The sequence below is a fragment of the Ceratotherium simum genome, chromosome X, assembly GCF_057802395.1.
Source record: "Ceratotherium simum simum isolate JZ-2026a chromosome X, ASM5780239v1, whole genome shotgun sequence".
NCBI lineage: Eukaryota > Metazoa > Chordata > Mammalia > Perissodactyla > Rhinocerotidae > Ceratotherium > Ceratotherium simum.
Window position 1 is genome coordinate 112,695,795 of NC_141940.1, and position 72,089 is coordinate 112,767,883.

The 72,089-nt window shown below is 39.4% G+C and overlaps 2 long non-coding RNA genes across 2 annotated transcripts; one reads left to right on the forward strand and one right to left on the reverse strand.

The window, feature by feature from the left end:
• Nucleotides 1-9,335: 9,335 nt before the first annotated feature.
• Nucleotides 9,336-32,202, reverse strand: LOC147911996 (uncharacterized). The gene is made up of 3 exons (XR_015550493.1): nucleotides 31,721-32,202; nucleotides 11,968-12,102; nucleotides 9,336-9,388 (listed from the first exon to the last, which is right to left on the reverse strand). It is a non-coding gene; the product is annotated as an uncharacterized LOC147911996 (long non-coding RNA).
• Nucleotides 32,203-46,045: 13,843 nt separating this feature from the next.
• On the forward strand, nucleotides 46,046-52,749 carry LOC147911997 (uncharacterized). The gene is made up of 3 exons (XR_015550746.1): nucleotides 46,046-46,202; nucleotides 48,839-48,999; nucleotides 52,700-52,749. It is a non-coding gene; the product is annotated as an uncharacterized LOC147911997 (long non-coding RNA).
• The last annotated feature ends 19,340 nt before the right edge of the window (nucleotides 52,750-72,089 follow it).

Sequence of the window (72,089 nt, forward strand, 5' to 3'; positions counted from 1 at the left end):
AGTACAATGGTCAAAATCTGTCCAGTGTGTTTCAGGAACACAGAAAAGTGGTTACCTCTCTGAGGGCGTCAGAGAGAGGTAGTAGTGCCTGGATGAATCTGAAAAAGTAGGAGTTTGCCCGGCAAAGGTACTTGCAGAGGAAAAGGACAGAGGAAAGGCCAAGTGAGTTAAACTGCCCTGAGATCCAAGCATTAAGTGCAAGGTAAGGAGTGGGAAGAAATGAGAGTAGAGATGTAGACAAAGGGAGGTAACACGGGGCCTTGAATACTGTGTGAAAATATTTGGACATCATCAGCGGTGATCTGTTAAAGGGTTAATTTTAAGCACAGAGTGGAAGAACAATAGAGACATTTTCATTTGAGCCCAACCGCCCTGCCAACAGCATAGGTAAGTGGATTTAAGAAAGACCAGTCAGGAGACTGGTAATAATCTAGATTTGAGATCATGAGGAGGAAGGGATGGATTCAAAATTGCTAAGAAATTTCAATGTTCTCACCACAAAAAAGAAATCGTAATTATGTGATGTGATGAATGTGTTAGCTAAAGCTCTGGTGATAATTATATTGCAATACATAAATGTATCAAATCAATACACTGTACACTTTAAACTTTCACAGTGTTATATGTCAATTATATCTTAATTAAAAAAGAAATATTCAGAAAGAAAATCATTACATCTGAAAAGTAGTACGGTTTACCTCAAAACATGCGATATACAGAAAGCATTAGCTTTCACAGTGGACCACAAACATTGGCCCTCGTACCTGAGCTCTATCCTGAATGATACAAGGCCCACATGGAATTTTCTCAAGACTTCGGAGATCCGCAAGACTTGTGTTAGCAGATGAACCTAGAAGCACAGAACTTAGAAGGCAGCTCTTAGAGAATAAGAGACATTTGGGGCAGGATTTGTGAGCAGTCTCCCACTCCCCTGATGAAAGAAAAGAAGCCTGGAGTAAGCCACACCAAACAAGAAGTGAGGCCAAGTCAGCTGAAATAATATGGAGTGAACAAGTATCGAGAAGATTGGAAAATGACATGTTGAAATAAAAGATGATTTCCCCCCAAATTACTGCTAATTCATTTGCACTGTGAATGACCTTATTTAAAATGAAGATTTTTAAAGCTGCCAGATTGCCCTCCAACTAGAAGGCATCATGAAGAGACATCATTACCTAGCCCTCTGTCCTTAGCAGGTGGGTACCTAGCAATAAATATGCAGGGGATTTGCAAATTGATTTTTCCCCACCTATTAGTCATCAGTGCTAATACTTTCCCGTAGCATCTTAGTGTCAAACTAAATTTGATAGGACCAAAGGAGTTAGAGCAGTGATTCTGAACCTTCACTGCATAGCAGAATAACCTGAGCTACAAAAAAAAAATACTGATGCCTGTATCCCAAACCCAGAGATCCAGATTCAATTGATCTGGGGCTTTGGACATCAGAATTTTTTGAAACTTCTGGGTGATTCTGATGTGCAGGTAGAGTTGAGAATCACTGCATGGGACAATGGCAAAAGTCCCTTTTTTCCATTCCCCAGGAGTCCTATAAAGTCTGAGTGGAGGGTAGCGCCCACCTTTTTTCATAAGCAAGCAGCAAGACTGGGAATGTTACTTCAGTTTAGCCAAATGACCTCCTGCCAAGCTCCTTGGGTGCCCTAGGTGTAAATTAAAGAGACAGACACATAGAATGTGCAATTTTCTCCAACAAGGAAGGTGTCTGTCAGTGAAATGGACTCTTCCAAACACCAGAAGGGATCTCAGTGCTTTTCTCACTGCACATTAAAAATCTAACAGAGTAAGCTGCTTTATCTTGAAGAAATTACCTCATTGACTTTGGGAAGCAAAAAAAAACATCACTGGAGATAACAAGTAATAATAACACACAAAAATGTAAAATACCAAATTTAAACAAAGAAATATATAAACACCTTCTGTCAGAGTGAGAAAGTTGGAGCTAAATATAGCCTTAATATAAGTGAGGGTGGCAAAATTGAGGGAGGATGCTTGTGATCGCATGATATTAATGAAAATGCTCTTCAAATGATTGAATGCTCAGGTTTCAATGAGAGGAGCCTACCATGGGGGATAAAAGAGCCTAGAAATTCTAAGTCTCGAGTGGCTGCAACCCAAAGCCAAATCGTAAAGTATAAGTGCTAAATTTTATGGAATGCTCCGTGTGAAAATGCTGTGTGAAACAGTTTATTCCCGCAATGGAACTAAGAGGGAGATATTACTAATTCCATTCTGAAGATAAGGAAACTGAGATCCAGTGAGTTTAAGCAAAGGGATCAAAACTTGTAGCTTTTTGATAGTAATAGTACAGCATAGTGGTTACAAGCAGGGACTTGGGAGCTCAAATGCCCAAGTTCATAGTGCATTTTCCTGGTTATGTGCTTACTCTTTCCCTACCTCAGTTTACTCATCTAGAAAATAGGAATAATGATAGTTTATCCCTCACAGAGTTTTGTGAGGACTAAATTAGTTAATGTGAAAAGCACTTAGAAAGCTAAGAGTGCTAAGGCTTAGAAGGGTGAGCAGCATATTATGTGTTAGCTATAATTATTATGGCCTGTTATCCTGAAATAATAGGAAAAGGAATGTTTTTCAAGGAGGGAGGCATAGCTATGATATAAACAAGAAAAGAAACCAAGAGTGAACCAGAAACTTTGAGGAAATGTTAGAAAATTGAAATGAGCTAGAACCAGAGCAATGGAGAAAACTGAGCAGGGAGAGCCATAGCCCAAAACCCCAGCGATAGGAGCAGCTCTTTTCAAAGGACATCCAGAGGAACTCAAACCCAGAGGAGGCACCCACAAAAACCAGGCTGGGAGGATGAACATAGCTGGTCAGTGACAATAACACAAGGAAGAGACATCAGAGACTTCTGGTGCTCAGCCAACACTGAGAACTGAACTCTGAAGAAAGGAATCCCCCTGTCTGTCCTGGGCCCTGGTTTAGGTACTGGGGCCTAAAAGGAAAGCAAAATAGAGTGTGAGGAAAATCCAGATTTCCCAAAACAGACGTGGAGACAATAAAGCCAACCAAGGCATTGGTTCCCAGAAGGAAAGCAACTACATCCCTCCACTGCCCAAGTAAATCCTACCTCATTTGGCAAGTGGAAGGATCTGCTACAGGCCACGCGACCTGACCAATGCCCACAAGTACAGGTGAAAACTGGATGTAAGGAATGGTTTTCTAAGGTAATATAATTTACCCCAGAAGTTATAGAAAAATCTAAGCAGAAAAAATTTAAAAATTTGTCAACTAAGCATTAGGCTTAGTTGATTTTACAGAGGAACAAAGATCTAAAGAACAGATCATTCAAGTGCTATTTAAACATCCCACTGCATAGAAAAACAAGGAAATTTCCCATATTCTTTTTATAAACTAAGCCAAACATTGATATCAAAACCCGACAAAGATTACACAAAAAAGAAAACTAAAGACCTATCTCACATATGATTTAGTAATGAAAAGTCCTGAATGAAATATTAGTATATGGAATCCAGTAGGGAAATTCTTTATTACTAATTGTGGTTTTATACCTGGGGTATGGAAAATCTATTAAAATAATCCACTATGTTAACTCATGTAATACTTCCTATGTGCTAGGTATTGTTCTAAGTGCTCTCTATATATCAATTTATTTCATCCTCAATGAAACCCTAGGAGGTAGCCACTATTATTATCATGATATAGAGAGAAGAAAACAGAGACACACAGAGCTGAAGTGATTTCCCCAGGGTAACGCAGCTAGAGAGCAGTAGAGCTGGGATTTGAGCATAGGCAAGGTGGCCCAGAGCCTGTGCACTTCTCTGCAATGCTATATTGCCTCTTGTTAAAGGAATGAGGAAAAATATAATTTTATCATCTGCATAGATGCTGAAAAGACATTTGGTGAAATTCAACCTCCACGAAAAATTATTTTTTCTTGGCTAATTTTTTTTATTTTGGTAAAATATACATAATATAAAATATATCATTTTACCCATTTTTAAGTGTACAAGTCAATGGCTGAAGTACATTCATATTGTTACGCAGCCATCACTACCATCCATCTCCAGAAATTTCATCAAGAATTTTTAAAAGACTCAATAATAGGAATAAATGGGAAATTTCTTAACATGATAAACATATGTATCTTATACATGGAAAACACTAGAAGGATTGACATTAAAGTCAGGACCAAAGCAAGGGTGTCCACTACTGCCACAAATGTTTATCACTGCTCTGGAGGACCGGCAACACAAAAACAGACAAGAGAGTTAAAGGTATAAAAATTGCATGAGAGTTAATATTATCATTATTTACAGATGGTTTCAGAACATATTTGTGAAATATAAGAGAATCAACTGAAAATCATTTATAAATAATAATAGAATGCAATAATGTGGCTGGGTATAAAAATATTCATCACATTTACACACCATAAGCAATTAGAAAAAACAGAGGAATATACCTCAATTTACAGTAGTCATGTACACATGCAAAATACCTAGGAATAAACATAACAGAAGATGTAATTGAAAACTTTCAAATGGCTGTGGAAAATGCCAAAGAAAGTGTGAAAAATGGAAAGACAAACCATGTTCTGTGATTAGCAGGTTTGTTGTAATAAAAACGTCAATTCTCTCTAAGTAATGGGATCTCATTAAGAGTAATAACAGAAATTTCATTTGCAACACATAAACAGATTCTAAATTTCATTGGGAAAAAAGAAAGTAAGATTATATATAAAAACTCAGAAAATAGACACAAATAAGTAGGAGTTGGCACTACCAGACATTAAAATACATCATAAAGATAAAACAACTTAAAAGATCAGTGGAGCACAATAGAAGTAGACCAACCAACATATGGAAGTTTCTTTTTGAAAAAAGTGATAGTTTAAATCCATGGGGAAGAGAGGGATTATTCTGAATTTTAATTAGACAATTGGGTAGCCATCTAAAAACTAAAATAAAATTTGATCCATACTTAACATCTTACACCACAGTAATTTCCAACTTGAAAAGATATTTTTATTTTAAAATTAAATAAAATTTAAAATAGATGGGAGAATACTTCCATAATCTTAGAGGAAGGTGGCCTTTCTAAAGATTAAAAATCCTGAAGCCATAAAAGGAAATACTGAGAAACACCTGTAGCCTAAATTTTTGCTTAAAAAAATCTGCTTAGCAAAAAGCACCAAAAGCAAAGCCAAAAGACAAATAGCAACTTAGAAAAATATTTGCAATTTATACCATAAAGTGTTACTTTCCCTAATATGTAAAAAGTTCCTGCAAATAAAAAAGAAAAGATCAACAACTCAATAGAAAAGTAGGAAAGACTATAAACATACAGTTCACTGAAAAGGAAATAAAAATCATTCTTAAACATATTTTAAAGGCTCAATCTCACTCACAATAAAAGAAAAGTGAAACAAAATTATGCTGATATACAATAGGTTTCGTATCACATTGGTGATATTGAAAAGTTTGATAACGCTCTGTTGGATTGATGGGAGAAAAGAAGTTCTCTCATATGTTGCTGCTGAGAGTATAAGTATAAATTGGTAAACCTTCATGGAGGTAACCTGGCAATATTTATCAAAATTACAAATTTACATATCTGCTGAACCAACAGCATGACTTTTGGGAATTTATCCTACAGATATTTGTACATGCTTATTCATTGTGGCATTGTTTGTGATTACAAAAGATTGGAAACACTTAAAATGTTCAGAGGCACTGGTTAAATAAGGCACACCCCTACAAAAAAAATATTATACAGTTGTCAAAAAAATGTGGAGGTCTTTCGGGTAATGATCTGGAAAGATTGTCAAGATACAATGTTAAATTAAAAAAAAGTACACAGCCATTTGTAAAAAAATAAAAAAGAAGAGGGAAAAAATGAAAAAGGTATTATTTACTAGTACATGTATATTTAGTAGCATGTTCATAAAATAACTCTGGAAGGATACGTATGAGAGAAGTAACAGTTAGCCATGTGAGAGAAATTGGGTGGCAGAAACCATGGTGAGAGAGGTGAATTATCATGATTTCAGAACTCCAAGAATAAAAAAGAAATTAAAGTAACTTTGAGAAACAGTGGAACGATGCTTTTGAAACTCTGAGGGGAAATTATCAGGCACCTATAATTTATGCTTAGCCATACTACAAGTGTAAGCATAAAACACATTTTCAGACATGCAAAAATGTAGATAATTTGCCACCTCTGCATCTGTATGAAAAATCCCCTACGAAAGTTATTCCAGCAAAATAAAAAGGAATCTTATATGTGAAAACTTGAGAAAGGAGAAACAATGGCAGTTGACTATGATCTGAAAGTAGCCCTGGAATTTGATGCTTTTAAAACCCTCTCCCAAGTTTGGTGACATGGATTTTTCTATTAGGAGGAATCCCCTGCAGTGAATAATATTTACATAAATCTAATGCTGCAAGTGCTGTTTTATTTGCTTTAATATTTGAGAATTACTCTAAAGGCAAAGTCAAAGACATTTATAGTTGCAGAATGAAATTGTATAAACCTAGATTATGTGAAAACGATAATACAACAAATCAAGTGATATCAGGTGGTATAACTGAGCCAAATTCTTCATTTCTCAGAGTGGGATATTAACAGATTATACATAAGGCTAATAAACCAAGGAATATATTTACATGCTTATTGTCTAAAACAATACTGTTAAACACCAGAAAAACATGTTAAAAAAGGAATTGGTTCAAAGTGTTTACCTCTGGGGAGAGGCACCAGGGGAAGAGAAACTTTTATTTTTCATTTTAAGACCTTTTATGTGGTTTAAATTTTTATCATGCACAGTTACTTTTTAAAATAATGTACAAAAGACAAAAAGGGAGTGGGGAGAGGGAGTAACTTCCTCAAGATTGTACATATATTAAATGATAGAGCTGCATTCTAACCTAGCTTCATCTAAGGGGAAAGTCTGGTTCTGAAACCTAAGCACAAATCAGAATTCCCTGTAGTGTTGGTTAAAACACAGCCTGCTGGGCCCCTTCCCAGAGTTTCTGATGTAGATCCAGGGTGGGGCCTGAGAACTTGCATTTCTAATCAGTTCCCAGGTAATGATGATGCTACTGGCCCAGGAATTATAATGAGAGAACCACGCACTACACCGTAACCCCCATATTTGATGTCAACAATTTGGAAAAAGAATTATTTTTAATGTATCCTGAGTTTTGACAACAGTGCTTTGGCTATTGTCTTTTTTTGGCTAGACGAGGAATGTGGATTTGGTTTTTCCGCTTGTGCCTCCACAGACACCAGAGAGTAGAAGGTCCTTTGAATCAACCTATTATCAAAGTGATTTCCCCATCAGGAAAGTGGGCTCTATCTCCAATTGTCTTCAGTTTCTGCATTGCCATTTATGAGGCCTGTGTAAAAGCTAGGCTCAGGAATGAGACCTGACCCAACAGAGTGAGAGAAATAAAAGAAAGGAATTATTTCAGGATTAACATGTGTTCACACAAATTCAGTGGCTGGCAAGTAGTGGTTACCATGTCACTATGGAAATCTCTAGGCAATCTTAACAACACACCGAATGGTTCAGAGAAAGCCTCTGTCTAAGGAGTTGAGTTGACAACTTAATTTAAATGATGTAAAACCTCAGTGTTATCATCTCAGCCTTGCACAAAGCAGGTGATAGAAAACAGCATGATCTTACAAATATGGTATCCGTCTTAGCCCTTATCCTTCCTGTTATGTCCCCTTGTTTCTCTTTGAATAATGAACCATTTGGTCACTGACTTTTTGTTGTATATCTCGTCACCTTCCTGTGGAAAATACTACCCTTCACAGCAGCTCACATCAGAAAAGTAAATGTTTTCATCCGCTGTAAAACATGCTGTAAATTACTGAATTTAGAGGCCTTCCACCTAAAAGGGGGGCACGTAAAATGTCATTGGGAGTTTAGTCAAGATTAGTTCAGCACGTTTATTCTGATTAGCACCAAGGGCTTCACAAATGTTCAGACATGGAATGCCAATAAATCAATTACTCTACGGGAGCCAATCACTTTAGAAAGTGCATGAACTTCCTTGAACCACTAGGCTACCAATTAGTAATGGATTGCCTCTTTGTGCTTACTGGTGATCCACTGCAGATAATGCCACCCTGAGGTGTTTAATACATTCCCAGGGCAGGATCCAATAAATCATCATCATTGTTATTTATTAGATTTATAAAATTGCCCCCTTCCTAGCCCTCCACATCAGGAAGTCAGTACAAATCTGAAAGCGTTTGCAAATAAATAAAATGGAATAGCAAAAGGTAATTGGTGGATTTTTTTAAAGTCTATTTATTAAGGTAATGCTAGCTGCTGGTAACAAGAATAAATATAATGGCTCAAATGCAATAGAAGTTATTTCTCAAAAACCTATGTTTTAAAAGAGCTATCCCTAATAAAAAGATGGTTGCCCTCTGTGAAGGTTAATTTTATATCAACTTGGCTGGGCCATAATACCCAGATATTTGGTCAAACACTAGTCTGGATGTTGCTGTGGAAGTATTTCTTAGATGAGATTAACATTTAAATCAGTAGACTTTGAGTAAAGCCGATTACCCTCCATAATGTGGGTAGGCCTCATCCAATCAGTTGAAGGTCTTACGAGAAAAAGACTGATGTCCCCGAGGAAGAGAGAATTCTGCCAGCAGACTGTCTTTGGATTTGAGCTGCAGCATCAATTCATGGGTCTCCAGCCTACCTGCCTAGGCCGCAGATTTTGGACTTGCCAGTCCCCACAATTGCATGTGCCAATTCCTTAAAATCTACCCTTCTTTCTGTCTCTCCGTCTCTCTGTCTCTCTCTCTCCCTTTGAGTAATACATTCTCCAAGGCATGATTCAGGCACCAAGGCCCCTTCTATCCTGTGGCTCTGCTATCTTTAGTATGTAGCTCTCGAAGTTTCTGTGGTTGTCTCTACCATGCCTCAAGAAGGAGAAAGATCATGGAGGAGTGTGAATTGTTCATAGGCCATTCTACTCACATTCCATTGACTAGAAGTTAGTCACATGACTGCTTCTACCTGCAAAGGAGGCTGGAAAATATAGTCTATGTGTGTGCCTAGGAAGAAAAAGTGAAGATGGATTTTGGAAAGCAGCTAACACTGCCTTACTTGCTACCATCTTTCAAATGAATTTTATCATCCCAACGCTCTGAATCTCATTACCAAATCAATGTTATCTAAAGACATGCAGGTCTAATGAGTTCCCAAAATCACTGCTTTAGACAACAAGTCTTCACTCTCAGAAGGAGACCAGGGTCATCACCCAGAAGGGTTCTGAGTGTCATTCACCACCTTGTGAGATGTTACTGACATTTCTCATCCTTCGGGCCTAATCTCTTCTCCAAAGACCAAGATAGCACCCTGGAAGAAAAAGATAAGAATGTCCTCACCCTAGTCTCCTCCAAGGTAAGGACCTCTCTTTTTCCTCAATATTATAGTCACGTTTACATCCCTGAAATCAACCACAATCTGAACACATAGGAATAATTCCACCAGTATTTTTGAATAAATGAATGATTGACAAGATTTCTTAAATTAAAGAATCTTATTTAGGATCCAGTAAAAATTCTAGAAATTGTCTACCCATTAAACTGTGTTCTTATAATGTAAGTATTTTATTTAAGGTCACATAACTAGCTATCAATAGAGTTCAGATAAAAACTAAAGTCTCACCAATTCTCAGCCCAATGGGTAGAACACAGTAGTTCTAAGCAGAAAGTTATACATAAGTAGATTAATTTATATCCTCATATAAATAATTATGATAGAATTATATGTTATTATATAACCATTTAATTATTAGATAATAATAATTATTATATCTTCATATATATATAAATAGTTATATATGAAGATATATAAAAACATCCTCATTTATTTCTCTCTACTCCCAAAAATCTTTATACCCAAAGCCCTCTATGTCTTGGCTTTACAGCTTCATCTGTGTTCTGTTTGATATTTTCTCTTTTTTTGCCACTGATTTCCTGTCCCCACCCCACCCTGATGCCCACCTTCTCTGCCTCCTGCCATTCTTCTCTATAGGTCTGCACATGACCCTGTCTGTGTAACTGCCCCTGGCAGAGCTAGGAAGTCAGGAGAGAAGGATGGTGATGCCCGCTCACATGTGCATCACCAAGTGGAGGTGAACCTGGCCATCTTTTCACCTTCAGACAATCCCTCTCAATCATATTCTCTCCATTCCCCAATTCCCGGTGAACCATTTTTCCTAACCACCAGGGAAGAAACAAACAAGCAAAAAGAGTCTCTGTACATGATAAGGGAAAATACAATCAAGGCATTAGGAGTTTGTGTGCTTCTGTGCTTGTATCATCATAGAGTGGTGATGATAATGAAAGCTACCATCTTTTGAGAGCTTACCATCAGGCAGGCATTGGTGAATTGCACGAACACACCACACGCTCTCTTGGAATCACCCAACAGTATGTATTTGCTGATTGGGGATAAAGGGACAGTCTTTAAGGCAGAGGACAGATCTAGACCACATCAGGACTGAAATCAGGACCTTGGTCCAATTAAGGTCATAAGTATTTCCTAGTGTACATCCCAGGGGTTCTCAACTGTGTGCCATGGTGCTCTAGAGTGCCACAGCAAATTTACACCAGTGCCATGGGATGTTTTAAATTTTCAAGGGAATCTCTGTGACGTCTGTTGGACACCCGGTGAACTACTAGCTTGAGATAGTTCAGTTTCATCATTAGATCACTACATTCCTGTTAATGACATCGTGTTTTGCTAAGCTGGGTTTTCAGCAGTTGCTATGAAAAAAAGCAAGTACTGCATGAAGATCAATGTGAAATAAAAAATGAGGGTTGCAGTGTCCAATGTGACTCCAAAGGTTGAAAAGCTATTCAGTGCCCAACAGGCGCGAAGTTGTTAGAATATAAATACTTATTAACTTACTTGGACCTGACAACTTAATAAATAGAACTGCTAGGTATTTGTTTTGGCCTATGTGCTTTGTGAAAAAATTACTGAGATTCTAATGGTGGTGTGAACTGAGAAAGTTAGAGGACATCTGTGAACATCATTATTTCTGAAGAGAGGCCATGAAGTGTGGGTATCGGGGCATGAGCTTCCTCCCACTGCTCCCTCTGATAATTGCTTTAGCCCAGAAGCAGCAGCCCTGTGGACCCAACCTATGCATGCTCAGATATTAAAGCAGTGGCCTGTTTTATGCCCACTATTCTTTCCTAACATCCACTTATATCGGAAGGATTTATGAAGACTATATGAGCTGATGTTTGCTTGTTACAAATAAATGCAAATAATGAACCTCCCAGAAGTCTCAAGGGTCATATTTCTGATCAAAACTGCCTCAATACCTTCCTATCACCTTTCCAACAGCATTCAAGCAGTGGTCTGCTCAGTGACTTTGTTAACTGGCCTTCATTCCCTTTCTGTAGAGTGTTTTTCTCCCAGGAGTTGTACTCAGTGCCTAAGACCACTGGGGCTCACACTTTCAAATTCTTCCAGCTTCCATCATTGCAATATATTGGACTGAATGGCTAAGTATATAAACCAATATTTGGGCAAAACTTAAAATCAGTCAACACAGAAAGAAATTCTGGAACATAAGAATTAAATCTTAAATGTTTCAAATAAAATATAATTAGTATTCCACTTTAATCATAAAAAGTCATAGTCTAACATTAAATGTCTGAAATTTGGGGTCGGAAATAATAATTTCTTAACCTTGTCAGTTACTAGATTGCTCCTTCAGTCGCTACTCTGCACATCTGTGAGATGAAATAGATTGCTGTACTAGTTTCCTAGGAGTGCTATAAAAAAGTTTCTCAAACTGGGTGGCTTAAAACAACAGAAATTTGTTCTCTTACAGTTCTGGAAGCTAGAAGTCTGAAACCAAGGTGTCAGCAAGGCTATGCTGTCTCTGAAGGCTCTAGGGCAGAACCCTTCCTTACCTCTCTCCTAGCTTCTGGCAGTTGCCAGCAATCCTTGGCGTTCCTTGGCTGGTAGCTGCATCACTCCAATCTTCGCCTCTGTCTTCACATGCCGTCTTCCCTCTGTGGGTGTCTGTATTTCTTCACATGGCCTTCCTATAAGGATACCAGTCGTTGGATTTAGGGGCCACTCTAATCCAGTATGACCTCATTTTAACTTATTACATCCGCAAAGATCCGATTTCCAAATAAAGTCACATTCTGAGGGTCTGGGTGGACATGAATTTTTGGGGGAATGCTATTCAACCCAGTACACTTAGTTATGATCAATTTTTGTGAGGAAGCAGGATGATTTTTGACTGGCTCATCCTGTACAGTTGGCAAAGTCACCCCCCAGGTCTTAAGCTTTCCTTTCTCTCTAACAGCAGCTGAATGAGACAAAGAATTATCTTATTTTCAACTCCATTATTCTGCCTTGTATTTTTATTTAATTTTTTGTAAACAGTTTAACTCAAAAAGAATAAAATGGTCATCTTACAGTTATCTTGCTAATGGACTTATATAATATTTGTATTAATTGTCAATCTATTTCCCTATTTATTCAACTATTTGAAAAGTCTTAATAATTGTTTTCTGTGCATAAAATGAACAGCTTTCACAATCATCAATTATTATCACAGCATTATTTGCAATAATAAATATACAATTATATCCCAAACAACTGTTAGAATTTCAATATGTAAAGCACATAAGGAGATTTTTTTTCTCCAAGTTCACACCAGTATCTGACCTGTATTTTAAAGGGAATAAATTAAAAATAAGTCCAAATGATGTGCCAAATTTATATTACAGATGTTGTTGTGCTGATGAGCTGTGATGGCAGTCCGTGTGATCAGGGATCATTTATCTCAAAATTCAAGGTTTATAGAAATCATGTTTAAACTGGCATTCTAGTTTGGGATTTCCAAAGGCTGAGGCTAAACCTGAAACTGAATGGCAGATTACGGCAGAAGCTGAACTTTGGTGCCCGTACAGTACATATTTAACTTTACATGAAGTAAGCAGAAAATGCACATTCTTTTTGATCACACATGGAACAAAAGTTGACCATGTTCTAGGCCAAAGGGAAGTCGTAATAAGTTCCAAAGAATCAGCATCTTACAGTCTGCTTTCTCTAATCCTAACACTAGAAAATTAGTCATCAATAACAAAAAGATAGTTTAACAGATACTGTATGTCTAAAACTTAAAAAGAATATTATTAAGTAGCATCCGAGTTAAGAAATCGTAGGGAAATCAGGAAATACTAAGATCTGACAGTATTAAAATCACTGTAGACCAAAATATGTGGTATACAGTTAAAGTGAACTATAGCTGTAGTTTATAGTTATAGTATATATACAAACAAGGAAAATTAGAAACAAATGAAATAAGAATTCAATTAAAAGAATTAGAAAATGCATTATAAAGATAAGCTGAAAAATCAACGAAAAACAGGAAAGAGAGAAATTGATAAACACAATAAAAGGCCAATCCTTTAAGAAGATTAGTAAGATAAACCTATGCCAAGATTTATGAGAGAGACTGAAAAAAAATGAAATACAAAACGGAAAGGGGAAGTTAACTATAAAGGCCCTTGCCATTTGGGTTCTGCTTAGATTCTGCCAAAAGGAGACACTTGTACCAGATTAGAAAGTGGGAAGAAGGTAGAAACCATTCTGCTGCTAGTGGAGCTTCCAGCAGCAGAAGCCAACTACGGGCTCCAGCAATAGCATATTTGGTTCCCAGAATGGCAGTGAGAGCAGCACATGACTGCATGTGACTTTGGATAATTGAAGCCTTCTCAAGTAGTTCTGGGTCTTCTAGCAGTGATAGTGGCAGCAGCAGGAGCATGGAGGATCATAGAGAGGTGGCAGCCAGTAGATGACAAGGGTTTCCTGAGGTGGCTACATGGCAGTGCTGGGACATAGGAGAGTAGGTGCAGAAGATCACGGGCTCCTGGGCTAGTCCACCTTCCCTCTTTTTGCTCTCTAGTCCTTCCGACACTTTTGTAACCTGATTCCCTGTGTAAATCCCTCTCTGTTGTCATACCTGGAGTAGTTTCTGTTTTCCTGGCCTGGCACTGCGTGCTAGTGAAGACGAAGCCCTTAGAGCAGATAAACATCCACCTTTATTCTCCTGCAGCCACTTTTGTTAGGAGAACTGTTGAGGTGATGTGATAGGGCAGAATTGGGAGAAGACTGGAGATGATGTAATTTTAGTGAATGAATAAAATATTCCTAAAACATTCACCCTCTGGGGCAGTTTTAAACCTGGCAGTAGTTGACTCCAGTGACCATGATGTGACCTGTAAAATCTTCCAAGTTTCCTCAAGCCAAATGGTTCTCTAACTGTTTGCAAATTTCCCTGGCACTCTGACACCCAGCTACTGGGAGAATGGGTCCTGATACTAGAAACGTCATACATTCATCAATGTCTACAAATTTTTTTACATGCTATTGACTGTATACACTTTGAAAATTTTAACTTTTATATATTCATTCATTCAACAATAATATTTTTCATACCTGCTCTTCTAACTATTTCTCATTTCTAATTTTCTTCATTTTTATTTTCTTTCATTTTTTCATCAGTTATATTTACTGAGGATTTGTCTGGTTTTTGTTGAGTTGTTGTTCAATATTTTTATTTTGTTTTATAGTTTTTTGTTGTTAGTGTGTTTACTTTATATCTCTGAATATAGCAGTATTAAGAATTTCATAAATTTTAACATGTATTAAATTTTAATTATTTTCTAATAATCTGTAACTTTATTTTGAGGTCACCTTTGATTCAAAACTATTTAGGGGAGGTTATTAATCTTTCTTGGTCTTGTTTTTCCTTTACACATTAATTTTTTATTTTTATGGAATCATGCTCAGTGAATGTCACCTATGCAATTTCTACTTTGTGGAATTTTTATAGAAACTTATTTTGTAGACAAGCATTTAGTCAGTTTTTGTAAATGCTCCATGTATATTTAATAGGAAGGAGAACAGATGATATCTGTTATCTTTGGAGGGTACAAAGTTAAAAACTCTTTACTAATTCCTTTTTCTTAATTGTATTACTGAAATTTTATATCCTTATTTTTTCAACTACTTTGCCATATATTGATAGTAGAGTATCAATTGATTGTGTTCTTGTCAAATTATCTTGATATTTACAACAGTTTTTGATTTCTATACATTGTTGCTATGTTATTCATTGCACAAAGGTTCGTGAGCATTATATATTCATTGTGGATTATACCCTTTCTCAAAATTGTCATCCTGTTTCTCTCACTTAAAGTGTCGGACTGTTCTCTGTCTCTAAGGAGAGTTATTCTCTCTCCCTTTCTCTCTCTCTCATCTGTTCTCCTATAGTGCCCTGTTTATTCTTGATAAAATTTACGTCACTTACAAAAATTTACATCACTTACATTGAGGAGAGGGCACAAGAAGGGATCTGAAGCACACCCACTCATTTTGGTGTGACCAGGACTTCAAGGACTGTAGGAGCTGACCCTACAGGGAGCCAGATAATCAAAGCAATGTCCAAAAAGGCCATTCAGGCAAGTTCAAGTTTAGGATTTAGGAACAGGAAGCCAGAAGCACCACATGAAGGAATCCAGGCAGTGAGCAATGATTAAAGCCTTAACTAAGGGACTAATGCAGACATCTGGGGAGCAGAGTGACTTGTTCATACGAGGCGTCAAACAAATATTTGTTGAATGGCTAAATGAGTGAATGAATGAATGATAAATGAACCTGTTCATGGGTGGCAGGATCCCAGCAGTTGAGTCAAGGTAAGATTGACGGCTTCAATAAAGCACTTATGTTCTCCAGAGTTTAGGACACAGATAAAGAAAGGGTGCTTGGGCCTAGAGCAGAGTATCTTAAACTTCATAGTGAAAAATAATTAGAATACATATTCCTGATCCACTTTCAAAGAGTCTAGGCTGGGGCTCCAAGAATCAACATTTTTAATATACATGCCAGGTGATGCTGATTCAGGATGTCACAGATTTCACATTTGGCAAACACTAGCCTAAAGGCAGGAGCAGACCCCTAAACAGGATGATGGGTTAGAACCAGAGAGGTCACAACTGTTGTACCCTGAGACCAGTCTGGCAGGTGGACAGACCCAGCCCTCCAATGGCGCTGCTCACCAGATGGATGAGGATGCCAACCAAGAGGCTTAGAGGAGAAAGAAAAACAAGGGGCCACAGCCCAAATATTATTCTTTTACTTGAGCCTTCGTTGCCTACTCCAGACCATGTGATCTGTCACGCCCTCGTGTCATTAACCCGGGACTGTAAGCTAAGAAATGTGAATTTTTATCCAAGGCCTGTCATTGCAATGCTCTGGGCTGCTGTGCAGGCCACCAGTCCAGGCCTCACCGGTTTCACGTATAAAAAGAAAGGAGCTAAGATTGTGATCTTCAAGTTCTTCTGGGGCAGTGAGAAGTCTGTGAATTTCAAAATCCAAAAGACCTGAGTTCAAATCCCAGCCTAGCCCATTACTGACCCTGTAACCTTGTGCAAATTACTAAATTTCTCTGAAGTCTAGTTTTCTGGGGAAGATATATTTTTTATGGGTAAGATAGTAACTAACTTACTACACCATAGGTACTCAATTCTTGGATTGCCTCCCTAAGATTCAATATTTTTAAAAACCATATTACTTATTTTATGTAACAATAATTTGTACAAATTTTGACAGTACATTGTTATCAGTACTATTATTTAATTATTACTTTGTTATTAAACTTTTCATTGCACATATCTCATCTCTCCTAGTAGACTAGATTTCTTGAGAGTAGGATTTTACGAGGCACTTTTACTTTGTTTAGGGTGACCAACCATCTCAGTTTGCTTGGGACAGAGGAAAGTTCTAGATATGGAACTTTCAGTGCTAAAACCAGCAAAGTCCCAGGTAAACCAATGAGATATTCACCCTGCTTTACATCCACCTTTGTATTTAGTTAAATACCTAGTAAGTATAAAGTGAATGAATGAATTTTTCTTCTTCACCTCAATTTTAATCACTGCTTTTATTTTAGTTTATCATTCATTAAATAGGACAACAAATCACAGAGAAGTATAATTAACCACAGTAATAATCAAGTTATAGTTATTTTCTATTATAGAAAGCTTAAGTTTTTGTTTATAATATTTATGCTTTATTTTACTAAAGGGGTAATCTTTGTGGCAAAATGTTGTTAATAAAAAGTGATATTCTCCATCATATAGCCCAAATGGTGGTTTGCTCCTAAAGTTCAGGGGTTATGTTATTTGCAAACTATATAAAACATACCCTAAAGACAAAGCCCCAAAGCAGCATAAGAATGAATTTTAAAAAAAAAGTTTGAATTATTGTGACTTTTTTGCATTAAATAATTTAGACTTCTGAGTACCTTCTCTCCTAAGTACTTTTTTTTCCTCCAAGAATGCAATTCTTAAAATTTTAAAACTGGTTAGGCAATTTGGGATTCCTCTGGGATTTCGATGCCAAAGCCTCCCCTGACATTTTGAGGAGTTAATGGTTATAATTACTTTGCCTGTAGCAATATCACTGCCTTTAAAATAAAAGCCTCAAGACTTTTTTCTAATGTATTAGATTACATTCTATTCAAAAGGACAGGATTTATTATACAGAAAAATGTACTGAGTACACTGATCTTTCTTTCAAAAGTCTATTTTTCTAACATGAATCTTAAAACTTTATCACACATTTGTGAAAAAATTTATTCCTGTAATCCTCCATTTTAAAAAATCAAAGTTTCTCTGGTGTGTCAACTTTTAATTTTTCTTTTTCTTTTTCGATGAGTCACTATTTTTTGTGTTACAAAATCCTTGCTCCTTAGGCAGAGTCGGGGTGTAGAAATGCCCCAGACTCTGTTGAGACGAGACTTGAGACACTGAGTCACAGCTGATGACTAACAGCAGAAAGACCAGTGGTTCCTCAAAGTGGCCAATGGCATCGTAGCGTGGCCACCATGGCCGCTGCTCAGAAAAGAGACCAAAAACTGTGGTAACTGCGGCACTTAGGGTCAAGCTGCCCACACAGAACAAAGAAGCAGAACATAGTGCCTGGAAAGAGGTAATCATGAATAAAAATGGCACATCCCAGGAGTATGTAGGAACTTGAATAAATAGAGTTGGTCTTGGGAATGGGTTGCATTAGTCAAAACTTGAAGACAAGAGCCCAGGCCTCCTGATATCTAATCCAGTGCTCTTCCTACTACGACACACTGCCTTCAATTCTACTGTTAGTATTCCGTTCCTTTAGAAGTGTCTACTGGTAAAATGCAAGTATTCCTGAGAAGGATAGCAACTTAAGCCAGGTATTAGTTATCACAGGAAATTATATACAGGAAGTCAAGAACTTCCTTTAAATTACTTTATCAGGTCTTTTCCAGTGATTGAACTGGGCAGTTTTAATGGTGGAGAAAGAGAGCCTGAGCACAGAGCCAGGGGCCTCCAGGGATAAGACTAGGGGAAGAGAAGTACTCTGCAGAATCAGGGAATCCTAAATGCTCCCCCTAGAACTGGGAGGAGAAGGCACCGTAAGGACAGAAAAAGAGCTGCAGTAAACAGTCTTTCCACACTTTCATCCAAGATCACCACTGAGCCTCCTTCTGCACGGAACAAAGACTGTGGGTAAGAGAAGATGGGAAGGAGCCTGAGACGGCAGCCATGGGGGCTTCCTCCCAGGTCAGGTTGGCCACTAGAGGAGACTGAGGCAGTCTGTGGTGGAGAAGGCTTTCTCGTCAATCAGTACTGCAGCTTGAAGACAAAGACTGGGAGCCCTACTCCAGGCTCATTTCTTCCTCTCCCCAACTACAGGCTTCGTCCTCCTCCAATTCCTTTCCCTTATATCACCACAGTCTGCAAACATTTTGCTTTACACTTATGGACAGGTGTGCGTGTGTGTGTGTGTGCTTATGACAAGGAGAGAAGGAAGCTAACATGTAAGAAATGCCTAGTATGTCCCAGCCACTGTGTGCGATGCATCATGTACACATAACTTCACTTCATTATGACAAAGTTCAGAGGCCAGTATGGTGGAAAGCATTGTTCAGATAAGAAACTGAGGCTCAAAGAGGTTAAGGAACTTTCTTTAGGTCACAGAGCTAATCACTGACAGAGCTAGAATATGTAGCCAAGACTGACTCCAAAACAGATTTTCTTCCTACCACACTGCATTACACCATTAAGATCCTCATTTCTTTGAAAAATTAGAGTCCCTGCTTTCCCAAGACTCTGTACAACACTTAGTGCATTGTTATATCCCAGTGGATAAAAATCTTCAAACAACAATATTCATCTCAGACCAGAGAAGTGGTGTTGTATAGTGGAACGAGAGTTAGCATGGGAGAGAGAAATTTGAAGTTGTTACCTCTAGCTGGTAAATATCTAAAGCCACTTAAGCTCCCCATGGCTCTGATTAAGTATCAGAAAATTGAAATGACAATATTTTCATAAGAGGACATAAATGTAGGTAAAAGAGCTTTGTAGGCTGTACACCATCAGGCAAAAGAAAAATGATATTGAAGTAAAATGAGGGAAACAACTCAAATGTCCATCAACTGGCAAGTGAATAAACAAACTATGGTACGTCCATACTATGAGATACTGTTAAGCAATTAAAAGGAACAAACTATTGACACGTGGAACAATACGGATGAATCTCAAATGCATTATGCTAAGGGAGAGAGGCCAGACTCTAAAGGCTACATCCTGTAAGATTCCATTTATATGACATTCTGGAAAAAGTAAAACTGTCAAGACAGAAAACAGATCAGTGGTTGCCAGGGACAAGAGGAAGAGGAAGGGGCTGACTACAAAGGGGCATGAGGGAACTTTCTGGAGTGATGGAAATACTCTATATCTTGATCGTGGTGGTGGTTACGTGACTATATGTGTTTGTCAAAATACAGAATTGTACACACAAAAAGAGTGAATTATACCTCAATAATCCTGAACTTTTTTTTAAAAAAAAGTAAAACGAAGGTACCAGATAATTAATTCTAACTAGTTATAAGATTCTGATTTGATTACTTTGGGGAGACATTTGCATCCTGATACACGAGATGCTTTAGTTCTTTTGGAAAAAATGCTTGCTCTGAATTCGAGAGCATCCTTGTGATCATGAATGATTAATATGGCCTTCTGCTCCAAGATCTCTGCAGATCCTTTGCTGAGAGCCATATTCCCGGTCAGCTTCTTTTTAAAGCACTCTCCATTTGGCAAGGGTTGTACCTTTACTTGACGCTTCGAAAGTGTTCCAAGCTGAACCACTTTCAAAATGCGGGATGCAGCCAGCCAGCAAGCTCCTCCTGGCATCTTGTAATATGGGAAGACCTGACCTTGTTATCTCCCAAAGAGAATATTCCAAGAGCTCAGCCATAATTACCCGACTCTGGAGTCTGGCTTGCCCTTTCTTAATGCTAAGCAGGCTGCTGCTGAATCAGAAGAAAGCCTATAGAGGCTTTTCTATTTGAAATGGCAAAAATTTCCAAGGTAAGCATTCAACTGACATTAGCAGGGCTTCCCATCTCAAAATCAATTTGCTGCATTTCAGTTTTGAAAGGTAAAGGCCAAAGGGATAAGAGCTTGGTTTTTTTTGACAACAGAACTATATTACCTTTCTGATCTGAAGTAGATTTTTCAAAAAATAACACACACACATTCTGATTGAGGATTTCCATTTTGATTTTAACTTGGGGAAAACTATTTCAGTTTTTTCTACATGGTTTTCAAATATTTATTTTTGAAAGCTTTGATAATGGCCATAATCGAAGTTATATATTTGAAATCCCCAACCATCAAACATTCTTAAATGAAACAGTTGGCATTTTTATTACATGTCTAATCTGTACCTTTTTTAAGTGCAGCAAGGAGATGAGTCAGTTAGATCATAAAATATTTATAAGAAAAGCCCCAGTCTTAAACAAACCTTTTGAGACTTCTGATTAGCAACTGTGACAATCTTGAAACTGAAGACAATAAAATTCCTTTTATTTTCTTAATTCTTTTTTAGATCTTTTAAAAATTCTTAGGATCTGCGTTTGACCAGTTTTCTGCACGTTAATTTCATGTGTGGAGGGAACACCATTCCTTTCAGTGGAGAGAATTCCCTTTCATTCCTGTGGAATGCTTTTCAAATGATTTTGTTAATTCCTCCAGCCACGTTCCACACAATTGGCAATCTCAAAAACGTAAAGCTTCCCTCGGAGTCCTTTGCCAGGCACACAGGCACCTTTAAGACTCAACCAAGCATTGAGACAGTGTTCCCACTCTGAAGAAATGACTGATTGGATGGATTAAATGTGCTTCCGAAGTGATTTCCAAATGGTCATAAAAAAACGGAGGCTAATTAAATATAGTCATTGAAGAGCAGTACTTAACTCATCAAACTCCTGTATTATACATTCTTCTCAAAGAAGCTATGTGCTCTGGAATTTTCTACAAATGGGGGAAAATGAAAAAGAGCATAAATATCCAGTGAAAAGGCAAAGGTTTAACAAACCACGGGACATGAACCAAAAGGAATGCTATGTGGTCATTTAAAATAATCATCAGGAAGACTTTATGATTATATGGGGACCTTCTTATAATACATTAAATGAAAAAGCAGATTTTTAGACGGTATGCGCATTACAATTATAATCATGAGAAATGTACGCTTGTGAACAATTGAAACCTAATAAAATATACAGAAATTTTAATAGCTCTGTTTAAATGAGGGGTATATAAGTCCTGTTTTTTATTTTCTTTAATGCTATGATTATATCCTTTTTTTAAATTTAAAGAATGCTTTTTGTCTGCACTCTTCTTACTGGAGATAGGAATAGGAATCGTGAGTTTACGTGAGGTACTCTGATCACTGTGACTTCTATTCAAGCTGCAGTGTTGCCTAGCAACAGGATAACTTTTCTGCAGCGAAATTCCCCAGTAGCAGCAACCTATGAAGCATCCCATGAGGAATTCCCTACCTTAAGTGCACCCCGTATCCTTATTACCCTGTTCTCATATTCCACTGCTTTGGGGGAATTTCATAATCTAATCATATGGGGATATTAAAAGTTGGAGGGCTGCATTTTAAAATCCATATCCCTGAATGTTTTGCCTCTCTGCCTGGAAGAGAAGAATGGATAAGGGATTTTTCTAGATTTCTTCCAGTCTCTAATATTCCTCAGATAAGAAGAACAAGGAAGGAAAATGGTAAGAGCTTTGATTTCTGATCTTTATGGATGGTAGCTTGACATGGCTCCATCAGATGTAATGCTTCCTTTTTCTATTATTAAGAGTTTTTTGAGATATAATGATATAATTTACTATAAAACTCATCCTTTAAAAACGTATATTGGTAGGGTGGTACAACCATCACCACAATCAATTTTAGAACATTTTCATTGCCTCAAAAAGAAACCCCATACCCATTAGCAGTATTTCCCCATTTCTTCCCAACCCATCCCCCAGCCCTAGGCAACCACCAATCTACTTTCTCTCTCTATGGACTTGCTTATTCTGGACACTTTATATAAGTGGAATCATACAATATATGGTCTTTTGTGTCTGGCTTCTTTCACTTAGCATAATGTTTTCAAGATCCATCCATGGTGTAGCATGTAACTGTATTTCATTCCTTTTTATGGCCAAATAATATTCCACTGTACAGATATACCACAATCTGTCTATCCATTCATCAGTTGATGGACATTTGGATTGTTTCCACTTTTTGACTATTATAAATAATGCTGCTATGAACAATTGTGTACAAGTGTTTGTGTGGACATGTCTCCTTTCTCTTGGAAATATATCTAAAAGTGGAATTGCTGAGTCACATGGTAATTCTTTGTTTAACGTTTTGAGAAAACGTCAAACTGTTTTCCAAAGTGGCTGTGCCATTTTATATTTCCAACAGCAGTGTCTGAGGATTCCAATTTCTCCACATCCTCACCAACACTTGTTATTGTCTGTGTTCTTGATTATAGTCATTCTAGTGGGGGTGAGGTGGTATCTCATTATGGCTTTAATTTGCATTTCCTTGATGACTGATAATATTGAGCATCTTGTCTAGTGCTTATTGGCCATTTGTTTATTTTCTTTGGAGAAACATCTATTCAAATTCTTTGCCCAATTTTAAATTATTATTTAGCTTTTGATTGTTGAGTTGCTATTTCTTTCTTTTTTCCTTGTGATATTTGGATTCTCTGTGGAGATGAGTTGACATCAAGGCCTTCACAGGCCCCAAAACACTCAGACCGAGACAGTTACCGCCGGTTAGGGAGGAGACTGGAGGGCAGTCACTGCACATCAGTGTCAGTGAATGGAGACACAGCAGGCCCCAGGGAATGCACTCATATCTGTCTGGTGTCCTCACATCACCCTGAAATCAGAATCTTGCTATTCAGCCTCCACAGAGCACAATGCCTGCTCTTGCTCTCAAACAGCAAGAGGTGAGGGGGGGTTTTCTACTCTAAGAAGAAAAGAATGGCCATTGCCATGGCCCGCTATCCCCCACCCACTGTGGTCAGGTTCTATGCCTGTTATATTCCCCGCTATGTACCCCAGAAACTGGCAAAGAGTTGACAAATAAATGAATGTAAAAACCTTCTTTTTCAATTCAAGTAACAGTGAGTTGGTTGCTCTTGCTTGCAAATTTCCTATATGCCCCAATTTTGTTTAAAACATATTTAGCACTTACTGCTCTAAGCATTTTACAAATAATTTTAACTAATTATTTACAAATAATTTTAACACTTTACAAATAATTTTAAACTAATTTAACCCTCATAATAATTCTGTGAAGTAAGGTTATTATCTCCGTTTTATAGATGTGGAAACTGAGCATAGATAGGCAAAGTAACCTGCCCAAGACCAACAGCTGATGAGTGGGGGAGCCAGATTCAAACGCTGCCTGGCTCCAGTCTGTGCTCCCAACTGCCGTGCGATGCTCCTTCGCCAACTGTGTTTCCATATATGCCCATTACAGGATTGTGGGGGAAGAGGGGCTGTGTTAGAGCCTAGCTGGCATAAAGGAATCTCTTCACAATAGGTAGGTTTAAAAAAGTCATCCTAAACACGGTTTTGGGAAGGAACACCTATCATGAATTAATTCCCCAAATAAAGAATTCTGTGCTAATGCAATGCTGAATTTCATTTTCATATGTTGGTGCTTGCTTTCCTTAAAGCAGGTCACCCATTTTTTATTGATAAAATGGTACTTCCTAACCTAGTTTTGCGCATAGCCAACATTCTCTAAATGTTGAGTGACATCGAATGAATTAATGAATTAATTCATGTACAGTGCACAAGCTGACAGGCTGCTTGCCTGGAACAGGCCTCCCTCCGAAAAAGAATCTATGCAGGCCTGGTGGCTCCTGGGGACAAGTGCAATATCCTTGCTCCACCCTGCACCCAGAGGATAGCTGAGCCTGCCTCACATTCCTACTATCCAAGGGCACCACCCAAAACAGAAGCCCTTCTGGTCATCTCAACTCAGTATTTTCTTCTCTTACTGCTCTGGACATTCCTTTCCCTGGTATGACCACCCACTGCTCCCCTCCCTTCCCTTCCAAAATCTCCACCCTATATCTTCTAGAACCCTCCATTCCATAATAAACAAATTACCCTTGATCCTCCACCTTCTTCTCTGCTCAGATCCTGCCCCAGAGGACACTTCTCCAGGAACTCTCTTCATCAGAGGTTAGTAGTTCTCCTTCGCCCCATGTACAGTGGGGAGTCCCCTCACTCCTCTTGCTTTTCCGATCACTATTCCTCCACCTTCTTACAAAAAATGGCGGAAATTGTGGGCCACCTCTCCCAATCCTGCCTCTGTCCTGTGTCACTTCAGAGCACCAGAGTCTACCCATCAAATATCCAATATTCCCAGTTCCCAATATGCCCCATATGTTTTCCTGTCCAAGCACCTTCTCCCCACTAATCATATCAATCCACTGCCATGGCCACATCCCAGACATTGTCACCACCAGAAACTGCACACTCACTCGCTCTCTCTCTCCTCTATCTCTATCTTTATCTCCATCTCTCAATCTTTCCCTCTCTTTCTCATCCTAAATTCAAACTCTGATCAGAATATCTTACCCTTTCTATTCTCTTCTTCAGTTACTCTCACTACACTTGTTCTTCGTCATTATCCGCAACTCTTTTATTTTGACCCTACCAGTTCTTTGCTATTTCCCTCCTTTACTAGCCATCAATTCAGCTACTCTATTGCCAATATCATTGCTATTTCTTTTTTTTTTTTTTTTTTTTTTATTGCAGTAACATTGGTTTATAACATTGCAAAAATTTCAGGTGTACATCATTGTACTTCTATTTCTGCATAGATTACATCATGTTAACCACCAAAATACTAATTACAACCCATCACCACACACATGTACCGAATTATCCCTTTCACCCTCCCCCCTCCCCCCTTCCCCTCTGGTAACCACCAATCCAATCTCTGTCCCTATGTGTTTGTTTATTGTTGTTATTATCTACTACTTAATGAAGGAAATCATACGGTATTTGGCCTTCTCCCTCTGACTTATTTCACTTTGCATTATACCCTCAATGTCCATCCATGTTGTCACAAATGGCTGGATTTCGTCGTTTCTTATGGCTGAGTAGTATTCCATTGTGTATATATACCACAGCTTCTTTATCCATTCGTCCCTTGATGGGCACTTAGGTTGCTTCCAAGTCTTGGCTATTGTGAATAACGCCGCAATGAACACAGGGGTGCATGTACCTTTGCAAATTGGTGTTTTCAAGTTCTTTGGATAAATACCCAACAGTGGAATAGCTGGATCATATGGTAGTTCTATCCTTGATTTTTTGAGGAATCTCCATACTGTTTTCCATAGTGGCTGCACCAGTTTGCACTCCCACCAGCAGGGTATGAGAGTTCCCTTCTCTCCACATCCTCTCCAACACATGTTGTTTCCTGTCTTGTTAATTATAGCCATTCTGACAGGCGTGAGGTGATATCTCATTGTAGTTTTGATTTGCATTTCCCTGATAGTTAGTGATTTTGAACATCTTTTCATGTGTCTGTTGGCCATCTGTATATCTTCTTTGGAGAAATGTCTATTCAGGTCTTTTGCCCATTTTTTAATTGGGTTGGTAGGTTTTGTTGTTGAGATGCATGAGTTTTTTATATATTTTGGAGATTAAGCCCTTATCAGATGTATGGTTTGCAAATATCTTCTCCCAATTGTTAGGTTGTCTTTTCGTTTTGTTGATGGTTTCCTTTGCTGTGCAGAAGCTTTTTAGTTTGATGTAGTCCCATTTGTTTATTTTTTCTATTGTTTCTCTTGCCTGGTCAGATGTGGTGTTTGAAAAGATGTTGCTAAGACCGATGTCGAAAGAGCGTACTGCCTATGTTTTCTTCTAGAACTTTCACAGTTTCAGGTCTTACATTCAAGTCTTTAATCCATTTGGAGTTAATTTTTGTGTATGGTGTAAGGTAAGGATCTACTTTCATTTTTGCATATGGCTATCCAGTTTTCCCAACACCATTTGTTGAAGAGACTTTCTTTTCCCCATTGTATGTTCTTGGCTCCTTTGTCAAAGATTAGCTGTCCATAGATGTGTGGGTTTATTTCTGGGCTTTCGATTCTATTCCATTGATCTGTGTGTCTGTTTTTGTGCCAGTACCATGCTGTTTTGGTTACTATAGCTTTGTAGTATATTTTGATATCAGGGAGTGTGATACCTCCAGCTTTGTTCTTTTTTCTCAGGATTCCTTTAGCTATTCGGGGTCTTTTGTTGTTCCATATAAATTTTAGGATTCTTTGTTCTATTTCTGTGAAAAATGTTGTTGGAACTGTGATAGGGATTGCATTGAATCTATAGATTGCTTTAGGAAGTATGGACATCTTAACTATGTTAATTCTTCCAATCCAAGAACACGGAATATCTTTCCATTTCTTTGTGTCTTCTTCAATTTCTTTCAGAAATGTTTCATAGTTTTCGGTGTACAGATCTTTCACCTCTTTGGTTAAGTTTATTCCTAGGTATTTTATTCTTTTTGTTGCAATTGTAAATGGGATTGTATTCTTAATTTCTCTTTCTGCTACTTCGTTGTTAGTGTACAGAAATGCAACTGATTTTTGTATGTTGATTTTGTATCCTGCAACTTTACCATATTCGTTTATTACTTCTAAAAGTTTTCTGGTGGATTCTTTAGGGTTTTCTATATATAAAATCATGTCATCTGCAAATAGTGACAGTTTCACTTCTTCCTTTCCAATTTGGATCCCTTTTATTTCTTTCTCTTGCCTGATTGCTCTGGCTAGGACTTCCAATACTATGTTAAATAGGAGTGGTGACAGTGGGCATCCTTGTCTGGTTCCTGTTCTTAGAGGGATAGCTTTCAGTTTTTCACCATTGAGGATGATATTAGCTGTGGGTTTCTCATATATGGTCTTTATTATGTTGAGGTACTTTCCTTCTATACCCATTTTATTCAGAGTTTTTATCATAAATGGATGCTGGATCTTGTCAAATGCTTTCTCTGCATCTATTGAGATGATCATGTGATTTTTGTTCTTCATTTTATTAATGTGGTGTATTACGTTGATTGATTTGCGAATGTTAAACCATCCCTGCATCCCTGGAATAAATCCCACTTGATCATGGTGTATAATCTTTTTAACGTATTGTTGTATGCGATTTGCTAGTATTTTGTTGAGGATTTTCACATCGATGTTCATCAGTGATATTGGCCTGTAATTTTCTTTTTGTGTTGTCCTTGTCTGGTTTTGGTATCAGGGTAATGTCAGCTTCGTAGAATGAGTTAGGAGCTTCCCCCTCCTCAATTTTTTGGAAGAGTTTGAGAAGGATAGGTATTAAGTCTTCTTTGAATGTTTGGTAGAATTCACCAGGGAAGCCGTCTGGTCCTGGACTTTTATTTTTGGGGAGGTTTTTGATTACTGTTTCGATCTCCTTACTGGTGATTGGTCTATTCAAATTCTCCACTTCTTCTTGATCCAGTTTTGGAAGGTTGTATGATTCTAAGAATTTATCCATTTCTTCCAGATTGTCGAATTGGTTGGCATATAGTTTTTCATAGTATTCTCTTATAATCTTTTGTATTTCTGAGGTGTCTGTTGTATCCTCTCCTCTTTCATTTCTGATTTTACTTATTTCTCCCTTCTCTTTTTTTTTCTTGGTGAGTCTAGCTAAAGGTTTGTCTATTTTGTTGATCTTTTCAAAGACCCAGCTCTTGGTTTTATTAATTTTTTCTATTGTTTTTGGTCTCTATTTCATTTATTTCTGCTCTGATTTTTATTATTTCCCTTCTTCTACTGATTTTGGGCTTTGTTTGTTCTTCTTTTTCCAGTTCCTTTAGGTGCATTTTTAGATTGTTTATTTGAGATTTTTCTTGTTTGTTGAGATAGGCCTGTATCGCTATAAACTTCCCTCTTAGAACCGCTTTTGCTGTATCCCATTAATTCTGGCATGTCGTATTTTCATTTTCATTTGTCTCCAGGTATTTTTTTATTTCTTCTTTGATTTCTTCGTTAACCCAGTCGTTGTTCAGTAGCATTTTGTTTAATCTCCATGTATTTGTGGCTTTTCTGATTTTCTTCCTATAGTTGATTTCTAGTTTCATACCGTTGTGGTCAGAAAAGATGCTTGGTATTATTTCAATCTTCTTAAATTTATGGAGACTTGTTTTGTGGCCTAATATGTGATCAATCTTGGAGAATGTTCCATGTGCATTTGAAAAGAACGTGTATTCTTCGGTTTTTGGATGGAATGCTCTGTATATATCTACTAGGTCCATCTGTTCTAAGGTGTCGTTTAAGGCCAATGTTTCCTTATTGATCTTCTGTTTGGATGATCTATCTGTTGGTGTAAGTGGAGTGTTAAAGTCCCCTACTATTATCGTGTTACTGTCTATTTCTGTTTTTATGTCTGTTAATAATTGCTTTATATATTTAGGTGCACCTACATTGGGTGCGTAGATATTTACAAGTGTTATATCCTCTTGTTGGATTGTTCCCTTGATCATTATGTAATGCCCTTCTTTGTCTCTTTTTACAGTTTTTGTTTTAAAGTCTATTTTGTCTGATATGAGTACTGCTACCCCAGCTTTCTTTTCATTGCCATTTGCGTGGAGTATCTTTTTCCATCCCTTCACTTTCAGTTTGTGAGTGTCTTTAGGTCTGAAGTGTGTCTCTTGTATGCAGCATATATATGGGTCTTGTTTTTATCCAGTCAGCCACCCTATGCCTTTTAATTGGGGTATTTAGTCCATTGACGTTTAAAGTAGCTATTGATAAGTATGTACTTACTGCCATTTTTTAACTTTTTATTTTTTACCTCAGTGTTTAAGTACTCCTTCTCTGTTCCTTACTTCTTCTATACAGAATTGATGGTCACTTTAGTTTGACCTCTGTCTGAAAGCTGTACTCTTTAACTACCCTCCTCCCTCCTTTTATGTTTTTGATATCATATCTAACCTCTTTTTTGTGCATTTGTATCCATTACGTTCTGATCATTGAAATAGATAATTTTTCCTATTTGTGGTCTTCTCTTTTCCCCTTAAATCAGTCCCTTTAACATTTCTTGTAACACTGGTTTCTTGGTGACAAACTCCTTTAATTTTTGCTTATCTGGGAAAATTTTGATCTCTCCTTCCATTTTGAATGATAACCTTGCCGGGTAGAGTATTCTTGGCTGTAAGTTTTTTCCTTTTAGCACTTTAAATATATCGTGCCATTCTCTTCTAGCCTGTAAGGTTTCTGCTGAGAAGTCAGCTGATAGCCTTATGGGGTTTCCTTTGTATGTAACTTGACATTCTCTTGCGGCTTTTAGGATTCTCTCTTTATCTTTAATTCTGGACATTTTGATTATGATGTGTCTTGGTGTGGGCCTCTTTGGGTTTATCTTGTTTGGGGCTCTCTGTGCCTCCTGTACCTGGATGTCTGTTTCCTTCCTTAGGTTAGGGAAGTTTTCATCTATTATTTCTTGAAATAGATTCTCTGCCCCCTTGTCTCGCTCTTCTCCTTCCGGGACACCTATAACACGGATGTTAGTGCGCTTGATGTTGTCCCAGAGGTCCCTTAGACTGTCCTCACTCTTTTTAATTTTTTTCTCTTTTACCTGTTCACCTTGGGTAATTTCTTCTAGTCTTTCTTCCAGCTCACTGATCCGTTCTTCTGTATCCTCTACTCTGCTTTTGAGTCCCTCTAATGAGTTTTTCATTTCCAGTATTGTATTCTTCATTTCTGATTGGTTCTTTTTATATCTTCCATTTCTTTGTTGACATTCTCACTGAGTTCATCTATTCTTCTCCCCAGATCAGTGAGCATCCTTAACACTCTTAGTTTGAACTCTCTGTCAGGTAGGTTGCTCATTTCTGTTTCACTTAGTTCCTTTTCTGGGGTTTTGTCCTGTTCCCTTACTTGGAATGTATTCTTTTGCCTCCTCATTTTGCCTCTTTCCCTGTGCTTGTGTCTCGTATTAGGTAGGTCAGCTCGTCTCCTGCTCTTGGATAGGTGACCTTATGTAAGTGATGGCTTAGGAGGCTTCCAGTGTGCTTCCCTCAGTTCTCAATGTTCCAGGGGTGGCCCCTATGTGGGCTACGTGTGTCCTTCTATTGTGGCCTGTTAGCTCTCCCTATAGGCGCCCAGGGAGGCTGAGTTATGCTCCTGGCCAGCTGTTGTAATGTTCAGCTGCTTGTAGTTGTTGTGGGCCCTTCAGTCTCTTTATCAGGTGTGGGGAGCCCCAGCACAGTTGGCTGTAAGTTCTAATACCACATTTGTGTTGCAGTATTTCTTTTAAGTGAGTAGGCCCCCAGTGTGGCAGGTTGTTAGGCTCAGGGCCTTAGAATTGCTGTAAACCTCTAGCCTATTAGGTCTCTTGTCAGCTCTCTGAGGATTGCAGCTGGGTGGGGCTGGCCTAGGCACAGGAGCACCCAATTGTTTCAGGCTTTGGAAGGTGGGGCAAACCTCCTATGTGGGTCTTTGAGAAGCACAAGTCTTCTGCAGCTGACAAGCCCTGCCGCCCAGAGGTCCACACACACAGTCAACACAGTCCTGCCCCGTGTGAGCGCCCCGACCTCCCCAAGCGGACCCAGTCCCCCCACGGGCGGAGCCCCACACACTCCGCCCCCACCCCACACTCTCCACCCGCTCCTTGTGCACACCCTGCCCCGCTCAAGTCAGCTCAGTTGCCAGGCTGCAGAAAATCCAGTCACCAATCTATGCAGGCCCACACGTTGCCTGAGGGCTTGTTGTTGGGTGGGGCCAGTCTCTAGGGTGGGCTGCCTGCCCTGGCTGAGCTGGATTAAATCGGTGCTCTAGCGGGTGGAGCAGACCCTGGGCTAGCAGGTCTCAGGGAAAACTCCAATGGCGTCTGTGTCAGCACGCTCACACCAGGCCACAACAATGGCCGCCGCCAATGTCCCAGTCCCTGGAGAGGTCTCACCCTCACCGAGATGCCCTCAGGGCCTATTAGGTGAGTCTCTTGTCACCAAAGCAGTGTGCACCTTTCTTTCTGGTGATTTTAGGATGCTTTCTGGAACGGGTGAGTTTGTGCACGGGCCCTTTAAGAGCCAGTTTTAGTTTCTTTGTGAACCGGGTTTTCTGGGGGTGCTCCCCAATGCTTTAGTAGCAGGCAAGGTCAGATATTATGCCACTGGTGTCGATTGTGCTGGGTCCACAAAATGCCCACAGCGGGGCTGCTCCCCGGCTCAGGGCCCCGCGCCTCCAGGGAGGCTGCGTACCTGTGAGCTGCTCCCGGGCGGCCGTGACGCTGGCGGCTTGTGAAGGCGGCGTTTTCCTCTCCAGAAGGGAGTCTCTGCCTCTTCCACCCCAGTTAGGATTGTCCGTTGTTGCAGGAGTTCCTCTCATCCAGTTTTCAGTTCTGTCTCAGGGGTAATTTTTCCACGAGTAGTTGTAAATTGGCTGTGTCCACGGGAGGAGGTGAGTTCAGAGTCTGCCTACGCCGCCATCTTGACTCCGCCTCCTGCTATTTCTTTATTCCACCTACTTCAGTCCATCTACTTCCCTCTTTCCTTTGTGTCCTTTCAACAGACTCCATACCAGCCTCCCTGTCTCTAATTTTGTTCTCCCCCAACCCATTCTCCAATATCAATGGGAGTGACTTTTCTAAAATACAAATCTTGCCATGGTGCTCCCCCAGTTAAAACTCTCCAATGACTTCTCATCACTCTCAGGATAAAGTCCAAATTCTTCATATGGTTTAAAAGTCCTTCCTAATCTGGCGCCTTCTTATGTGTCCAGGAGCTTACCTCTCACCCCACCTCATCCCCTCAGTACACACCTTCCTGTACTCTAGCCGTGTTTCAACTATGTGTCATGCTCCCCGGCAGCACTTGCCTCTCTCTCTCTCTCTCCCCCGCCCACCACCTCTCTCTGACTCTGCATACTTTGTTCTCTCTGCCTGGAATACTTTCTCCTTTCCTCCCTCTCTTCACCTAGGTAACTATCATTTCTCATGTCTTACTTGTTTCTTCCTCCAGAAAGCCCTTCTTGACCATCTTGCTTCTATATGTTTCCCATAACACTCTGAATTTACCATATCATGGCAACTTTCACCCACTAATGTAATTAACTATTTCCTTGCCAGTACCTCTACTACACTATAAGCTTCCTGAGATCAAGGATTGTGTCTTGTTCATCATTCTATCCATAGTGTCTAGCATAGTCTCTGAAACATAATAGGCCCTCAATAAATATGTGAATGAGTTAATGAATAAAAAAAGAGCTTCACCTTTAGGGATATAATTAATGTCAGTGCTTCTCAGTAACAAGATAAGCAGCAAGTTTTCTCTCCCGTAATCTTGGACTACCTCAAAAACCAGTAATGACTCATCCAGCTACCAAGATGCTCTAGTAGACACTGTCTGCTCATATTCCACCAACCCTCACTACAAGTACCAAGTATGTGATTCTGTCTGAGGGACTTTTCCGGCTGCAGGAACATGCCAGCGTGTAAAATTGGCAGGGAGTTAATGCCTCTCTGGGAGCAATCCTCAACTGAGGAAGAATGGGATTCGATGGATAAATACTCCAGCTTCTCTTCCCCTCAGGCGGAATAACTCTGAGGCATGCTCTGTGCAGTCTCCCAGAGGGCTCCAGCAGAACTGAGCCCCACTTGTCCACAGCAGTAACCTGTTTATTAATTCGCTCTTTGTTGGCTTCCTTCTCTGTCTCATTTCCCTATCAGTGTTTCCTAGGATTATCTCCCACATAAACTATTACACTGAAATTCTCTTCAGGGTCTGATTCTGAGGGAGCCTAAACTTGGGCACTCACATAGTTCCTTGATCTCTTCTTCAACTCCAGTTTAGCAATCCACAAGCATATAAACACTCTATATCTCATCATCTGGAACGGGGACATCTACTACATCTAAAATTTCCATCTGTAGCTATGGCCATCTACCTTCAACTTCTTCCACTCTTTAAAGAAAACTAAAGCAGCATTTTGCCATTATCGTTATATTGGTAATAATAGTAACAAATACAATGATGAAGTATAAGGTTTATAGAGCATTTACTGTGTTCTAGGCACTGTTCTAAATGATCATGTGGGTTAATTCAAGAATCCTTTGCCCTTGATCCTCTTCATGCTTCCTCCATTCTGTCAAATGTATCCTGACTCCCCTTGTCTCTCTATTTGACCAGTCAATTCCTGGGGCCACAGCGAGCAGTCTCAGGATAAACCTAAGGTCCATAATTCAGGGTGGTGATTTCCAAAGGCAGCCTAAGGTAGCACAGATGAGGTCCACATGAGAACTGTGGCCAAAAGGAGCCAAGGCCAAAATGAAGCTCAGGCTTCATTCCAGCCAAAGACCACTAGGAACACACCTGTAGTTGAACAAGCTGGGTTTATTACTCATTGCTGCTAGGAAAACACACTCCAGGGGGAACCATGGGGAATGTCAGTGAGAGGATGTTAGAAAAGACTTATCTTAGGATTGGGGCCTGTGACAGGTGCATTTAAGGAGCGTTTCAGGAATCAGGGCTTTGCTCTGGATTGGATGCTTTCAGGAAGCAGGAGTAATTCTATGATTGGATGTCTTAATAAATCTTATCTAGGAGGAGGGAAAACTGGAACGAGGCTAAAGCAGTGATTGATAAAGAATCAGTAGTCATTCACATTAGCTAGGAAAGGGACATGTTTGTCACTTTTGTGGCTTGCACAACACTCATGTTTTGTCTGTGTTAAAACGTGATTACGGGGTGATCTTGTTTTGTTTTGATCCATTGTGGCCACATAGTATCCTCATCTGATGTTGGTGTTCTGGGAAATAGTTTATATTCAACAAGAAAACACCACAGCCCAGCTGTGAGTGCTCAGCCAGCTCATAGCAACACCAAGGCTTGGCTGAGGGTACCAGGCCAGCTCCCAGATGGCAGGGGCTACTGTTTTTTCTCAGGGAAAATATGCAAAGCTTCAAATTTGAAGAAGAAAGAGTGATAAATACTACTGTGCTACACAAGACCATTTCTCCCATCTTCTTTCATAGTAGAACTTCAATTGTTCAGGATCCACCCTACCCCCATGCAGCCATGTTCTTCAAGGGAAGTGAGCACCACTGCCCAACTCCAAGGGAAGACATGAATGATCTCAGGATAATCCTCTTCCCTTTGAGAGAGATTGGTTCAAAAACAGGCATGTGATCTAGTTCTGGCCAATGATTCTCAAGGCGAGGTCTGCTCGGGCAACACTGAAGAGGTTTCTAACTCTTTGGAGAGGGCCACAGGAGGAGATAGTCTCTTTCCTCTCATTTTTCTCAGCCTGAGGATAAAGTCAACACAGGACTCAGGACAAGGAGATGTTAAGAACTTGGATTAGTGGTGACAAAGGTGCTAAATCAACCAGCCCTGGAGCCTCCCTACATTGGGACTTCCAGTTATGTGAGATGATACATTTCTTCTTATATGAGTATACGTTTACTTTCATATGAGGTACTAAATTTCCTTTTACTTTATCTAGTTGAGTGAGAATTTTCTATTACTTACATCTAATATATTCTAGAAAGGTAGCAAAGATGAAAAAAGGAGATGAAGAGCCAGGGTGGTAGCCAAATGAGAGAGGATGGGACAGAGCAACATTCAAAACTAAGGCATGTGGTGCGGGAATTCCCTGTTGTGCGACAGCTTAAAGGGATTGCAGGCTGCCCAACTTGGATGTTATGGGCAACAACCTCAGCTGTCTAGATTAATCAATGCACCTGGCCTTCTGTTGTATCTACTTTATGCAACCTCAACTTTGGATAAATTCCTCCAATTGTTTCTCCACCCCAACTCCTAGGTTGCCAAGCATAACTAGAGGAAAAATGTGTCATTGTACCAATAGGTTCTAGTACAAATCTAGACTTCCCAACCTCTATGGGGACCTCATTGTCTAGAAGTATTTTATACTGTAATTATTATAAATTGAAAAATTAATATTTGCCTTTTGTAAAATAAAAAATTTAACAAAAATGGAAGAATACAATAAAATGTAAAGATTAGTGTGTATCCTTCTAAACTTTTTTTATAGACACATACATATATGCATGCATGTACAAATTACGCAATCACATACACGTGTATTCACACACAGAGGTTTTGTCCACACTTCCCAACCTCTATGGGGACCCTAGAAATATTTTATACTGTAATTATTATTATAAATTGAAAAATTAATATTTGCCTTTTATAAAATAAAAAATTTAACAAAAATGGAGGAATACAATAAAATGTGAAGATTAGTGTGTATCCTTCTAAACATTTTTATAGACACATACATATATGCATGCATGTACAAATACACAAACACATACACGTGTATTCACACACAGAGGTTTTGTTTTGATATGGTTTTGATGGAAGAAGCAAAGGTGCTCTCTCTCAGAAAAATATCATTAGTTAACACCCAATATGTATCCTTTCAGATATATCCTACACATATACAAATCTTTAAATTAGAGATATGTATATATAAGCACAGATAATTTTGTTAGGTGACATTTTTTTCAAAAAAAAAAAGGACATGCCATACACGTTATTCTGTAGTTTAATCTTTTCATTTTACAAAATATTGTTGCTATCTCTCCACATCAATACATATCTGTGCCACCATCCAAGACAGTCATCCACCTGAACAGGATCCCATTGTGGGGATGTACTGCAACTTTTTCAACCTATTGCCTATTGAATAGGCGTTTATGTTATTTCCAATTTGGTGTCTGTTTTAAAGAATTCTTCAATGACCAACCTCACACATTAATTTCTGCACATAGGTGGAAATATTTCTACATGACAAATTCATGGAAGAGAAACTTCTGCATCAAAAATTAAATACACCGGTTAAATTTCAATAGGTACGTACCAAATTGGCCTCCAAAGATATTTTAGCACTTTACGCTCTCACCCACAGTGTCTGAGATGTCATTCACCTAACCCACACCTGGTACTACCAACTTCCTCCTCACTGCTTCCTGGCCAACTTTTTACTCATCCCGAAAGATGTCTCGAGCTCATTCTCTAGAATTGCGCTTCCAAACTTTTAAGTCTCCTCAAGTCTCCAACTAATCCTCTTACTCTCAACAAACAGCCTTTCACCTCTCTAAGGAAATGGGGCTCACCCAGCAAGCTCTGCGTTATAGATTCATCTGTCTTCACCTTCATCCATCTTCTGCTTATTACACCAAATCATAGACAGAGCCACGTATTTGACCTTGCCAAGGCTGATGCTTTCACCAGTGCTGGCAAACCTGTCTTTCTCTCACTCTTCTCTCTTGGATCACTACAAGTGCCTCCCAAATCCATTCTCTCCCATATGATCCAGCCTCCAAATGGCTGGAACACTGATCAAATTATGTCAATCTCCTGCTCAAAGTCCTCTCTTGGCTTCCTAACGCCGGTAGAAGAGTATATGAAAAACAGGTCCTTTCCTCTCTGTATCTTTGCTCATTTTGGTCCTTTTTTCCATAATGTACTTCTCTCTGCTTCACCATTTGAAGCTTTCCTCAGGTTTCAAGGCCCAAGTCAAAAGCCTCTCCTCCCTGAAGAGTCCCTAAACACCCAGGTGAAATTGGCCCCTTCTAATGTTCTCAGAGCCATATATTGCTGCGTTACTTTTGGCCCTTATCCTATCACACTATTAGTAATAGTTATCTCTGTACATACATATTTATCTCCATAGCTCTAAGATATGTTCCTTTTAGATAAGAACCATACATTTTGTATACCATAGCACCTGGCACAGTGAAAAAAGCCCTCCAAAATGTTTTTAAATATGTTTATTAGTACCAGAAAAATAAAAAGAACTCTAACATTTGTTCAATATCAGACACCCATATGGTATATCATACAAATAAAACCTATTTGATACAATCACAAAGAAACATTTCAATAAGGAATTGTTATCTTTGTGGAAAATGTAAAACCAATGATCTCATACATTTTAATCCTACAACCTATATAACACATTATCTATCTCCTCCCATCTCCATCGTGACACACTATTTTACTTCCAGATCTCAGGAACGGGATACTCAAAACCTGCATACATACAAAACATAATGGCTTAGCCTTATAAACAGGAAGCAGAATCTTGATAACACAGTACACCCTCCTTCTCTTTTTATGTCCTCACCATCATTGCACCTCCAACTAGGATTAAAGAAAAGATAATAGAGATGATTCTGAATTTGGGGGTCAGAAACCAAAGAGTCTCCTTGTCAGATCCTCTATGACTAGGGAAAAAGTATAGTCCCTCACCTCATCTATTTGAGAGGAAAGTCTATATAATTACCACATCTAAACCCATTAATTGTCGAACCTACTAAATAATCCAAATTTAAAATGTTTAATATTTGATACATGTAAAATTATAAAGGATGTGTTCATAATGAAAAACATAATGAAAAGTGGTAAACAATAATATTTACCATTATTGAGCACTTATCATAGGTCAGACACACTGTGCCAACTCTTTACACATAGTCTTTCATTTAATCCTAACCAAGTGTGATAGATATAATCAAGCCCATATTGCAAATTAGGAACCTGAGGGTTAGAAAGACTAAGTAATTTGCCCAAGCACATGTAGCCACTAAGTGTCAGAACACAAGCACAGATACTCCTCAGACCTCAGCCCATGCTCTTCGCCACCACTGTGTACCACCAGCCACCAGGAAGAAAACACATTTTTTGGTAACACACTGCAAAGAAGTTTCCAAAAGAACATATATGTCTCCTTTGTTTGACCAAGAAATTCCAACAAATCAGGAATTCATTCTAAGAAAATAATCTTTCTTCCCTCTCTAACACCCTTGCTATTGAAGAATCTGTAATGCTCTCCAAATACTCTATTTGCTCCATTCTATTTCCCAGCCCCCTTAGAGATTGGCTCTGGGCAATAGGTGTGAGCAAAGGGACATATGTCGCTCCCAGGTAGAAGCAGTGAAAGGTCTGTGCATAATTTTCCAGTATCTCTTCCTTTGCCATGATAATAGAGCTAGACGCATGTTCCAGAAGACAGGTACAAAACTGTGAAATCTCCATCAGATTGGGTCCCTGAGGACTGTGTGCTCCTCCTTCCACTGACTCATGAGGAACATGTAGCATGAACGAGAAACAAGTCATTATTGTATTAAGCCACTGATATTTGAAGGTCAATTTGTTACCGAAGCATAACTCAGCCTATCCTAACTAATACATTTGCCAAATAACAAATAATATTAAATAGAAAAAAAACCTTTATGCATGAGTTTTTATTGCAGCCTTAAAAATAGTTAGGATCATAAGTGTCTAACAGATAAACAGTCAAATAAACTATTATGCAAATTACTAGATAGTGAGACTGCCGATTAACATCATTGTGACACTTACAATACAGTATTAAATGGAGAAAGCAGACTACAAACTGTATCTTCCTTGACACGTATTCTAAAGCAAAGTAGCTATACGTACATATGAGACTAGAAAGAGACCTGGAAAAAAAATAAAACAAGTATTTTGATAAATGATGGAAGAAGAAGGCAGGAGAGATGTTGTTTTATGATGTTGTTTATAAAAGGTTGTATTCAAATTGATCCTTTTCCCCTACACATCACATCAAATTAACACTTTCCTTTAAATAATACATTTCTTAAGGTAAAACATTAGAAAACCAAAATAGAACAGTTAAAGTAAAGGAGAGTTTTAAGTTAATAATATTTGTTTTACATATTTATAATTAATTTAAAAAATCAGACCCTGACAAATTAAACATTGATTTCTCTTTATATTGGCCAGTTGAGAAACCATTTCTCCAGGTCAGCTCCCTCCTTGGTGTCATGGCCCTGCTGAGATAATCCTAAACCCTTCACTATGTTATTCTTGACATTTCTCCTCAATGTAGTAGTCACCTGATCTAATCAGGAAGGCTCACCCGTAAATGACACAATAAACATCCCTAGGAAGAATTTAATTAAATGCAGGAATTTTTCTTGTTCTTCCTACCATTGAAAAGAAAAACCACCTAGCTTCTGAATATAGAAATACTATTTCAGGATAGAGTCGCTGTCCACGTTCCCCTCCCAAAAATACTGTCTAACGGGTTTTTGGCTTTTGAAACAAGATTTTAATTCTCATTTGTTAAGATCTTCTTTGTGAAGCCACCAAAAAAGAATGACAGACCCAAGAAGTGCCATAGAGGGAATGCTGAGCACAAGACTTGCTTCTCACATGCTTCCATAGAACCCCTGTGGCATGACTCACTTGTGAGTGAAATTACTAGAGAGAGCATCACCTGTTCCAAGCTTCACCATAAGACAAATTCCTTAGCAGTGAATCTTATCCCAAATGGAATGTATGACAGTACTGGCTTCTTATGGCTGGTATCCCACTTCTGCTAGAGCTGTTTCAGATTGGAAGCAAGCCTTGTTTTTCCCTAAGATTAAAATGTTCACTGTGGAATTCACAGGTAGTCCTGAAATAGAACTCTAAATTTGGTTTTACTGGGTCGACAGGAAAAATAATAGTAACTAAAGAAAAACAAAACAAGCCTCCACAGACTAGGGCACTGGCAAACTTCAGTGTCTCTGGGATTTAGTTATCCACAGATGAGCTCGTGGAAAAAAAAGGAGCAATCTCTTCTTGGAGATAAATTTCAAGGCTCATCCTCAAAGAAAACAAATTGCAAATGAAAAACACCCTCTGGAGAAAAGCAAGAAAAGGCCTCCTCTTGTCATAATCTTTTCATCAATGACAATTCTTTAATTTCAAGGAAGCTGAGTAAAGAAATCTGTGTGTCCATCTCTAATTAGAACCTAGATTGAAACGTCAATAAAAATTACTCCTGGTGACACTGAAATACCACTCAAAATATAATATTTTAATAATACTAAAAATAGAAGATGTAATGTTAACAGTTTGAGAGGGCTTGACATTGTTGTCCATGTTTAAGACAGTATTCTAGAAAAAACTATTTAAACCACCTGATGATATTTAGTCATTTTAAATCAGAGCTTTGTGGCAGACACTATTGATTGCCTACCCAACAAACATTTCCTCTTTCATCTTTACTAAGAAAACCTCAATTAGATTCCTTTAGCTACGTGCTGTTAAGAAATAGTATCCCAAACTTGGAATAAGGCAAAATAATGACTGCCTGTCTCTCAATGTCTAATAGGCTCAACCAAAGAGTACCTAATTCTCTAGGGAAATGTACATTTATTTGACTTACAATTTACTCTTGCCTCTGTAAAGATAAATATTAATTTATAGAACATTAATAAGTTGCAAGGAATTTCTGTCTGGTCAAAAAGATAACCCCTTTTTATAGTCCTGTAGGATATTAATAAATTTTATAACTGATTTAGCAGTTGCATTTCAGCATTCTTTCTTTCCTTGACCCTGTCTATCATTTTCTCCTATCCAACTTTGAACCAGCTTTATTGTTTTGATGGCTCACTCATTAAGGAGTTACCTTTGACACGTGTTCACTCTACATTTGTATAAGAGTCATGCTTTTAACCATTTGAAATTTAGAGTTTGACAGTATCCAGCCCCAGGGAATGAATTGTGATTAATCTCAGACAATTATGGCGTTCCCATATCCCTTTGTCAGTAATTGTTCTAGGAGTGAGCATATGGACCCGATCTGATCAATGACACATGAAGAGAAGTCTGCTGGGGCCTTCTAGGAAAAAAAATTGTTTTCTCTGAAAGAGAGATGATGAAGAAAAAGCCTCTTTTTCTACGACCTTCCATGTTTCTTGCTTAGGATGGTATCATACAAAACTGAGGCAGCCATCTTGCTACTTGTGAGAGGAGCCATCACTGAATACACTGAAGATAACAGAGCAGATGAATCCAAGTATGACCCAAGCCCTTGACAACATCACTGACTTGCATAATTGACCTTGAACCACCTAGTTCTGGGCTTCTGGTTAAATAAACAATGTAAGTCTTCCTAATATTAGATATTATTAGATGAATGCTCTGTCACTTGCAGCTAAAAGCATTCCTAACTGATATAGAAAGTAACAGGAAAAGATGAAACACAAAGCTATGTTATTCGAGTTCTTAGTTCTCTTAGTTCTTAGTTCTTATTAAATGAAAATAATTTCCAGCATTACTTGTTTTTAACTTTATACTAACCCAGAGTACAATCAGAAAACCTGGAGGTATACCTGAATCTACTGCACTATGGCAGCAGGCTGGGGCCTGGGGAGTGTAGGGGTAGAATGAGAATAAATAGTCTATTACCCAAAAAGTTTCTTGGCCCATTTCAGGAAGGATATTCCTGAACTGTTTCTTGAAATACGAATATTTACTTGGCTGGCTAGCTTTTCATCCTTGATTGTCTAGCTCACACTGTCAATAGCAGCTCTACATCTCTTTGAGTCTGACACACAGACATTACAGGCCCTCATTTATATTACTGCTGTTTCAACAAAAGTGCCTTCGCTGGGTACTTTATGAACATTGACATCCCATTACTTTACTTAGTTCAGAGTTTGCAGATGTAAATTATATTGTACTCTCTGTAATAAACTTAATTACAGATGCTTCTGATGACTGTGATTTACTTCTCAAGGGTGACAGAATTTTTCGAATTTCCCAGCAACGGACACACATTCTGATTAAGCAATGAATATACTCTATATTTTTGAACATTGTGAACCTGAAAGTATTTTTACAGAAGTATCAAATAATTTTGATTAATTCTTAAGTGAGAAATGTATACAGAGATAGAAAGGGTCTTTGAGAGATCATCCAATCCTATTCTTGGTTTATAGGTGAGAAAACTGAGGCCAGGGTAATTTTATCATTGATCATTAAAAAATGCAAGTGGTTCCATGTTCTTTAAACCAATAGAAAAAGGGAGCAAGTTTAAGAGATGGTATTGCTTATTCCAAGCCTCCACCATCCTCTCCCAAATACTCCCAGAGGGGAGAGGGGTGTTGCAGAAGGAGTTGGGCAGTAAGAGCTATAGTAGATGCTGCTGGTGCCCCACCCATATCTTCCAGCACTCCCCTATAAAGGTCAAAGTTTCTTAGGGTAAACACCTGTAGCTCTCTGGTGACAGGTGCTTGTTCAGTCCACATGGATGGTAACCTGGAAGTGCCTGAAAGTTAACACCCCTGAAATCAGTCTTCAACCAATGAGATATAAAGAACTGGCACATAAATATTCCTCCTTTATAGGGCGACCAACTCATCCCAGTTTGCCAAGGACTTTCCTGGTTTTAGCACTGGAAGCCCCACATCCCAGGAAATCCCTCACCCTCTGGCAAACCAGGACAATTGGTCACTCTAGTTGAGATAACTTTGAGGCATGTTCTACATCGTGTCCCAGAGTTCCCCAATATGATTGAGCTTCAGTTGCCCACAATAGTAACTGACTTGATAATGCACTCTTTATAGCCTTCTTCCCTTACCTGTCTTACTTCCCCACCAATGTTTCTCATGATCACCTCCAAAATAAATTATTACATTTGAAACCTTTATCTCAGGATCTACTTTGGGAGAACTCAAACTAAAATAATCATTAACATCTATGGAGAGCTTGCTACATATCAGGCACTATCCTAAATGTTTTACATATCTTAATACATTTCATCTTCACAATACTTTGAGGTTGGTGGTATTATCATCCCCATATGACAGTAGAGGAAACAAAGGGCACACAGAAGTTTTACGTCATACAGCCAGCAAGTGGTAGAATTGAGATTTGAACCCAGGAAGTCTGACTCCAGATCCTGCATTTGTAATTACTACCCAATACTGTGGGGCAAAAAACCAAGCCTTTATTCAGAACCACCACCAGATAATTTTTTCAGAGAACATGTTCTGTGAATGGCATGAATCAACCATTTTCACCTCTGAAGGGAAAGTAAGTTATAGGAGCATGTGTGGCAGGAGCTGTGGCATGAGCCTAAGGGGGCCATCCTAAAATCCGAGAGCAGATGGGAATGCCCTATGAAGGCCATTACTGGCAGAGCAACCTCTAGAGGCCTCCAAAAGCGGATGTATAAGGAGGACTTGGCGGCCTCAGGAAGCAGAGGTGAGGAAGCACTGTTGAAGGCAATAGATCAGTGACCAGAATCAAGGGTTGGTCCTGGGCACAGAACAGTTGGGCTACCAGCCCAGCTCTGCCCTTGTGGATGCACGCTTGAGTTCCAGAGCAAGCTGCCCTCAGGGGCAGCTGAGCTTTTGATGATCATTGCCTCAGCTGGGTTCTCCCAAAAGCAGATGCTGAAGCAAGAATTTGGCTGCAAGTAGTTTATTTGGTAGGTAATCTCTAACAGTATGAATGAAAGAGTAGGTGGAGTGAGAAAAGAAAAGGAGGGAAACTGGTAAGAGGTGTACCCATGAGTGAGTTTTGGCTCCATCCCCCTGGAGACCCTCAGATAAATTGCATGTAACATGTCTCAGAATTGTCCCACTAAGGACTGCAGAAGCTGGGGTATTTAGCAATCAAGTCCATCCTTCATTGGTTAATAGTCACTCTTGGAACGTTAACTCCTCAGCATATCTTATCAAGCACACTCTTGGGATGAGAGAGGCAGGAATCCCCTCCTGTAAAGAATTGTTGTCAGGTGACCTCTGGGGCAAACCAAGGAGATGGGGAGGAGTGAGCAATACAGTATCTGCCACATTCATCTGTGGCCTCCTGCCACTTTGAACAACAAAGGACCAGAGACCCACCACAGCAAGCCAGAATGGGAAGGAAGGGAAAAAGATACCTCTAGAGGTTTAGTTCTCAGTACAAACCTGAGAGACTCTCTGAGGATTCCCAGAGACATTTAGGATGAATCTGAGTAGCATTGGGAAGGAACCAAAAAAATACAGTCTAGTAACTATAAAGCTGACATTAATCTTATCTATGGACTATAGATACAGCTGCTTAATCCAGCTGATATAAGCTGTCACTTGTGTCTTGCTCAGAAAGCATTAGAAATATGTGTTCTCTTAAAATGACTCCCAATACCGTGACTCCATTTGTCAATGGTTAATGTGACACAGATCAGCTTTATTCGTCCCTGCAGCACCAAACTTAGACAGACACAGCAATAATATTCACATCGCTCTTTATATTTTATCAACCTCACATTGTTCACTTAGTGGCTAAGTAAGAACTACTCACCCTCTGCCCAGTTAATCCTACCGATAGAAACACCATTTTCTTTTGCATAAGATGGTGAATAATATAAAAATATAAGACTCCAATATATTCATAAATGACCTTATATTGTACCAGGAGAGATAAGCTATCTCCACAGAATATTAAAATAAAAGGCAGTATACGATTAAGTTCGAGGGCTACAAGCTAAAGTGATATCCTCCCGTTGGCTTAATTCTTGGCACAGAAGAACTCAGTTTAAAAAATATATATTTTGCCAGTTGAATATCTCATAAATAACCTAGAGATGCCAAGAAAAAGAATGTTGGAGGTCAGTTGGGCCCTCGCTACTTAAAGTGTTGTCCCTGGACCAGCAGCACTGACATTACCTGGGAGCTTTTATAAAAATGCATACTCTCAGGCCCACTCCAGACCTGCTAAATCCTTCTTCATTTTAACAAGATCCCCCTAGTGAGGTACATTAAAGTTTGAGAAGCGCTTATCTAGTAGCCTTCCTTTATTTCACACATGAGGTCATTGAGATCCAAAGAGATTAAATGATTTGTTCACCTCTTAGACTTCATACATTTCCAAAGAGCTCCGGAAAGAAAAGTGACCCTGTTAAGGTAAAGAAGAGGTGATACACAATAGCCAAGATGTGGAAACAACCTAAATGCCCATCAATGGATGAATGGATAAAGAAGATGTGGTATATATATGCAATGGAATACTACTTGGCCATAAAAAAGACAAAATCGTGCCATTTGCAACAACATGGATGGACCTGGAGGGTATTATGCTAAGCGAAGTAAGTCAGACAGAGAAAGACAAATATCATATGATTTCACTCATATGTGGAAGATAAACAAACAAACATATAGACAAGGAGAACAGATTGGTGGTTACCAGAAAAGAAGGGGGTGTTGGGAGGGCGAAATGGGTAAAGGGGCACATACGTATGGTGATGGATAAAAACTAGGCTATTGGTGGTGAACACGATGCTGTTTATACAGAAACTGAAATATAATAATGTACGCCTGAAATTTACACAATATTATAAGCCAATATGACCTCAATAAAATAATTTAAAAAAAAGAAGAGGTGATACATAACAGGAAGATTCCAGGAAATGAAATCTTAATGGCAGTAGCAGAAAAATGAAAGGATTCTAATTTTAAATTACTTAAAATATCAACTATGTCATTCTTTGCTCTTTATTTTCAGTTGTTATTTGAATCATGGTCAATTATAATAAGGATATGTCTTAAAATATAGCTCTTGCTCCTTAGTCCTGTAGTGCATGCATTATAAAAATGTAGCAGATTTGAGAATATCAGACCACAAACTCAGGAATGCAAGAAATGGAACTTTATTCTTCTACAATTCAGCTTAATTTCTATCTTGAGCCTCACCTCTTTCACCAAAACCTTAATCTTAGATAATTTAGTGTCCCCTTCCTTTCTCCTAGGTTATGTAAAAGTTTTGCTGACTTTTCCAGCATGCCAATGGGTCCAGGCCAGAGGGACTGACAAACTGGTTCTCAAAGTCATCTGTCTACACGAGATCCCCAAAGACATCCATCATGCCATTGGTCCTTGGTTACAATCCCTATGGGTCATAGCTAAGTGTCAAGGTAAGACCTTATTACAGTCTGTCTACCCCCTTTCTCCACTACTCTTGGGCACTGCCTGGGGGCACCAGATTAATTCTGCTGCTTACATGCCCTTTCAGGCTGTTTAACAAGAGGAACAGTCGCACACTCGAATGTCCCCAAACTCCAGGCAGGTACATGATGAGTGAACTAGGCTGTGGCAAACTAGAGAATTCAGACGCCATTTAGAGGGGGAGGCTGTTCCTTACTGCTCCAACTACTCACTGGTTTGAGCCCCAGCGTGTCAACACTTAGGTTTATTTACCAGCCAATAGGTCTCCCTTTCTGGTCTGCTCCCTTAGTGTGGGAAAGCTTGCTTCACTCATCTTCATATCCCAGTGTAGTGCCTGATAGCCATTCATTTGTATTCATTCATTCATTCATTCAACAAATAAGAACAGATTGAGCACCACCATGCTCTAGGTATGTGTTAGGCATTAGAAATACACAAATTCTCTGCCATCATAGAGTTTGCATTTCTAAGTGGGGAAAACTGACATTAAACAAGTAACAAATAAATGAATAAGGTAATAACATCCGTCGTTTAAAATGAAGAGCCATATTATTGCAGGTTTAATGAAAGATTTGGGGTAAGCAGATGCAGCCAGCCTTCCAGGAGTCCCAGGGTTTCAGCTGTGTGGTTTAAATCTGTGCCGATTCAGGCCATGCTTTGGCATCTCCTAATTTCATTGTCCACTTAATAGGTCATGGGAGTGATTCTACGTGTTATGAGTACATGGGATAGTGGCATTTCTAAGCATTTCCCTGCTGGCACAAATTTTGTCAGCCCAGTATGGAGCAATGGGCCAGGAGAATACTGGAAACTCAGGCATCTACCCTTCATCCACAGTTTCCCCAGACAGGGTAGCCTGCCATTTCTCACCAGTCCTCACCCTTCCCTCCATAACAACATCCACCCACCCCACTCTGAAGACAATAAGAAATTTAGCTCGTCTCTGGATGAGAAACAAGGCTGGGAGGAGGATGAGTGCCAGTCATTAATTCAAATTCAAGTAATTGTAGGTCTTCATGTCATGTTTACTGTATTTTGTTCCCAGTAATTTTCAGTAGTTTTTAGTAGTCATATGACTTGCCCTTTACCCATTTAATCATTGTCAATTATACCCCAAAAGTATGGTAGAACCAACTTAGAACAAATAGTTACTATTCAACTTAAATGTAAAATAGAAACTTTAAAGTCCTTAGCAGCGGGCCGGCCCTGTGGCTTGGTGGTTAAGTGCGCGCGCTGCGATGCTGGTGGCCCGGGTTCGGATCCCGGGTGCGCATCGAGGCACCACTTCTCCGTTCATCCTGAGGCCGAGTCCCGCATACAGCAACTAGAAGGATGTGCAGCTACGACATACAGCTATCCACTGGGGCTTTGGGGGGAAAAAAATAAAGTCCTTAGCAGGGAAAATGGCCTAAAAAGCAAAGTGCTGGGGGCTGGCCCTGTGGCTTAGCAGTTAAGTGCACACGCTCCAGTACTGGTGGCCTGGGTTCGGATCCCTGGCACGCACCGATGCACCACTTGTCCTGCCATGCTGAGGCCACATCCCACATACAGCAACTAGCAGGATGTGCAGCTATGACATACAACTATCTACTGGGGATTTGGGGAGAAAAAGGGAAAAAAAGGAGGAGGATTGGCAATAGATGTTAGCTCAGGGCGGGTCTTCCTCAGCAAAAAGACGAGGATTGGCATGGATGTTAGCTCAGGGCTGATCTTCCTCACACACACAAAAAAAGTGCTTTTAATTGCAAGAGCTAGGCTTATGGAGGAAAAGAGTTTGGAGATTATAACAACATGGCTTTCATATCAGAGTCCAAAGCCCAACAGAGGAAGGCCAGATTTTTTATCTGGATCACAGGTTTAAGACTGTGATGATAGGAGCATTTTCCAGCCATATAGAAAAGAGATACGGTCCTGGAGAATGAACTTGGGTAAGATTAGAGGGAAAGGGCAAGATAGTTGGGAGCCAGGGTGGGACTTTGTTCTCTCAGTTCCTTCCTACCCTCCACTGCTTCCCTCCACCCCACAAAGAAAATCTATAGGGAAAGGGTGATACAAATCCTCAGATAGGTTTGGAGAAATGAATAAAGAAAAAAGCTTATGTCTCACTTCATCTCTTTTTGAGATGCGCTTCTTGCAAAGCTCCCGGGACCAACATGTGGCAGACCCAGAAGGGCTGAAATGATGGTAGGTTGTATCTAAACAGATAAGGCTAACATGGCTACACACACCTCATTCCCTTTTCCCTCTTCCCACTCCCAGCAAAATTCAGTCTCCCTTGCTTTCCAGCCACAGAGTATGAAGGGAGATCCATAAATGATACATTGTTTAAGAATAAGCCACAGGAGCCATCTGAGTAGTAAGAGCCATCCAGGCCTTCCAGAGTGTCACTGTGGTGTGAGTTGAGAAGAACTCAAAAAAAAGGGGGATGTAGAAGGGATGGTGTAAGATGGAAATAGGATAGAGGAGGCAAATGAGCCTCCAAGAACCATAGGACCAGCTCTAGCCAATAAAATAGGAACAGAAGTGAGGTGGGTCACCTCTGGACTGAGGCACTGAAAATGCCCATGCTCAATTCCCTCATCTTTGCATTTGTGGCATCCTCCAGAAAGTTCATGCATTCCAGATGGTGCAGCTACAAGAAGGTGATACTTCTATCAGCCTGGATCCCTGAGTGACTGAGTGAAGCAACGCCCCCTGCCAACCTGTATTGGAACGTGTAGCATGAGCAAGAAATATATTTTTGTTGTGTTAAGCTCCTAAGATTTGGTAGGTATTTTTTGCTGCAACATAACCTCGTCTATCCTTACTAACACAAGCTAATTTTCCTAGTTAGAAATAAAAAGAGTTACAACTTTATTTCTCTGAGTTTTATAATCTCAAAAATAGTTGAACATCAGCAATTTCATATAGTTCAACTGTAGTATTTCTAGGAAAGAACTTGTAGAATCCCAGGTATATACTTTCACTATGACTTAGTATTTAAGTTTGTTTTGTTTGATGGTAAACTAGGGCATGATTTCCATTGCTAAAGCAAAAACAAAAACTGAATTCTTCCATTTTGTTTTCAGACAACTTGAAAAATGTTAGAATTGGCTTCTCTTCAGCAATTGTCATTACATTTATGTTGTGCAGGCAGAATATAAGTAGATTCAGGAAAGGAAGGCAGAAAATGAGTTTTTCTCTCATATAAAATCTTGGTTTGAACAAGTATTCAGGGATGGCTCTAGACAAAATAATAAATTGAGTGAATTTTTTTTTGTGAGATATTCCCATATCTCCTCTCAGCTTCTCTTTGCCTTCCTTACTCTCTTTTTTCACTTTTCTCTTCCTCCAAGGACTTGGAATCAAGCCATGTATCTCATTTCTGGGAATCTCAGCTAAGATTTACACCAATTATCAAGGAGGGAATGAGTTGGCCACTATTAGAGGCATTAGCACTTCAACGAGAGCCTCACAAAAGATCCAAAGTCCCACAAGACTCAAAGTTAGGGATAATAACAACAATAATACTCATTAAGTCCACAAATATTTATTGTGCATCTAATATATTCCAAATACTAGACCATGAGGAACAAAGTCCTTTCCTTCACAAAGCTTACATTTTAATGGAACAAAAGATCATAAACAAATAAATGTATAACAGAATGTTAGGTACCAACATGTGTCATGAGTAAAATAAGGTAAGGTAAAGGGCTAGAAGCCAATGGATGGGAGGTAGGAGCCATTTTACGTACAATGGCCAAGGAAGGCCTTTTTGAGAAGACATTTGAGGGGAGACCTGAAATGTAAGAGTAAGTCACGGGAAATGTGAATATCTAGGATGAAGAGCATTCCAATGAGAGAGATGAGTGTATAAAAAGTCCCTGAGGGGGGCCAGCCCAGTGGTGCATGTGGTTAAGTGTGCTTGCTCCGCTTCAGCCACCCAGGGTTCGCAGGTTCAGATCCCGGGCGCACACCGACGCACCACTTGTCATAGCCATGCTGTGGCGGCGTCCCATATAAAGTAGAGGAAGGTGGGCATGGATGTTAGCCCAGGGCCAATCTTCCTCAGCAAAAAAAGAGGAGGATTGGCGTCGGGTGTTAGCTCAGGGCTGATCTTCGTCACACACACACACAAAAAAAGTCCCTGAGCTGGAACATGCCTGCGTGGTTGAGGAACCACAAGAAAATCATGACTAGATGGAAGTGAGGGATAAAGGAAATCAATAAGAGAAGATATCAGAGAAATAGGCCAAAGCCAAATCACATAGGGCCTTGTGGGCCATGGTAAGATCTTTGGATTTTGTGTGATAGGAAGTGTGATGGGAAGCTGACATAGGACTTTGAGTAAGGGAGTGACAAGACCTGATTTATGTTTAGAAAAGATTCTTCAGGCTGCTGTGTGGTGAATAGACTCTAGGCAAGAGTGCAAGTAGGAACACCAGTTAGGAGGGCACTGCAGTAGTTCAGGCAAGAGGTGATGATGGCTTGGACTAGATAGGTTGACATTGTCTGGTTTGCAATATAATTATAGTTGACATTTATTGAACATTCACTGGCTAGGGGCTTTCTAAACATTATTCTCATAACCACCCTGTGGAATAAGTATCATCATTAGCCCCTATTTACTAAGGAGGAAACTGACATTTAAAGAGGATAGCTTGCCCCATTTCCTTCAACTAGCCCTAACTTACCAAGGAGGAATCTGAAATTTAAAGAGGCAAAGTAACATATCCAAGGTCACATAAGTAATAAACAACAGACTCTGAGCTCATGCAAATTTGTCTAACTCAAGACCTAGAACCATTTTGCCTCCAAAGAAACTATATGGGCCACAAATACTGGTGTTAGGCTAATATTTGAGGCAAACTCATTATATTCAGGGTAAGGAAAGAATACTATTGTATATTAGTCATGGGCAGGGGAATACTGGAGAGGAATAGGGTTGGTGTTAAAGTTAGAGCGATGCTATCTTATGTTTGGAATGGACTACTTCATAGAGCCCCTGGAGTGAGAGATTCTTGGATTCACACAAAATAAGACTTTTTAAAGCCTTCAGAAGCCAAGAAATGCATTAAAATGAGTATAACTGTTAGACTTTATTCCTTTTGGACACAAGGCTGGTTTGTGCAGTTTGATTCTGCAAGGATTCTGAAAGGATTGATCTGTGAACCATCTAAGTCCTTATGAGAAAGGAAGAAGGTGGGACACATTGGAACATACTTCCTTGATGGGTTGGCCTTGGAAGCCTGAGTAAGAATTGACTCTGGGAGAACCCACAGCTGACAGGGCTGTTTCCCACCAAGTGAGAGTTTAATAAACAAAATCACAATTCACCCCAGCTTGGCTTCAGCGTTTTTGAAAATGACATCCAAGATGGCATACTTGCTGAGGAGAAAATCACAGCCTAGTTTGCAGTTGGAAATTGCTAGGTTGGTGGCAGCTGCTATTCACTCATGGTTGAACTGCTCTGTCATTAGGTTTCAGAATAGGGTAACACAAAGGGAGAGGATGATGCCATCATATATCTAGGCGATTGAACAAATAAGAGTTCAGGAAAATCTTATTTACAGTTAACCAAGTACTTACTACATGTGGTAAGCACTATGTTAAATGCCGTATAAACCACGGTGGGGGGAGAGGAGAGAGAAGTGTGACATTGCCTTTGTCCTCAAGAGGCTTACAATATTGCTAACATTCCAGAGAAATTACAAATACAAAGGTGCGCCGATTATCAATGTATTTCTTCTCAGCTCCAAATCCACCCTTCTTTGCCCTGCTTTGTGATACTGGAGCTGGACCCTTTAAACATTTCTCCTTTGCCAGATGGTACAGTGTTAGGATTTGTCAATAGAGGATGCTAAAGGTATATGGCAGGGCAAAGGAGTTCCTCTTCCTAATGTGCTGTTTTGTTTCTTGCTTGCTTCTGCAGCACACAGTGGCCATTGGCATGCAGAACACCCAGAGGTGCTTCTCCTTGCTGAGTTTCATAGCACCCCCACAGGCAGTTTACTAGCCAGTTACAGGGGCATTCTCACAGGCAGCTTCCCAGCAAATTCTAGTAGCAACCAATAGGACAGGTTCTCAGTGTTTTTGTAGCACCTCCTAGGCAACTTCCTGTGAGTCTCATTAGCACCCCAGTCAGTAGCTTCCTAGTGAGTTTAGCTGGCACCCCAGCCAGTGGTTTCCTGCTTGCCAGCCCTTGTATGCAGCACCTCAGTGAAGTTCTCCACTATCCAGTGGGCCACGCCAACACCCTCTCCACTGAGGTCTGAATCTCAGCCTTAGTGAGGGCTAAGAGGACTCTTCCAAATTTGTTCCTGCCTTAGGTACTCTGCCTCAGCCTTAGAGGAAGTGGCTGCCCCCTATATCTGCTATCCTTGTATTTTTTAGAATTGTCCTTTAACCGTTAGTAGTTAATCCATTTTTATTAGTTGATAATTCTTTATATTAAACTCCTCCTGTTCTAATTACTGTGTTGTTTCAGCCTCCTGACTGAAGACTGGCTGATATAAAAGGTAAGAGAATGTAGGTGCAAAACTGGGGGATAACCATAGGAGATGCTATAGGAGTTCAGAAACCCTGGAGTTCAATGTGCACTGTTGAGTCAAGGGAGGGCTTCACGGAGAGCTATAACCCAAAAGCTGTAACCACTCTGATGGAAAGAGACATCTAAATTCAGAGGCAGTGTGTGGCGGGTGTGTGTGTGTGTGAGAGAGAGAGACAGAGAGACGGAGAGAGTGAGAGGAGAAAAGATAGGACCGGGGGCCAGATTGGATGATTCATTTTAAGTGGTGGGAAGTAATTTCAGAGGATAAAAATAGATTAAGGATTAACTAACCAATTAATTAATTCAACAAATGTTCATTCAGCACCTACCATGTATCAGGTTCTAAGTGCAGGTTTGCAGCAGTGAACAAAGCAGATGAAGATATCTGTCTTTGTGGGGCTTACATTCTAGAGGAGAGCAGAAGGCGAGGCAGGAGAGAGACAATAAACAATAGACACAATAAACACATTGTCTGGTACAACAGGGGTTGATAAGTAATATGAAAAAAGAAAAAAGTAGGGGGCTGGCCCGGTGACATAGCTTTAAGTTCTCGCGTTCTGCTTCGGTGGCCCGAGGTTCGTGGGTTAGGATCCTGGGCGCAGACCTACTCACCGCTCATCAAGCCATGCTGAGGCGGTGTCCCATGTAGAAGAGCTACAGCTCTACAACTATGATACACAACTATGTACTGGGGCTTTGGGGGGAAAAAAGAAAAAAAGAGGAAGATTGGCAACAGATGTTAGCACAGGACCAATCTTCCTCAAAAAAAAAGAAAGAAAAAGAAAAAAAGTAGGGTGGGGGAATGTATTTGTTTCCTATTTCTGCTGCAATAAATTACCACAAATAGTGGCTTAAAGCAACAGAAATTTATTATCTTATGGTTTGGAGGTCGAGGTATTAGCAGGACTGCATTCCTTCTGGAGGCTTTAAGGGAGATTCATTTCTTTGCCTTTTCCAACTTCTTGAGGACACCTGCAATTCCTTGGCTCATGGTCTCTTTCTCTGTCTTCAAAGCTGGCAGGGTAGCATCTTTGGATCTCTTTCCTCTCTTATCTCTGTTTCCAAGTCACATCTTGTCTGATTCTGACTCTCCTGCCTCCCTCTTATAAGAACCCATGTGATTACATCAGGCCCACCTAGATAATCCAGTATAATATCTCCATCACAAGATCCTTAACTTAATCACACCAGCAAAGTCCCTTTTGCCATGTAAGGCAACATATTCACAGGTTCTTGGGATTAGGATGTGAACATGTTTGGGGAGCCATTATTCTGCCTACCACAAGGGGGTTGCAATTTTTAATTGGTGGTCATAATAGGCCTCATTAAAAAGGTAAGATTTGAGCAAAAACTTAAGATAAGGGAGTTCCCCATGAAGTTACACTTTTGAGAATGTTATGGAAAGAGATAATAGCTAATGCAAAGGCCCTGAGGCTGGAGGATTCCTGATGTGTTGAAGGAAGAAGGAGGCTGGCACAGAGTGAGTCAGGGAGAGTGCCAAGAGATAAAGTCAGAGAGAGAGAGAGATCATTTAGAGTGAATGATTGGGGTGAGGACATTGATCAGAGGAGGACAGTAATCTGCCTAACATGTTAAAGGTTCTCTCTGGCTGCCATATTGAGCACAGACTGTAGGGAGACAGAGGACCAATCGGTAACAACTGCTTGGAATGCTGAATGGAGAAGAGTGCTGAGACTGGGAGGAACGAGAACACAGCCGGGGTCTCAGGTCCAATATTTTCCACCCCTGTAGTGGATATGGGGTTCCTGGAATGTTAGATTACGGGAGCATGTTTCACGTATTTTATAGAGAATTATAAAAAAGATTTTAAGCAGAGCAAAGATATGTTAATACGTGTCTAAAAATTTTCATTGAGGCAGCAATAAGAAAAGCTGTTTCACTGAACTAAAATTCAAATGTGCACCTTGTCATATTCTTGATACCTCTTGCGATGTATTTGGTAAGACCTGAAATATCTAACACATGCAGGCCTTGTGATAATGGATTTTTGGCTGTGCAATTTTATTTTTAATTGCAAACACCTGACAGTTCAGATGGTCCCTTTCCTCAATCAACCTGATGCTATTTAAATCTTCAGATGTGATGCTCGTGGTAAAGAAAGGCTTTTCATCTGGTCTCAAGCTGATCCTCACAAGAGACCTGCCCCTTATGGCAGGGGTTGAGGGTGGGTCACTAAGAGCTCAATTGCTCCTCTGCAGCTCCTCAAACCTGGGAAACTGCCTTTGCCAAACACTCAAGATGATCAGTCCTGGGGAAGCAAGACAGAGATAGCACACCCAAGTGCTAATTAATTCGCTTGAAGTGTAAGGTTTAGGACAGTCAGTTTTCTACAGAGAAAACCTACTCCTGACAATAACCACTTGAAAGGCTAAATTACAGATCATAAAAAATCATATTAATAAAAGTTTAAATTTGTATATTTCTTCACGCCAGGCACTGTTCTAACCAAATTTTTATTCGTTTACTCAACAAATAATTATTGAGCACCTACTTTATGCCAGACGTCTTCCAGGCACTTGGAAAACATCAGTTTTGAAAAAAACGTTCAGCTTTGTATATTTTGAAGGTAAAGCCAACAGGATTTCTTGATGGATTGGCTAGGAAGAGGGATATAAAGAGAAGTCAGGGATGAAGGCAAGTTTTAAGGAAGGAAAGACGGTGAGTGAGGAGTTCTCCATGAAGAGGGTGCTCCCGTTCTGGGCAATGCTCTGGTCACCAAATCTTCAGTCACTCTCTATTGCACCCAATAGCCTTGTGTTAGTGATACATGGAGGGAATGGAGGTGAAACAGAGGGGCCTGTGCGAGGGACAAGTTGCAGGAGGCAAGATTGTCGGTCTGGTGAGTGCAAATCAAGAATTTGGATGAAGTAGGTCTTGCAAAAGAAAGATGTCCGGGAAACTGTAAGTCTCCTCACCTTAACAATCCTTATAAATACTGTGACAGTCCCTGGGCATCCCACAACATAGAGACGAGAGCTTGAGAAACTTGAGACAGTTTACATGGGACTTATATATAAAGAGGGGCTCAAGAACGCTAGAAGACTTGAAAGTACTTGGACATTCAGAATGCATTACCTTTTGTTTAACAATTATATATATGATTATTATGAGTTAGCAACTAAGAAAAACATATTAACCCTTATCATAACCTTAGAATATAGGTACTCAAATTATTCTCATTCCATAAGTGAGAAAATTGAGACCTAGAGAGGGTAAGCAAATTGCTCACCCTCAGCCAACAAGAAAGAGGAAGAGGTCTTAAACCTTAAGCCTTAAACATAGGTCTTTTTGACCCCATGAAATGTACTCTCCTTGGACTGGCAGTTAACAAACAACATGCCTATGTATGATATCCTTTTTATGTGTATACATGCCTAGGTTAACCATTGGACACACTTGTGTATATTTTAGCCAACGTGATATTTTGAGGCTTCTCAATAGATTTTTTTGCTTGTAAAACTCTAAATTAAATAAGCCCTTCAGCTGTAGCATATTAGACGTCATCAATATGGGGTAAGCTTCGAGGGGCAGGGATTTCCTCTGCTTTGTTCACTGCCTCCTCAATACCTAGAACAGCTCCTGGTACACAGTAGGTGCTCAACAAGTGCTTGTTGAGTGAAAATTTGGCAGATCCATCCAACCATCTTGTTTAGTAGGGATGGCCACAAAATCTGGTCTTTGACTGGGATGGTGAATCAAACAGTACCCAAAATGGACTCTTGCTCATTTGGAAGTGCTTGAGGAGATGCCAAGATAAACAAGACCAAGTCTCATAGAACGTACTCTCTAGGGAACCAATGATTTCTGTGTAATTGACAACTCCATTTTCTAAATGAGTGTTGGGTCCTATCCAAGAGCCTGGCTAGGATCTCTACCACTTCCTGAATTGGGAAGAAGAGACCCACCTCGACTTCCTCTGCTGCCTAGATCTATGCTAATTCCTACTGAATTCCCTTTAGCAATATTCTGTGATCCGAGCACCCTTGGCTCCTGGGTTGGCTTCGTATTTCAACTCACTTTGAGTTCTAGCATCCTGATTCACTATCCCTCTTCCCACCATTAGCTACCACTCCCATCTCCCCTCCAGCCATCTCAAACTTTCCTCAGAAACTCTGGCTACTGGCTTGGTCAGGCCCTTTGAATGTATTCTCTCTCCATTTCAAGTGACGTTATCCTACCCTGGCCCTCACCGTGGCTTTGCCTTCATGATACCTGCTTCTCCCTACGCCACCTTCACAGACTACATGTTTGAGTTTTTTGTTCATTACTTTTTATTGAAACATACATCAAGAAAATTGTGCTGATAATAAGTGCATAGCATGATAAATTTTCGCAAACTGAACATGCTCATGTTACCAGCACCCAGATCAAGAAAGAGAACATTACCAGCATCTCAAAAGCTACCATTGTGTTCCTTTCCATCGCTGCCCCCACCTCACTGCCTTTTTACCCCCTGCTTCCCTTAATCTCTGATTGATTAACGTGTTCAAACAAGAGAATTTGTTTGGGGAGATTTTCCATCTCTTGCATCTTGTGAAATAGGTTCAAAAGATAGAAATGACCACTGTTGCTTATTATTATTATTATTATTGCTTATTAAAAACCCCATTGTCAAGGGGCCAGCCCAGTGGCACAAGCAGTTGGGTGTGCGTGCTCCACTGCGGCGGCCCAGGGTTTGCCAGTTTGGATCCCGGGCACGCACGGAGGCACTGCTTGGCAAGCCATGCTGTGGCGGCATCCCATATAAAGTGGAGCGAGATGGGCACGGATGTTAGCCCAAGGCCAGTCTTCCTCAGCAAAAAAAAAAAAAAAAAAGAGGAGGATTGGGAGATGTTAACACAGGGATAATCTCCTCAAAAAAAAAAAACCCATTGTCAAATGACAGTCTAGTTTGTGACAATGTCAGATGGACAAACCAGGAAGAGAACCCATAGCAAAGAGGTTATTAAAATCCTATGAATAGTTGACATGCCACAACTTGGGCATATTCGGCCCAGATTTCTGTTATTTCAGAAAGGTTTCAATAAGCTTTAGCCATGCCACCTATGCTATCTAAAGATGACAGTGCATCTTGCTCACAACAACTCAACAGGAATAAAGATGATTTCTCTCTAAACCAGATTTCATACTAGCTCTAAGATAGATGTCTGTAGACGTTTCTATCTCCGCACCCATATCTCCCCCAAGGTCTGAGTTTGCATATTGAAAGGTAAATGACATTTAAAATTATATATACATATATCGAGGGATTTCTGAGATTACCTTTGAGAGATTTTATTTGGCTACCAGTGCCTAGAGCTTCTGAGAAGTTTTATGCCAGGAAGAGTTAATTAAATACAATGCATCCTGGGGCTCAAGAGCTGAAAGCCTAATGAAATCCAATGTTTCATGAGAGACTACTTAAATTGAAACAGTGGCAGAATTATCTAGAAGCTCCTGATGAACCTTCAAGCTTGATATGTTCCTCTTTTCATTTTTCGGTCTGATACAACACACAGCCCATTGCAGTGTACATTTCTGCATTTATGGATGCCAGAATCTCCTCAGTTCACTTCAGGAAGGCAATTTGAGATGAGATTTATTTTGATGGTGTTTTAGATGTTGTTGTGTCTAATAATGATAATGACAGTATATGGAAGCTGGCACAATAGAAGTGTATAGGCTGCTGGGGAGAGAGAGGCCCCAAATTTCATAAGAAAATGCTCATTATCCTTCACCAGCAGCAGATAAAGTTGAAATTTATTTCTACTGGTGGCTTGCAGCCCAAAACACCCGACCATTTCCAAAGCACACAGATTACAGTACTTTGGAAATCACCCAGTGTGGAAGGGCATGGGAATGTTTTTGTTTTCTGATTAGAAAGCCAAATTTCTCTATCTGCCTCTAGTTTTACAGTTGTATCAAGCTGTCTGGGATCTACTGTGGTTTCGCTAGGCAGCACGAGTAAAAGGCTAGGGAGAGTTAGCAGGAGCTGTAGGGGAGAAAGTGACAGTGATGGTAGATTTGGCAAGCAATGGTTAACATGCAGCTGGCACAGCCTTGCATCATTTGCATACCCCACCCTTTGGCCCCTTTACCAGAGAATGAGATACCCACCCCTTCCTCCTTCCTTGGGGCGGGGACAGGATAAAAAAATAAGGGCAATGAGAGTCAAAGGCAGGCATCTGGTGATGGCTCAAATGCCCCTGAGACCGTGTAGGAGCAGCCCCCACTTTTGCTGCTCACACTTGGGTTTCTGATGGAAACAGGGTTTTCAGTCTTCTGGTCTACTAGTCCAATTTATTTAATGAGGAAGTGCAATTAATTGAAGTAATGTGTCCTTCTAACACCATTCAATTTTACTGTAACTTCCCTTTCGGTCTCAGCCCGTGACAGTCAGCTAAGTGTATAGGAGATTAGAGTTATCATACCTAGATTTATGCAAATAAATATACACTATAGAGATCAGAAATATAGAATGCCATAGCTGGATTGCACGTGTGGTTCTTCCTCTGTCTGCAAGTTACAAAGATAGCAGAACACACTTTGTTACCTTTTCAAAGCATTGATACTCTTCATTCTTAACTTTCAAATTGCAAATATGACACAAATCATTAACCATAATATCAGTTTAATGAAAAGATCATATCTTATAAAATCAGATCGTTTGAGAAGCTATAAATAAATTCAGTGGTATGTAAATTACTTAATGGAAGGAGAAACAGCTTTCTCATTGATTAAAAATGCTTCTCTCTGTCACCTTTAGCCTATTAGTAGGCCCATTCTTGAAGTAAAAGCTGAGCTGCACACCATATGTGCCAGGGACAAAGAGAACATTCCAGCAGTTCTCAAATTTTAATGTGCATATAAATCACCTAGAGATCTTACTAAAATGCAGATTCTGCTTCAGCAGGTCCAGGGTGGGGCCGGAGAGTCTGCCTTTCTAACAAGATCCTGGTGATGCTGCTGGCCGGTGGACCACACTTTGATTAGCGAGGTCATAGAGAACCCTATGCCCTGTAAAGAGGCTTCATTCAGGACCAAAGTACTCCCAGAAATTTGCCCAACCTTTTCACAGACAAACAATTTTTTGGTTGTTGTGATTCATTCTCATGATTTTTTTTTTTTACAATTGCATGAAACAGAGTAAATATATTTAAAATATCAATTGATGGAGTTTTTGTCCATTAGTTCACCTTTTTCTTCCACCACCTCCCGCCCCATTCAAACAATAGCTGACATTGTGCCCTCTGGCACATAAGAGGGACAGGACAAGAAAGAAAGTGGTTTCTTTCTAGATTTGAGTGCTTCAAGGACCTAAGGCCAGTCCTCTGTCACCCTGTCACCCCATTACTCTTTACTTTCTTCCCATCACTGAAGCCAGTTGTTGGCTTGCAGTTGTTACTGCACTTGCTCTGTTGCACTTGTAATACAGTAAGGAGGATCAGGAAATATTCTTGTACCCACTATCTCTAAGATAGATTAAGAGGGTAGCTTATTTCAAGATAAATGAGAGAGAGCACATTTCCCTGTGGAAATGAAGGCTGTAACTTGTTTATTTTGCAAAGAAAGCGTACCTGTGTCAAAAGTATACAACTGAAGACACCCATTATGAAACAGACCATAGTAAGAACTGTCGACAGTATACAACAGAGTTTCTCAACCTTGGCACTGCTGACATTTGGGGCTGAGTAATCCTTTGTTGTGGGGACTGTTCTGTGCATAGTAGGATATTTAGCAGCATCCCTTGCCTCTACCCATTAGATGCCATTAGTGTTCCTGCACCCCTCCACAGACACACAACCAAAACTGTTTCCAGATGTTACTAAATGTCCCTGAAGGGCAAACTCCCTCCAGTTGAACACCACTGACATACTATAATAGCACACACTTACAGAGTGCTTATCATGCACCTGGCATGGTTCTAGGTATTTACAAGTATTCACACATTTAATGCTGAATACAACCCTATGAGGTAGTACTGTTATTTTTCCTACTATATAGATGAGGAAGCTAGAACACGGAGAGGTTAAGTAACTTGCCCAAAGTCACAGAGCCAGTAGGTAGAAGATCTGGGATTTCCATCCAAGCATTCTAGTTTCAGAATCTTAACCAACAAATTCTTCAGAATTTTAACCAACATACTGTGTGATGCAACATTTAGTAAACTGGAAAAGGAGTGCAATTTCAGTTGGACTTCTTTTGAATGTGAGTAAAATCAACAATGCTGCTATGAAATAGTTATATATCAATTTAATTGCCTGACACCAAACCATTTACATTGGGGGATTTTATAAAAGAATATGTATGAAATATAAGAGGCCCTGGGCCTTAGGGTTACCTTCCTAGAAATTTTCTAAGCGCCCCTCCAGCGCCAGTACTGGCCCAACTAGCAGTGCTGTCCAGGAAGTATGCGCTTTGCCCAGACTGGAACCAATGTCTGACCCAGTCGCCGGTTGTCATTCTCCCTTTTGGTTGCTTTTTGAACCCCTATCTTACCCCTCCCTCACATGAGGTCGACCAGATGCCCCAAGGAGCTCTGGGAATCATATCTATGGGCTGGTCTTGAGGTCCCAGTTCCAGGAGGGCAGCCTGGTGAGCACAGTGCTCTGACCAGCCAGCATGGTATTTCTTTCATTAAGTTGTACAAGATTGGTGCTGACTCGCTGATTTGGAATGGCTCTCATATCACACACAGGACAAGTATCTCTGAGCTACCAATGGTCCACCACCGACCCTTGGGCAATGCTGCTTCCAGTCTATAGCACCTGAGAGTGGCAGGGTTGGCGGCAGGCACCCATTACCCTGTGTGCTCCCCTGTTGGCACCCAAGGTGATCCCCTACCTCCCGCAACTCCAAAGGTGTTGCTGGCACTCAAAGGCCGTGCCTGTGCCCTCAACGGCTTTTGAGAGCATCACTCCACTACATCCATGTCCTCTCTTGCCTCTGATCTATGTGGTAACTCTGTGCTCTCCCAGGCCAGTCTCAAGCCATGTGGGATGAGATATGGACATTCCTTGTGCAAATGGGACTGCTCTTCTTGCTCGGCCCTAGGTCCCTCACCTATCCTCCGCTCTCCTCCCCACTGGTGGCTGTGAGTGCACAGCAGAGGTATAGTCAACAGTGAGAGAGACTGAATTCTAGAAATGCAGTGATGATGGCCTAAAGAGTTCAAGAAAAGACATGGTTGATTGACATACTGTTCTACCTTTGTGCTATAAAATTCTGGGTAGTGAATTCAACATGACCAGAAAATGGCTTATTCACATTTTCCTGCATACTTTGAGTAAGACTTGCATTTGTGATTGTCATCAGCAAAGCACAGTTACAACATCTGAAAGAATCATGGGCAGCAGGATGCATGATACATCGTTAATATGTAATGATGTCACCCGACTTATGTAAATAATATTAGGGAACTGCAGGACAAAAAGATCTGTATTGCTTCAATAGTTTCCTAGTTTGCTGAAAGTTTTTTTTTCAGTCATGAATGGGTATTGAACGATTTTTTTAAATGATGACATCCTCTCGTTCATGTTACCCAAGGAAAAATGCCCATCTCAACTTAGCAGCAAAAATTAGATCAAAGATTTGACATTATGACCCTTCTAAATATTTTGAATATTTCTCACCAAGAGCATTAGCAAACGGAGCAAATTTTGTTTATTAATCACGAAAAGATGGATCTTTAGAAGTTTCATTTGTCAGAGAATAATCTCACCTACTTTCCTTTATTAAAAGAAGTGAAACCCTTGGCCAGATTTACATTCCCAAAAGTGTGAAATTGAATCCCAAATTCCAAATATGTTTTCTTGATCTGAAACTTTACGAAAATAAGCTAGCATTGTTCAGTTCATCTTCCTCAACCAGCATTGATAGTGTGAATGGGGAGCTCCAAACAGAAGTTATTGAACTGTGGTGCAATAGTGAAATAATGACATTTATTTATCCTAAATATAAAAACACTGTGCAACGATCCTATCCATGTTCCAAATGAACTATCAATTTATGAAGAGCTTTTTTCTGTTTTGAAACTGAACTCAATTAAATATCAAAATCGGTTAGAAGATTCAGGGCTGAATTCTACCCTGCACCTCACAATGTGAAATATAGGACCTGATGCTTCATGTTTTCACAGAAGTTAAGGCATCTGTTTTCCAGTTCCAAATCAAAAGAGTAATGAAACATGAAAGAAAATAATAATTAACTATGTCTATTTTCAATGTGCATTTCCCCATGTATATGGTAAAATATGATCTCCATTAGTATATCTGTGTTTATTATGTTATCTCTTTATACTGTGTTTCAGTAAAAACAAAGAAAGCTTGATTACATTTCTGGCAATTGATTTTTCCATATACCCGCCATGCTTCGCTAATTTATCTGTTTGGTCTTTAGGTGCACTTGAGTTCATGACTCACACAGTAAGCATCCAGCAAATGGTGGCTTGACGGAATGCATTACAAACACTCCTGATGTTATGGTTTGTTCATTGAATTTTCTTTTGATTTCTATGTTGCCTCAATCCAAAGAGCAATAGCCAAAAATTAGGCACAAAGCAAGCACTCAATAAAGACTCATACAACAGAATTGCAAGTGTTGGTACAAAACAATAAAATAATATTGGATCCAGAGGTAACACCCAGAATATTCAGAATACTAATTCTCAGAAAGCTAATAAAATATTATCAATTGATGTACATAAAATAAATAAAAATACCTGAAAATCCATTGAAAGGCCCAATATTTCTCAAGCATTTTTTTAAAAAATCAGTCTACTCCAATCATGGTCTAATCTGTAAGAGCACAAATAGATTCATTTCTATCATTGTCCTTCTCCTGTGATTAAAACAGCCAAATGCCAGTTTTACAATTCCAAAAAAATTCCTGTTGCAAACTTCTCTTTTTTCACATTTCAATGTAATCACTGGCATATTTCTATGGGGGCAAATATTTACTTCATTTTTTGGAACTTTTTTTTTGCCTTGCCCCAATTTACTAATTTTCTCTGATTGTGAGTATACTCTGCCTCAACTCCTTTTATGGAATGAAGTAAGATGTAAATATATACATTCTTTCCTAGGATTTTTCAGGTAAGAGAAAACACATGCTATAACGGGGCCTAAGGCAACTTAACTAAGACTAACATAGTTTTATGTAAGCAATTTCCGTAAGGTTTTATTTTTGTAAATATATTTCTAGTGGAAAATTTTTAAATCATTTTCAGATTTTTACTTTGGCACATAGAAACCACGAAGCTATTATCTAGCCTGGGCTTAATAAAGAAGCACAAACAAAATAAAATAAAAGCACAAACTGAAAAACAAATCAAAGACCAGAAAAATAGACTCTGCTGCTCAAACCTGGTATTTGACCAAAAGTTTAATGGATGCATCAAAAGTCTTTCAAAATCAAATGCCTGCCAGTTAATAAAGAGCCGCCAGTGGTAGAAAACTTCCCCCAAAGACAAGGAGCTGGAAATGCATTGTCTCCTCAGTGAACTAAGAAAGAAGAATTATAGGAGAAAATGGAAAACATGCAAGTGAATTCAATTACTCATTTAACAGGTATGATGGAGAGACTTGGTGTGTCAGTCTCTGTTGAAGGTACTAGAGGCACAAGTGAACATGTCAGTTCAAGTCCTTGTCCTCATAGAGCCTATATGCTGGTGAATGACACACTGATGGACAAAAAAATAAATAAATATAATACAGGGTTGGGTGTGTCTGTAAAGAAAATAACAGAGGGTAAGGAGGTCATCATTGAGAGAAGGATGCTATTTCAGACAAGGTGGTCAGGGAAGGCTCCATAAGAAGGGACCGTTTGAGCAGAGACTACAATGAAGTGAAAGAGTAAGCTATGCAAAGATTTGAAGGAAAAGCATTCAAGTCAGAGAGAACAGCAAGAGCAAAGGCTTTGAGCCATGAGAGAGTTTGGGGTGTTCCAGTGTAACTCAGGCAGAGTGAACAAGGCAGAGAGGAGCTGCAGATGAGGTCAGAGACATCATAGGAGCTAGGTCCTGCAGGGCTGTGGCAGTTGTTTAAAATGGCCACAAATTCTTTGACACTCCTCTCATTGAGAAGTGGTGTCTAAGTTCCCTCCTCTTGGATCTGGTGGGCTTTGAGCGCTGCAATCAATAGAGTACCATGGAAGTGACACTAGATGTCTTCTGAGGTGAGGTCGTAAAAAGACCATACAGCTTCCACTTGGTCTCTTGGGTACCCGCTTCAACTATCCTGAGACTGTCATGCTGGAGAAGCCACACATAGGGATTCCAGTCAAGAGTCCCAGCTGAGCCCAGCCTTCCAATCTCCCCACCAAGGAGCCAGATGTGTGAATGAATCTGTCTTGGACCCTCCGGATCAGCCCATCCACTTGCTGAGTCCCCCGAGTGACCTCAGTTGACTCCATGATGAGGCAGAAGAACAAATCAGACAACACCTGCCCAAATTGGTTATTGTTTTAGGCCACTAATTTTTGAAGTGATTTACTATGCAGCAATAGTAACTGGAACCAGGGCCTTTGGTCCATAGCAAGGATTTGTTTTCTATTCTGACTATGATAGGAAGCCACTGGGGAGTTTTGAGCAAAGAAATAATGTGATCTGATTTACAGTTTTAAAAAGCCATTCTAGCTGATGTGTGAAGAATCAACTACAGGATTGTAAGAGTGGATGCAGGAACACCATTATGAGGTTCCTGCAGAATCCTGGCAAGAGAGGATGGGGGCTTGAACTAGGAAGGTCATAGCAGAGGAGTGAGAAGTGGTTGGGTTTAGATTATATTTGGAAAGTAGAGCCTGCAGGATTTGCTGATGGATTGTATGTGGGATGTGAAAGAAAGAGGGAAGTAAAGGATTGCATCTTAGTTTTTGATCTAAGCAACTGGGGGAATTGTGGTAGTCTTTCTAGAATAAGAAAGACTAGAGGAGGAGCAGATTTGGGAAGAAGAAGAAGGTCATAAGTTAGTTTTTGAACACGTTAAGTGTTTTAATGCCCAAATTTGAAGTGTAGCATTCATAGATGAGTCTGGAGTTTTAGGGGAGAAAATACATAGCAACTTGGATGTATGAATCTGGAATTCAAGGGGAGAGATCTAGGCTGAGGATACAATCCAGGAAATATCAGTATATAGATGCTTTTAAAGCCATAAGACTGGATGAGATCACAGAGGGAGGTCATCTCTTTGGAGCAGTGGACCAAAGAATGTGCTGAAGCATGCTGTAATATTTAAAAAGTCAAAAAAACACTGGGAAAACTGGATATTCACATGTAAAAGAATGAAGTTGGATACTTACCTTACACCATATACAAAAATTAACTCAAAATGGATCAAAGACTTAAACTTAAGAGGTAAAACTATAAAATTCTTAGAAGAGGGGCCAGCCCCCGTGGCTTAGCGGTTAAGTGCACGTGCTCCACTACTGGCGGCCAGGGGTTCGGATCCCGGGCGCGCACCAATGCACTGCTTCTCCGGCCATGCTGAGGCCGCATCCCACATACAGCAACTAGAATGATGTGCAGCTATGACATACAACTATCTACTGGGGCTTTGGGGAAAAAAAAGGAGGAGTATTGGCAATCGATGTTAGCTCAGAGCCGGTCTTCCTCAGCAAAAAGAGGAGGATTAGCATGGATGTTAGCTCAGGGCTGATCTTCCTTACAAAAAAAAAAATTCTTAGGAGAAAACACAGGGGGAAATCTTCATGACTTTGGATTTGGCAATGATTTCTCGGATATGACACCAAAAGCACAAGCAACAAAAGAAAAAATAAATAAACTGGACTTCATCAAAATTAAAAATTTTGTGCATCAAAGGACACTATCAAAAGAGTGAAAAGACAACCCACAGAATGGAAAAAATATTTGCAAATCATATATCTGATAGGAGATTAATATCCAGAAAAAATAAAGAACTCCCACAACTCAATAACCAAAAAACAAACAACCCAATTCAAATATAGGCAAAGGACTTTAACAGATATTTCTCCAAATAAGATATACAAATAGCCAATAAACACATGAAAAGATGCTCAACATCATTAGTCATTAGGGAAATGAATTGAAAGCAGAGACTCAAATAGATACTTGTACACCAATACTCATAGCAGCATTATTTATAATAGCCAAAAAGTCGGAACGACTCAGATGCAAATGTCCATCAGCTGATGAATGGATAAACAAAATGTGATATATGTATTATGGTGGAATATTATCTGACCGTAAAAAGGAATGAAATTCTGATACATGCTACAATGTGGATGAACCTTGAAAAAATTGTGCTAAGTGAAAGAAGCCTGACACAAAAGGGCAAATATTGTATGATTCCTCTTATATGAAGTACCTAGAATAGGCAAATTCATAGAGACAGAAAGTAGAATAGAGGTTACCAGGGGCTGGAGGGAGGCAGGAATGAAGAACAAATATTTAATGAGTACAGAATTTCTGTTTGAGATGATGAAAATGTTCTGGAAATTGATAGTGGTGACAGTTGCACAACAACTGTGAATGTACTTAATGCCATTGAATTGTACATGTAAAAATGGTTAAAATGGTAAATTTTATGTTGTGTATATTTTATTATGATTTTTTTAAAAAGTCAGGAAGTGGAGGAGAATGCAAATGAGACTGAGAGGGAGCAGCCAGGGAGGTAGACAAAATCCAAAAGAAAGTGTGGTGCCCTTGAAGCAATTGAGGAGAGAATTACCACAGTTTCCAATGCTGCTGAGTAGGATGAGAACTGAGAATTGACGATTGGGTTCAGCAATGTAGAGGCGAAGGGGTACTTGATAAAAACAGTTCCAGTAGCATAGTGGAGACTAAAGACTTAACCCAGACAAATGGGTTAAAGAGAGAATGTGAACTGAAAAAGTGGAGACAAAGGTTATAAACTAACCTTTGGGAAGTTTTGCTGTACAGAGAAATAGAGAAGCGGGGTGAAAGAGGGATGGTAGGTCTAGGGAAGGCTTTTTGGTAATGAGCCTGTTTGCCATTGGGAAGTAAATGGCAGTTGAACCAGATGTGATTTTATGTCAGATAAAGACCTGATTTCCATAACAAACAGAAGGCTGAGCAGTGCACACTAGAAAGTAAGCAAAACACTGGAATTATAACTAGTAAGAACTGTGAACTAATCCTTCCAATTAGTCACAAGATTAACCCCTTCCCAAAAGATGGGGTCCATTTCCACATTCCATAGTTAAACGAACACATGGAAAATTCAGAAAAGACCCAGGGAATATCACAAACATGAGAAGTTTTGACAAACAAGAAATAGAGACGTGAAAGGAAAAAGAAAGAAGAGAAAAACAAGCAAATATTTAATAATTCTTTTCATGTGACTGTGGGGCTTTTTCACAGAGAATTTGTGAATATTCTTCACCATATACAAAGAGGAATAATTTTAAAAAGTTAGTAAAATGACATAAACAGCAGGATTGGCCTTGGGAAAAGCAAAACAGATCACATTACATATTGCATACGTATTACATATTACAGCATAAAATCTGAAACATTGGAGGGAGTATTTGGTTACAAAACGTCTTTGCTATATCTTGCAAAACCAGACAAGTTTTACCTAATATTGTTCTGGAATTTCTGGCCAATACAGTAAGACATTAAACAAAAAAATGAAGTATGACTATTGACAGGCAGAAGAAAGAATTTTTATTATTTGCAGACACTAAGATTGCATGCCTAGTTAAGGCAAGAGAATCAATAGGAAAACTATTAGTATTAATAAGCACATTCAAAACAGTGGCTGGATGCAGGGTAATTATCAAGAAATCAATAGATGAGGTAATAAGTAGCTAGAAATATAATGAAAACGCAATAGCACAGCCTAAAAAAATACCTTAAAAGTAACTTATAATAAGAAATGTTTGGATACTCCATATATATATATATTTTTATATGTATAAAAGATTCTTTTATTAAGAGAAATGAAAGAAGACTTGGATACCATGTTCCTGGTTGGGCAGACTTAATCTTGTAAAGATGTCCATTCTTCCCAAATGAGGGGCTAGTGTATTCTCAATCATAATTTCCTGAGGATTGATTTTATTTTGACATTATGTTTCTAAAGTTCATCTGGAAGAATAAACAGGCAAAAAATAACCAAGAAAACTTTTGAAGAGAAGTGAGAGTGGGCTTGCTCTGCTAGATATTAAAGCTATTTATAAATCTCAAATAATTGAAATAATGAGAAACCAGTAAAAGATTCATAGAGAGAGCAATAAAACAGAAGAAACAATACAAGAACAAAACTCTGGAATGCATATTTATGTACCATAGGATCAAGTAGGTATTACAAATGAGTTGGGAAAGGATGGATTTTTCCATAAGGGGTGTGGAGTAGAAATTGACAGCTATATAAGAAAATCATATTAAACTATCACCATATCATGCACCAAAATAAACCTTAATAGATTAAAAAATTAAACATAAATAGTCAAACCACATAAAAGCTAGAAGAATAAGTATCTCATTTTTGAGTGAAGAAAGGTTTTTTAAGTTTAAAAGTAATTTTTAAAATGACAAAGAAAAAGATATACACAACATAAAATGTAAATCAAGTTGAGAAAAATATTGGCAATAAATATGATAGACTAAAATTAATATCCATAATATATAATGAGTTCTTAAAAATTGGTAAGATGGGGTCGGCCCGGTGGCACAGCGGCTAAGTGAGCGCTCTCTGCTTCGGCAGCCCGGGGTTTGCAGGTTCGGATCCCGGGCATGCACCGATGCACCGCTTGTCAAGCCACACTGTGGCAGTGTCCCATATAAAGTAGAAGAAGATAGGCATGGATGTTAGCCCAGGGCCAATCTTCCTCAGCAAAAAAGAGGAGGATTGGCATCAGATGTTAGCTCAGGGCTGATCTTCCTCACAAGAAAAAAGTAAAAAAAATTGTAAGATAACCCTAAGACATGATATAAAAATGACCAAAGGACAATCTACAAAAGAAGAAATGCAAATGGCTAGAAAATAACCTCATTCCTAATTAAAAATAATCAAATTAAATAATAAGTGTGGTAGAGAGTAATAATAATGGCTCCCAATGAATCACACTTCTCTGGGTCCATGCCCCGTCGCAATGTGACTTTGATACTCCTTTCATGAAGAAACACAATCTATTTCCCTATCCCTTGAAGCTGGGATAGGCTTGTGATTTGCTTTGACCAATAGAATGTGGTAGAAATTACTTTCTGCTAGTGCTGGAGCTTAGGCCTTATGAGGCCTCTCATTTTTCAATCATGCCAATGCATTGGAACACTGAGACTGTGAAGAAGCTCGGTCTAACATATTTCAGGGTGGGAGACCATGACGAGGAGAATAAAGGTGACTCAGCCAACAGATAGAGGTAACTTCCAGACATTTGAGTGAGGCCATTTTAACCCCTTCAGCCCCCGTCAAGCTGTCAAAGGACTGCAGATGCATAAATGATCCAAGACCAGGAGAAGAACCACCTAGCCCCAGATTGCCAGACCATAGAATCATGAGAAATAGTAAATCATTGTTTTGATTTACTAAGCTTTGGGGTGGTTTGTTATGCAACAATAGGTAGCTGATACAATGTTTCCATTTTTATCTATCCAATTAGCAAAGAATTAAAAGAAAAAAGAAGACACTAATTACCAATGAAGGAACAGTTAATGAAATACTATAATGCTGAGAGTGTAAATTGGTACAGATTTTCTGAAAAATGATGTTGCAATATTCATCAAGTTCTTAAATATATTTATATCCTTTGACCAGGTAATTCTACTTCTAGAGTTTTATCCTACATAGAAGATTAAAAATGTAGACAAGACTTATACCCAAAAATGTTTACTTATAATTTTTAAAAAATCAGGACAAATGTCTATCCATTCAACAATAGAATAACACATTAAAAAAATTAGAATATATCCATGTGATGGACTATTATTTCATGGAACCTGGTCCCTGTTGTCGGAAATCATGGAAACAGACCTAAAAACACAGGATTATCTGTTTGGGTTTGTGTTTGGGGGAGGCAGGTAGCAAAGATTAAAATGAAATATATACCAAAAACTCAATAGTAATTATCTCTGAGTGTGTCATATTAGTTATTATTTTTTTCTTTAGGTTTCCTTTTACTTCCCAGATTTTCAACAATAATAATGAATTCTTTTTATAATAAGAAAAAATATATATTACTTTGAAACTGGGACAAGTTCTTGGTTGTCTGAGATTTAAACATAGTCCTGTCTTAAATAATAAACGAACAAGCATTTATTGACCATCTGCTATGTACAAATTACTGTGTTAAATGTTGAAGTGCACTCATTGAAAGGGTCTTGAAACCACAAGACTGAAACAGATAAGCCTTCAAAAAGTGACCAACTTAAAACTGTCCCTACTGTTAGTTTACAGATTGTGTTAGATCAATCAAAACAACCAGGGAAAACTGCAGATATACCAAGCGACTACCATTATAATCAGGAGGTATTTTAGAGACAAGTTTCACCCATCTGAGCAGATTTAACACCCCATTTGGCAGGCTCTTATGAGCTGCCTATGGTCCAGTGGGATTGACATGTCTTAATGAACCTGAGGTAGCCTTTGGCCCACAAGTTCCTTTCTTCTGCCTATTCCTGTGCTGGAGTTGCCAGCACTGGATTAAGAGGATGTTTTCTCTTAACTATCTTCATCCACCAACCACAGCTCAAGCTGGATTCAAATGGACCAATCCAACTAGGATGTTCAAGGGACCCTAGATCTGTGGATTGACTGAAAGCTGGCAATTGGAAGAGGATCCCATACTCTCTAACATTATTACTCAGTCTCTGTTCACCAGACAAAGATTCTAAATTATACAGATCAGGAAAAATTTTAGTGAGTTGTCATTTATTTCAGTCCTAGAGACACCATAATCAATTAGCCACTGCCAACATCCCTGTGGGTCAAGCTATTTTGACAAGCATTTGGGTTTGTCACTTATGGTAGCCACACCATAAGTGACTAGTGACTGAGTGCTAATATTACTCAGCCTCTGGCTCAACCACCCCATTTGAGTGGTTGTATTTCTGTCTTTATCCCCTGCCTACAGAGAACCACCAATACAGTGCTTTTCAGGGATGCTGCTTTCACCTACAACAATTTGTTCTTTATTGCCATGGTGAAGGGAATATCTTCTACGCCCTCAGTGGACATAGTTGTGGGCTGGGTAAGCCAGTTGCACATGATGAATCCACTCCAACATTCTCATCTCTCTAAGCCTTTGAATCCCTTCTTTCACATCATACCAAGGTATTTATGGCATCCCAACTTCATTTTATATAGGCTACGGTTGAGTACAAATTTTA